General features: G+C 42.1%; 2 protein-coding genes across 13 annotated transcripts; one reads left to right on the plus strand and one right to left on the minus strand.

The window, feature by feature from the left end:
• Nucleotides 1-22,435: 22,435 nt before the first annotated feature.
• On the plus strand, nt 22,436-41,136 carry PDIA6 (protein disulfide isomerase family A member 6). The gene is made up of 13 exons (XM_021525403.3): nt 22,436-22,560; nt 25,436-25,577; nt 26,393-26,450; nt 27,082-27,208; nt 27,698-27,804; nt 29,138-29,271; nt 29,675-29,789; nt 30,703-30,843; nt 32,009-32,093; nt 32,185-32,257; nt 33,266-33,424; nt 38,721-38,817; nt 39,537-41,136. Exons 1-13 carry the CDS (start codon nt 22,437-22,439, stop codon nt 39,603-39,605), a joined length of 1,431 nt encoding a protein of 476 aa, XP_021381078.2. The 5' UTR covers nt 22,436; the 3' UTR covers nt 39,606-41,136.
• On the minus strand, nt 41,054-60,375 carry ATP6V1C2 (ATPase H+ transporting V1 subunit C2). 12 transcript variants are annotated; one of them, XM_085576304.1, is made up of 14 exons: nt 60,276-60,375; nt 58,898-59,115; nt 57,729-57,796; nt 52,469-52,554; nt 51,864-51,893; nt 48,287-48,381; nt 47,494-47,585; nt 45,793-45,891; nt 44,679-44,747; nt 43,675-43,767; nt 43,175-43,268; nt 42,765-42,862; nt 42,226-42,355; nt 41,054-41,432 (listed from the first exon to the last, which is right to left on the minus strand). In XM_085576304.1, exons 2-14 carry the CDS (start codon nt 59,024-59,026, stop codon nt 41,337-41,339), a joined length of 1,179 nt encoding a protein of 392 aa, XP_085432430.1. In that variant the 5' UTR covers nt 59,027-59,115; nt 60,276-60,375; the 3' UTR covers nt 41,054-41,336. The 12 variants fall into 12 exon arrangements, with proteins under 12 accessions (XP_085432430.1, XP_085432434.1, XP_085432433.1 ...); XM_085576308.1 differs by having other exon boundaries at nt 60,260-60,316; XM_085576307.1 differs by lacking the exon at nt 60,276-60,375 and adding an exon at nt 60,212-60,252.
• Between the last annotated feature and the right edge of the window lie 626 nt (nt 60,376-61,001).

A 61,001-nucleotide genomic window follows, 5' to 3' on the forward strand; every position in this document is an offset into this window, starting at 1 on the left:
CAGAAATGTTCAGCTGAACTGTATGCATCTGTGTTTTATTTTCTGAGGTTGACAATGAAGAAGCAGGTTACATTTTGGTCAGAGATGAAATGTTGCAATATTCATCTTTCTCCTTTTCCAAAATACTACTTGATTCCTCTGAACTTGAGCATTCTAAATTTTTTATCTCATTATGATTAACTATATAACTGTAATTCCAGATAACATTATACAAATATTCATAGGAAAAGCAAAATGGTTGTTTTTGTTCAGAATTCAATTTGGTTTCCTTCCAGCAAACAAATTGGGAATTTTCAGTTTTCATTAAATTATCCCCTTTTTTAGCTATTACACATTTCAGCCTTTTTAATCAAAAACTTTCAGTTTCAGAATATTTTGGATAATTTATTAAATCTTTTAGTGTACATCTCCTTTGACTAGATCTAAATAAATTGCTGAACTAACAAAAAGACCAGATACCTAAGGAAATTGTTTCCCTAAATTTAATTAGACATACAGGCTTCCTCTGGACATCCTCCTCTCCACAAAGTACTTTCTGGAGTGACTTCACTTCCATGTTTTAAATGACCAGATTTTACAGGATATTCAAAGCACACAATAATAGAGTCACAGTCTTAATGATGGAAAATAATTGGGCAATCATTATTCCAGATGCTTGTATAGAAATGCATATTAAAAGAAATTCAGATAAGTAATATTAAGCAATATTTCCTCTTATTTGTACCCAGAACTTGTTGCATCAGCTCAATAGCAATAACCCATTGCTTATTACCTATGACTCTTCCATGCTGCTGTAACAGAGGATCATTGCAGTCTCTGAATAAGTGGGTTTCAGGTATAGCTTAGACTATGGACTGTGCATGCAGGACATGACTTAATTATCCTGCAATATGAAAGTTAGTTTTAACACTTTTAAGAGTGTGGATTGTGTAAAGGCATTTAGATGTTCATTGAGACTTCCAAAAGCATCTAAGCATATGAAATTGTCAGGAGTTCAGTCCTCCTACACAACCTGCACAGCACCCATCTGCCTCGTCAGGCACTGAAATGCTTGTTAAAGTCTTTCCCCTTGCTAAGGAAAACTATGGCCCAGAACTGATTTTTCAGCCATTCAATTTAAGGTAATTATTGTGCCAGTACTGTAGCTGGCCCACCTTCCAAAGTACTGCAAGAACTCTTCCTGTGATGAGCTTCCAGCCTGAACACTGAAAGTGATCATGAAGCATTAATATAACTTCAAATACCAGGCAGAAATAGCCCAAGCACACTGGTGTTAGGCTGACCCTAGACTTTCTGTCTACTGATAGAACAGACTCTTCCTCTCTAAAAGACACTGGGAGATATTTAACTAGGATGTTTTGGGTTTTCTTCTACTGCATAGGAGTTTTGCCCCAGTGAGAGCACTGACAGCTCTCTCAGCCTAAGCAAAGCTTGAGATTGACTCGTATCTGCAGCTGGATTTAGCCAGGATGGCTGAAAGAGCCCCTGACCTGCTGCTCCCAGGGGCTGCTGCCCGAGAGCAGAGCAGTGAGGTAGCACTTGTGCTCTCCCTCGTGCAGAGCAGCACAGAGCATCACTCTGTGTATCAGCACAGCATGAAGTGCACACAGTTGGCAATAGTACATCAGGCTGTGACTCCTGCCCTTTGGAGGGAAACAAGCATTCTGTTGAGTTTCTCCTTCTCCAAGGACACCAGGCACTGCAAGAGTCGTGCAAACCATGGGAATGCCTGCAGCTACGCTCACAGCTCTCCCTGTGAACACAGGCAGCAAATGCAGAGGGAGCACAGGCAGGGATGCAACAGTGACCAGACTTCAGAGGTATGGCTAATAAAAGGTTTCTTAAAGCAGCATTTCTCTGAATAAGCAAAAAGCCCAGAATGGTAATGAGTCTTAAAAGAGACATGGACAAGCTCCTTCTCCCACTGTCCATGGAGATGAAGGGCTGGTAAGGAACAGCTGTCCTCTGCAACCCTGAACTGAGGATAAGGGACTTTGTGGCTGCATTAATAAATTAAATTATGCTGGAGACCAATCCCTGGCAACTTAAACAACTGGAATGGCACTGCAATGTCCCCAGTGTCTATATTTTTTTATCTACTAGAAGGAACAGAGTCCTCACAAAATCCTCTACTAATATTCCTCAGTGGGCACTAGTTCACAGGAGTTTTGCAGCTCCAAAATCCATTCTGTTTGTGGTTTGGGAACTGTCTCTGGTGTTTGCTGTAGTCATATATTCCTAGTTTCACACAAATTTCTGCAGACATTCAAACCTAAGGTGCAGGCACACTTGCTCAGTCTCTTGAAAAAGAGCCCAACAACAAATTACAATCCCCTCCACACAGCAGGGCCTGTTATTACCTTACTAATCAAAGCAAGTACTATCAAAGGACCTGCAGAAAGGAAACTTGCATATATACATCAAGCTTGTTCCAATTTAAAAAAATCACTCATTGCCTAATTCATTAAACAGTAGGAAATAGAAATGAAACGCTACATTTAGCAGAGATGCTACTGCTAATTATTAACCACAGTCTCTCATTAAGCACTTGCCTATCATTCTAAAATACAGTATGAACAAAAGAGGACAAAATATAATCTATAATCAAATTGGAACCTAATGATATCCAATTGAAAAAGCATGTGGTCATTTTCTCAGAAGATCAACTGGTGGCTTTATCTTGCTATTGATAATTAATGGGGGCCTCATAGCCTGGAAATAGTGTGCATTATGTCCATATAACATTCATTACCATCACAAATAAGGACAGAAGTTTACTTCACACCTGAACAAGAAGCACTGCCACAGGATCTAGCTTCAATCGCTGTCTTTGTAATGCTTTATTTGATAAGGGGCAATTATCTTTACAGGACAAAATCTCCCCATGTGACTCAGGTTTGACTCTTCTCATGGTCAAAGGAGTTGCTTTGTGTAGACATTGCATGATTTGCTGCTCTCTTTGCTAGGTTTCAAAGCAAAACTGTGCAACTCTTAACTGCCATACTCATCAACTCTAAAAGGCAGATCAATATCCAATTGCTCAGTCCTTGTAGCAAGGTAGTCATTTAGAAACCATCTATTCATGCTTGTGTTGAGGCCAGTATTTCTCACTGTGAATGAAGAAATTGCTAAGGTAAATGCTGCCTGTATGGAACTCAGAGTAATAGCTCAAAGCAATATTTGCCATTGTCATTCTTCCCAAGAAAATGCAGATCATAACAAGCTATTTTTTTTTTTCTGTGAGGCTTGAATCAAGCTGAATCCAATGGATACAATCTTTTCTGTGGCTTTCTCAGTTTTTCCATCTAGCTTTGCAAATCTGAAGTGGGCACTGGGCAAAAGATAAACTTTGTGATCTATGTGAGATTCTGCCTTGGCCTAACTCAAAGGATTCCTAGGAAAGCATATTCAAATTTGAGCTTGTTTCTAAAAATACACAAATGGCAACCGCCTTCTTCTCAAATCCATTCCCATCTCCTACCATTTAAGAAATCACTTACAGATAATCCCAACTGTGACAAACCATGTGAAAGTAAAATCAGTAGGATTTAAACTATGCAATTATAGATGTTGGAAAGTTGGTTGCCTAGGTGTCAACTGCTCAGTCATGATCAAACCATAACCAAATGGCAACTGAGAAGAACAATTCATTTGACCAATCTCAGCATGAGAGAAACTGCCTTCTGGAAAAGCCTGGTTTTATCCACTGACTACAAGAGTGTCTCTGGCAATTACCTTTGACTTAGCCACCTTTTAGACAGATAGTTAAGTAGAGATGTATGTCACCTTATGTGCCATCTTACATCTACCATTCATGACAAAGATATTACACGTTGATGCAGTTTTCAATATGTAAGAATTCTGGGTTTCCAGGCTGCACAACTATTTTCTAGGCTGCCTCTTTTATTAATTTCCAGTCTGCCTCCAGTATTTCTGCCCTATGGCAGGAACAAGTGCCCCTAGATTTTCCTTTGCTTTTCAGCTCCACTTAAATGCACCAATACTTGAATAGGGGTTTCACAATATTTGGGGGGTTTAACAGGTAGCTTTAAGAAGCCCCTATCCTGCATTGCTTTGTTTTGCAGTTGTGAGCACACAGCAATTCAACACTCCCTACAGCTAAGGGTTATAATTTTTTTTTTTTTGCTCCATAAGTTCATTTTAAGACAAATCCAAAATGGCTGAAAGAACACTTGAAGGTTTACCATGTTTGCTAAAATATGCTCTTTATTTATTGCTAAAATAGCTCTTTTGGCTAATTCCTCATCTCTTAACCTGCCATTTAAGTTTGTGCCCTTGGCCTTCAGAACCAAACCTTCCTATTTCTTGATCTTGCAAATATGTCAAGGGGCTGGCTCTTTAGTGCTTTCTATCACTCTTAGACTTCACTACAATGAAGATTTTAGAAACTTCTGTGAACTGTCAGCATTTTCCCTCGTTAGTGCCCCTCTCCTTTATTATCAGAAAATTTCAAAATTTATTATCATTGCAACACCTTAATTTATGTTAGATTTTGTGACTGTGTAATCAGCATTAGCAATTTAGTATAAGCTTGACCAAAAGGTAACATTCATCTTGTCAGGGCAGTTAAAGGACTAAAAATGAGAGATTTTGTCTTCAATTACCTATTACATAAAGATTTGCTGTGAATGCATTCCCAAATTAAGCTATTCCTACTCCTTCCCTTTAACAAGAAAGGCTGCCATAGTCTCCCAGTCTGTTTCAATATTTTAATGTTTTCCTGCAACCCAGTGCCCACCAGAATCTTACCTGCAGCTTTTGTCCCTCATCTCCCTCTGCCAAGCATTCATATTTGCACCCCCTGTTGCCTGCTGCCTTCATGTGACATAATTTAACCTGTAGCCACTCTTGTCACTGCTGATCTCATCACAGATTGACAATGTTACCTTGCAATCAACTTTACGATGCCACCCAATGCCTTGGAAAGTAACTTACTGTCTCCAAAGTCCAAGACAATGGGGTATTTGATTAAGTTTTTCACAAAAGACTGTAAGGTTTTCAGCTATAACTACTTTGGAATAACATGGTTCAGTTACAGTCTGACCACATCTGTGAATAGCACTGTTCATGCATTAGGTCTGGAAAAAAGCATTAATAAAATATGTCAATGATAAGAAAATTGAACAGTAGGATTACATTACAGCATAAGCCACAGCATATGTCACAGTCAACACAGCCATAATACACAGAGTATCATCATACAGCTTCAGCAAGCCTCAACTCACACAGAGCAACACCACACCAGAAGGCTTCAGGTGTCTACACAAACAAAGTAACATCATTTCAGAAGGCTGCAAATGTCTGCCCTTCTTGTTCTTTAGCCCAGATTTTATACCCTCATGTTCATGCATTGCACCTGTGTGCCCTCTGTTCCCTCTCGTGACTGGTCAGTAACACCTGGGCACTCCATGGCTCACTGCTTTTAGTAGTGGTCACCTGCTTTTCATAGCTGTAGCTCATTAGGGATGAGGCTGGGCCCCTGCCCTATTCCCAATTACCACAAACTGTGTACCTACAAGATTATACAAGCAAACTTAGGTATTCAGTTGTAGGACGTTTACCTTTTGAAATGAGCAGGAATGTATCCATGGCTGTCAGTGGCTCTCTGCAGTAGGGACAAGATTCCAACTCCACTCACACCATGGTCCTGTCTCTCCTGGCCTCAGAGGACCTGCTTGCAGTTGAACACTATGGCCATTGGGTATGTGCACACACAGGGAGGAATTTGTCTGGTCTTACGCAGGCGATCCTCCATCTGAATCAGTCAGCTGTACCATCATCAGTGGCATGTAGTAGTTTTAAGGTGTGATTTAGATATCTGCTTTAAGATTATATAAATCTGTCTTGGTTCGACAGGACAGGAATCTGCGAAGGAGGGCTAAAGCCTCCTGTGCAATGGAGAAGGTAAACCCCCTCCCTCCGAATTACTAGGAGTTTTAAATCAAAAGGCTCTCAGGCAAAGATATGGGAATGGGAGTAACAATTCTTTACTAGGAGAAAACTAGACAACAATTTAAAAAGGCAAATGCAATCGGTACAAACAAAACCAGTGAAAAAGTCCAGAACCTGAGGATTCGGGGTGCCAGTAGCAGTCCTGCTGGGACTATTGATCCCCTTGCAGTGGTTGATGAACTGCAGCTGCAGTGGTGATCTTTAGAAGGGTATAGTTTTCCTCTGAAGATCTGGTGGCAGTGGGGCCGGTCTTCCTCTGTGCCGGGGTTGCTCCGAGCGCGCTCCCGCTGCTTCGCTGCGAGTGCCGCCGAAGAGAGCTGCTTCTCCGGGAATCCCGCGAAGAGAGAGAGCCAGCTGCCTCTCTCCCCAAAAAGCTACCCCTTTAAACAATAATAGAGTGCTTGGCTTCCCCCTCTGGGTGGGACCCCTCACAATGGGAGATGTTACATTTACCAGCCCGGCAGTGAGTCAGTCAATAGTGTATAAACAAACCATTGCCTCTACAGGGCAAACCATTGTCTTTGGGAGAGATAACAAAAACCTGTCCAACACGTTTGCCTTCAACAGATGGCAAATAGAATACAAGCTTATCTTACAACCCAGGACAGAATTACATCTTAAAACTGCCTGTCTCTCACCACGGAGCTGAGAGTGACAGTGCTTTAAATATATAGACACAAACACCTAGAAGTACTAATATTGTAAACAGTATCAGGGCCAGGTAGCAGGAGCAAGTCAGACAAACACTCCACCTTCAAGAAAGGATGGTGATGTGTGGCCTGCCCATGGGAAAAAGCCCTAGACTTGGATCCCTTCTCAGTTATCATGAGCTCTTCCAGTAAATGCTAGTTGAATGAGAGCAAAACTATGTCAATGACTTTTCTAGCAAGTTTACAGTGTGGACAATTAAGTTTGCAGTCCTTGGTCCACAGCTTGGCACTCTTGATTTAATATATGTTCCCAGAGTGCCACAGCTACCTTTTGACAGAATCCTGATACCAAGTATCTCTTTCAGCTTTAGGTGCTAAAACAGACTTAGAACCAGGAAATTTTGGTACCTGTATTATTTCTCTCTTTTCTCAGGATACTTAGGAATTTTCAGGATCAACGCCTTCTCACAGACAGCATTGCTTTGTTGAACTGCTTTACTGCTAGACGAATCACAGTTTAGTATCACATGCCATCACCTTGCAACTTCAACAACTGCACACATCTCCATCTGTTATTAAACATTTACCTAAGCCTGGAGGGAATGACGTGCTGAAAGACACACACACACAGAGACAAAAGGCATTACTTTGTGATGCTGCTTCCATACAAGACCAAAAAATTTACTGAGCCCCCCATCCACAGTAGTTCTATGACCTGTTCTACAGAATGGGAACCAGAGCATCCCTGCCCACAATAACCTGCTGTCTGCTTATCTTGCCCACCTACACATGAACATTCCAGACCCTTGTACAAGGAGGAACAGCTTCAATAGAAGGGGTTCAGCACCTCCTCTTTTTCATCCAGGACAATGTACCTCAATGCTTAGTTCCTGTACATGCAACATAAATCTGAAGCTGCTCAGTCAAAGAAGACAACAGAATAAATAAGCTCCCATATCCTGTTTTATTGCTTTGGTTAGACTGAGCTCTATTTGGCATCTAGATTTGTAAATCTGCAGAATTATTGGGTCTTGTCAGGATATGGTATGAGATAAATAACTCTGCACAGCCCTGTAGAAAACAAGGTTATTCTGGCATGCACAGAAGGAGTCCCAGCTTTTGCTGGAACTGTTACAGAAAACTGAGCTGCCTGTGAAGCTCAAGCATCTCTGGCAACAACGCCATGGAAGTTTTGAAGATTTAAGTCTTTGATACCCAAGATACAGATTAAGTTGGGTTTACACTAAAAGGTCTCAGTCATCTGCCCAATAGATGGTGGTGTAAAAGGCTGACAGGGATACCCTGAATCTTGATGATACAATCCTAACTGTGGGTTCTCTGTCTTCCAGCGAGTTACTTGGCTAGGCTTTGAGAGTGGAGGTTATCTTGGTCCACTGGTTACAGAATCCCTAAAACAGTCTTTGTAATGATTTTTCAATTTGTATAATTTGATGTTTTCAAGAAAGGCAATTTGAACATACCGAATATATTGATGCAACCTGGTAGCAACATCATAGCAGGTGTTTCACTGAAATTTGTAATTAATACAGAGCTAAAGCACCTTTAGTTCATATTTTATGATTAAATTTTCTCTCCATAACCCCTGCAGTAACTCTTCAGGGAACTGTAATATCATCTGTATTTTATTTTTAGGAAAACATCACCCCAGCTATTGCTACAGAACAATATAAATTTCTTTATCCTGGATTTTTAGTTTCAACTTTAAGGATTTCTTATCATCATGTGCAGCACAAGCTGCATGCATTTTTATACCACTTCTTCAAATATAAATAATCTTAAAATTAAATGTGACCTCTGTATGTTTATCTGGCACAAACTCTAGAAAAAATTTTCCCTGTTGGGAAAAGCTCAGACTGGGGAATCATTCTCTTTCTGACAGCAGAGAGCATGAAGTCCATAGCCTTTGTTATTTTGAGACCTCTCTATCCACAAGAAGTTCTCTTGTGCTGCCCTCCTGCTTGGCCTCAGGGAATTTAGCAGTGAAGAGTCAGAATTTAGCCTCTGCCCCACTAGAAACTACTCATTCTCCCATCTTTGTGGCTTGTTTCAGGTGTAGACTCCACCTATAGCAGCTTACAAGACTCAAACTGAACTGTCTTAGGAGGAACAGAAAGTAAGACGGGGCATGGGGATGGAAACAATGATGCAACCAGTCTGCCATGCAGACTCCCACACCCATAGGGTGAGCATGATTCAAGCAGCTTTGACTCCTGGGAAATAATATGGAAATAGTTCTCTTCATATAAGGTTGTGGATCTAGAAGGTTCCCCAGTTCTTCCCCAATTGGTTGTCATTTGGTGTAGAGTTTTCCATATTTCTAATCATTGTTTCAGATTGGATCCTTACCCTCAGATTCACTACTCAACTGACCCTGTATGTGTATCCTGCCTATCCTATTCTGGGTCTTTGAAATTAGTCCTATACTGTTGCTGGGCTTCTCCTGTTTGTTGTTTTCATCATTAAACCCTTTTATTTTTTGGACAATTCCATTGCACCCGTCCTTTTGTTTATCACCACCTTAGTCCTGACAACACGGTCCCAGGGTCGCAGAGCTGAAGCCATGCCAAGTTGCCTTTGCCCACCCAGCCCAGACGGAGAGGTCTCTTCCTTGGCTCCTCACAGCATGAACTGGAAGAAGATGTTTTGAATGACATCTCTTTATTTCCTTGTCTTCAGAGTTTGCTTTAATGAGGTATGCAGATTAGCAAACCAAAGTTAATTATTTTCTGACACAAATTAGGGGAGATGAATCACTGATTACTAAAGCAACTTTGAGATGTCTCTTTGCATGGCTTATGTAAAACAAAGGGAAAAGTGACAGACAGAAAAAGCTCTGGTGATGTCAGTAACACCCTTGAGGAAGTAAGTAGGGGTAGATATTTCCACAAGTATATTTCACAGCCACCAAAATCATAGAATCATCTGGGTTGGAAGGGACCTTAAAGATCGTCTAGTTTCAATACCCCTGCCATGGGCAGGGAACCTTTCACTAGACCAGGTTGCTCAAAGCCCCATCCAACCTGGCCCTGAGCACTTTCAAGGATGAGGCATCCACAAAGACTCTGGGCAACCTGTTAGGGTGTCTTATGGAAAAAAAAAAAAAAAAGATGAATGAAACCAAAAGATCCATATCTGGGTATGGCACTTGGTGCCATGGTTTAGTTAAGGTGTTTAGAGCATGGGTTGGACTTGATGATCTTGAAGGTCTCTTCCAACCTGGTCATTCTGTGATTCTGTGATATTGTCCCCTTAACCATTCTGCTGAAATTGCAATGAACCTAATCAATTTGGTGGTAAAAGGAAGAAAACTGGCATTACATGCTTAAGGCTGAAAATATAATATAAAACTAACCATAATAAAATCCCCTTGGTGAAATCTAGCCTCTGGATTTTGTGCTCACTGTTGGTGTCACTGTTTTCACATGCAGCAGTGTAAGAAAAGTCCTTGGGGGTTTTGAGGGGTTTAACTGAAATAATCTGGGAAGGTTACTGTGATAGCAAAGAGTTGGGGTGCAACACCAGAGCTGCACAGGCTCAGAGGTTCAATCACAGGTTCTAACAATAGTGATACTTGTCCAAATTATACCTTGTTTCCTGATAATGTATATTTGCACACTGACCTTTCACCAGTCATATTGCCTTGTGTGGCCAGCTGGTATAATCATACTGTTTACTTCTCATGAGGCACCTCCAGAGGCTAAAGATATAAATTTGAAATGTAGATGTTATAAGACAAGCCTTTAAATCCATCAGATCTGTCTACTGTATTGCTGCACTCTCAGTGTGATTTCAGAAGCTTTAGCACTGCAAGAACTGCGAAAAACAGGCTTTTGCTCAGTGTACTGGAGCCTTGACATCTGAGGCGCCCCAACCCAGGCACAGGAGATTTTGTGACACCTAACATCAAAGTCAGCTTTTCTCCTTTGCCTTGCTGAAAGGCAGTATTTTGGTGGCTGCTCACTTGAGAGCCCAGTGTAGTAAGTGCAAAGTTCTGTGAAGCCCAAAGGTGAATATGTGCCAATAAACACAAAATCAGCATTGTGTGAGCAACTGTGGCATGCCAGTCTCAAGTAGTGAAATGTTCTGTAAGTCTCCTTCAAGACCATGCTTCCACTAGTATTGGAAAAAGTCAGCAAAGTCTTTACATCTCACCCAAGTAACTCTCGTAAGCAACAAAGAATGTTGTGGCCCTAAAACTTCACATTTCATAATCGGAACACAAACTAATTTTGATTGTTCCATGTACATGAACTTTCAAGTACTCAGTGTCGAGTCTCCTTCTGAACCTCTCAGCATCCATTCAGGTCCCTGCTCATTAAACAAATGTCCTTCCACATTTAAGAATCTTCTTGTTCTAATTTTAGCAATGTAGCAAGGACATTTTCTTGCATTTCCCTTCATTGCCAGATTGTCAGCCTCCCAAATTAACACTCAAGATCCTATTTCCATGTCACAGACAGAGGTGACAGGAGAATTTATGGGGTTTAATTTGAAATATTGCCCTATTCCCTGCAATTAAGTTTACTTCTCTAAGCTGGATGAGAAGAAAAATGTCTTACTCTGCTACATCCATTTCTGTTATACCTGCTAATTTTGCACTATCATTTGCCTCATTAAATTGAATGTCCCTGTATGACACTGATGATGTTAAGATTTGGAACAGAAATTTTAGTATCTGTCCCAGTAGAGAAAGAAGATAAATGTCTTGATGCAGATGCACCATAATGCATGGAAGAAGCAGGGTATAAGAATGGCATGTGTTGCCACCTGGATTAGCTCATCATCAAATTCATAGCATATCTACCAACAGTTTCTCTATGTCTCACATCCAGGCTGGGTTAAAAAGGTGAGCCTAAAATAAAGAACATCCTACATCAAGAATAAAACAAAGATTCAAGACATTACAAGATGATGATAAGAAGATGAGGAACAGGGAAATCTATTTAAACATTAAAAAAAACCACAACTTTTTACTTGCAGGGGTGTTTAAAAATGGTAGTTGTGTAGTCTTCACTCTTGGAAATATTCAAAACCACACTTGGCTTGGTCCAAAGCAAACTGCTTTGGTTAATCCTGCTTTAAGCAGGTGTATTGGAATAGATAATATTCAGAGATCCTGCCAACCTCCACCATTCTGTGATTCTAACAGGGTTGGATCCTTAACACCTCTTCTTAAGGAGACAAATAATCATGAGCAAATTCTCTCGAGAATGAGAATGAGAATGAGAATGAGAATGAGAATGAGAATGAGAATGAGAATGAGATGCAACAGGATGGTGAGATGCAATGGGATAGTGAGATGAGATCAAGGCCATCATCAGCTTCTGTGGGTGCAAAAATGCTTACCCAAAACCATCAACTTGTCATCAAAATATGGAGAACCCAGGAAATTTGATGAGTACTCAATAATAAGAGTCCTTTGTACTTTTTTCCTCCACAATGCATATGGACCAGTCTACCTTGTCTACCTGATCAACTTGATCATCTCAGATGCCTGAATGGTGGGTATGTGATTTGGACACACATGTCTTAGTGCTTGAGATCATTCAGGTATGCGGGTGGGAGAAAATGAGATAACCTTTCCTTCCACATTACTTCTGCCTTTGAGCTTTATAATAGTGTTTCTACAATGGTGCAGCATTATTTTCTACAATGATCTGATGCAATATGTGGCAGGGTGAGTGAGCTTTTTCTTCCACAGAAGCACTGTAAAATTCAGTGCACAAAATTTTATGTAACATTTCCTCATATGGGAAAAATTAATATTGACCCAACTCTTGACCTTTGTTCATTTTTAAACTGCAGTTTTCTGCTTGTCTAAAAGATATGGGCTAGTTCAGCTAGGGGAAACCCAAGGACCTTTGTTACAATCCAGGTCAGCCCACACTATCAGAATGAACCTTTCTTGCCCCAGAGATGACAGGACATTTACTTATGAGTACTCAGTTAAAAAATACAACACATTATGTTTGATTTTGCACATATGATTTTCCATTTTAATGCTAGCAAACAGAGCAAATTGTTTTGTCAATGCAATAGCTCAAACTAATCTTATTTCTGTTAGCTTCCATCAAAATCTTAAGGACTGTAAGATTTCTCTTCAACTCTATTTACTCTTCTCCTTCCTTGATGTCCAATCTCAAGCACACAACATTTTTATGAACAGACTGTTATGACAGTACCCACAGTACAATGATGAAATATGCTGCATGTCAAAGGCAAGCAGCACCATCTGCCAGCTCTTTCAGAGCACTGCAAGGAGCAGCAGGCTTGCACCGAACTTGGGCAATCCTGCAGTAGAAGTGGGTGTGAAAAGGAAAGTCGGTATTTCTCACACAGTCCCCAATTCTCTATAAAATTCTAGAGTAAAGATAACTGTTACGTACCATTGAATCAGTTCATGACTCAAACTAATCAATATTTTTTGAAATACACCAAACTACAACATATTTTTCTGAACACTTTGATTTGTTGCAATAAAAAAGCATTCAAAGTAATATGCTACTTTAATTTAAACACTTTGGGGAAAAATTTTTCCTTTAATTTAAAAGCTTTGGGGAAAAATTTTTCTAAGGTCTAAGATGGATATCTGGCAAAAAGAGACTGGACCACAGGCATTCACATATAACCAATATTCTCTTGTCCCATATGATCCTCTAATTTTTCTAAAATAGAGTGTAGGAGCTGTCTCTAGTCCACCCATTTATATTCTTTCACTCCATTTGCTCTTCATCCCCTTTCCAGATGTGTGAGTATCTGAATGAATATGTCTCCCTGCACAGGGACAATTGGCTAGAGACTTTCCAAATATTCTTTTTTAAGAAACTTTTGGTAAAAAATGCTTTTTCTGGTAGCATACAAGCAGTTTAGTTATGAAACCAGCCTCCTCCTCTGAGGAAGAGTTGATCCAAGCCATTCTCCCTGATAAAAGATAAAAAACTATAAAAAAAAGTAAAAACAAGATAGTTCTCCAGACCTCTAGCTTCCAAAGAATAAACACATGCCACAGCTCTGATCTCCTAGAAGTACCCTTTCCTCAGACTGCTCTTCTGTACAGAAGTGGAAATTAGCTTTCTGATGGATGACATGTTTTAATTAGTGACAATAGCAGACTGAGTGAGGGGAAAGGAAGATAAGTTAGGCTGTAGATTTGCAAGTTCTGGCACAGAAAACATGTAGCACAGCAAGATCTAAAATCCAAAAGGATCCAAATACTAACACAAGGCAAACACATGCCTTTTCTGATGCTTAATACAGACTTCACATACTTCTTAAAGCCATCACTTGAGTCCAGACAGAGTACCAGCTGGTGTCTGGAGATAAGGTGTTTTGACTTCTAGCTTGTCACTCATTTGTCACTCAAATGAAAAACTGCAGAACTCACAAGATGACTAAGACAATATTTGAAAAATAAAGGGCATCACTCCAGAGAAAGATAGTATTCTACATGTTAAACCAACAAGTGTAGGCAGAGAATCAGCACTGAGTTGGTAGCTTGGTCTACTCATATAGTATAAATCAAGCTTGTGAAATACTAAATAAAACAGAATAGCATAAAATATGCATCTGGGATGACCAGCTTCTGGCTCATCACACAACCTGCCTGGCCAGGCTGCCTAGTGGCAAGACAAAAGTGACCCCCTGTGGCTTTCAATTGTGGTTCCGTGTTCCTTTGCAGCCTCCCTCATGCTCAAGCTCTCTTTCCATGGGAATTCTGCAAATTGCAATGTTACTAACATACAATTTACTATATTTAAATGTTTTTGTACTAGAAGGACTCAAGTGAAACTGGCTGTTGTTACATTTTAGCATCTTTCCTGATAAGTTACTTATCTTCCACATCTTTGTCACATGCACAGGGCTGCCATATAGACATGTGCCTGCACTATAACCCTCACCATCTGTACGCTTACAAAGATGAGCATATAGCAAGTAAGACTAAAGGCAAAATGGAATGTACATAGGAGAAAGTCACTAGACTCTTTACATAAGAAAAGCAATTTTTTTCCTGTTTTCCAATTTAAAATGTACATATTCTCAATTTCTTGATGCTCATTAGCTTGATAATGTGTAACCCATACTATTTGCTCCTGGGGTTGTTTTATTTATTTTGCAAGTTCACCAAGTTTTGCAAGCTCTCTGGAACTCAACATACATGCGCACACACACAAGTCTGTTACAAATTCTTTTTGTCAGAGATCCACCAACTAAAGCGAATTAGAGATGCTAATTTGATCCCCATATCTAAGTGGTCTCTGGCTAGTGGCTCAGCGTAGTATTGGTTGCTGAAATACAAAGACATCCCAGAGATGCAGCTGGGTGGAGTTGGAAAGGGGCTGCCAAAGAAAGCTTGGAGCTGAAGAAAGATCTATCCCATGGGGATTGTGTAGCTGGAGGAAAGGCTCAGGCACTTGGTCTAAGGCCCAGGCAAGGACTGCAGTTCAGTACAGAGACAAAAGATAATCTCAGAGCTACACCCATTAAAAGGCTGGAAGGTGTCTTTCCAAGTAAACTAAAGACTGATGCCAAAAGTCAACCACCTTGGAAGAGTGCCATCAACCCTGCTCCTGGAACTCTGGGCTTTCTCTCAACCCAACACTGAAGTAAAGCAGTGGCATTAGCAGAGCTCACATCCAAAGAATTCTGATTGGGAAGGATCACTGACCTATGTCTTAGCTTATTGACTGGGACAGGATTAGATCTAAAAGCCACAGACAACAGTGGGAGCAGGGCTGGAAGATGGTAGAAAAGACTGCAAAAGTATCTTCTTTGGACGTCGTGGAACTGGGATAAGATTTGGGCAACCCTATCCAAGGGACGTCATTTGGGCAACCCTATCCAAGGGACGTCAGGGTAAGAGAAAAAGCCAGCACAAAACTACAGCTGTAGAGACCCAGGAAAGTACGTTCCAAAGCAAACTAAGGGCTAATGCCCGAAATCTCCTCTAAGGAATATTCAGCCCAGAGGAAGCTCTTAGCTTAGGGGTAGTGTGGTTTTTCACCAGAACTTTCTAAACCTCATGAACACTTTTTGATTTAATAGTGACTAAAGAGGTTGCACACAACAGCACTGGTAACATCACTAGGAGATAACGTCACAAAGGAAGAAACATGAAGCACTGTTGATTAGGTGACAATTTGTTACAATGGAGTAGAGGGTGTCATCTATAGGGGTTTTGGTTTTAATAATGTTTAGGTGCATTACAAAGCTCTTGTTTGTGTCCCTATTCAGTAGCCATAAATGCAGGTTTTACTGACTCACAGTCACAGGCAAGTGGCACCCCAGGCTGATCAAGAGGAGCTTATAGAAAAATATTGCAAACTTCTTACAGAGTAATGGCCACTGCTGCTTCCTATTGTATAAGAACTAGACCCTCTAGCATAATCTCAGTGACAAATAACCTTCCCTGCTGTCTTCTCTGTCAATGCTGTCCTAAGTCTCTGTTGGATTATATGCACACAAAGCCACTCACACACATCTCCAAGTGTTCTGCTGAGATCCCCATGAGCTAAAGGCATCAGAGCTGCCACTGAAAGGAACATACTGTGCTCGTGTCTGCAAAGGGCACATAGTCTTAGAATGGGAAATGGCACAGTGGCACCTAGTGGTTATCATTGCCTTATCTGATACCAAGCAGCAATAATCCTTGCAATAATCCTTGATTCTTTAGGGTTGTGCCCTGCACCAGTGCTCAGACAGGGAAATATAAAAACTGTAGGGTTATAAAAGCTAAACTATAAAATACAAAAGCTAAAAGGGCAGGGGAAATCTGGAGGTTGGTCTTTCTGCCTCCCTTTCTCTTGCAGAAAAACTCCTAGGCATGAGGGGCCAACCCCCGGCTCAGTTATTCTCAATTGCTCTTCCAACAAACAGTTTTCATGAACTCATTCTTAACTTCTTCTCAACTTCATCTGCTTCCAAATATTCTACAACAAAACTTCTTGATCATATGGATATTTGTACTATACAGGTATTTGTCATCTATTTTCATTGTTTTCTCATTACTAGAAAACAGGTCAGTCCAGTTATTTCTAAACCTCTGTCACCTTGATGCCCTTCTCTAAAATAATATCAATTCACTGTTGGGATTTTGTTTAGCAAAGCCTTTTTTTTTTTTTTTTTTTTTTTTGTTACAGTGCAAATAAAGGCAAGCTTATATATTATTCAGCTAATGATGGAATTTATGTTGTCCATTAGCAACTCAGGCTAAGAAACTCCAGAAAAGCAAACAAGGTTGGTGGTAACTGCCCTATACAAGCTTTTTTCCAAGCCCATCTCCAAAATAATCAATTTATTAATGAAAGCTGGCTAAACATTTGAAAAAAAATAAAACAGCAATATGAAATCAGGCCAAAGAATCAACCAGACAGTACCTTGGAAGAAAATATACTGCCTGCCATTGTGTACAAATACACTGGTGCATTGCACTGCCATCCCAGATTGACTGCAGAACCCTGTCTCATCAGCCAGTACTCCCCAGGGATGCAGGTACCACTAGAGCTGCCTGGATATGCAGGCTCCCCCCTTCCAGTCAGATTTGCTTCCACCAACCTAAAACAAACAAACAAACTAGTAGAGGTCTACATCTATAACACCTAATAAATACACCCCTTCACTGCCACTCATGGCATTTCCCCTTCTTTTTACAGTTTCCCTTGGTGTACATACACTGCTGTACTTTTCAACTCCCTCAATATCTGCTCTTAGTCTTGTTCCATCACTTCTCAAATATCCTTTAAAATCAACACTTCTGAAAGCTTCACTAAAACACAAGCAAAGCCAGGCTGGCCTCATGCAATGTGTTTATTGTAGCTTAAGACAAACTCTCCTGTTCAGGCGTCAAAGGGAACCAGTACAGCCTAAAGCAGCTAAATGAGGAAGGTTTCTATATTCAATTACTTAGTAAAGCAAGATACCAAGAGGGAAAGCTGAGGTGGACTCACAAGCTATACATGAGATGTCTGAAAACACTGATTTCTGCTGAAACACATATTTGTAACAAGATCATAAAGCCTTTTAGGAACAACTAGAAAATATTTGACTGGTTTTAAACTTATTTACAGTCCCTCTAACACAATCTGACAGGAAGGTCTGTGGTGCTGGTCCTTAGATTTTCAATAGGCTGATGCTTTGACTTTCTTGAGCCGAGATGTTAAGTGACCATACAGATGCTGCAAACACATGCAGTGTTTGTCTAGCAGAGTTACATTGATTTGACGTGTAGGACTACAGAGAGCTATTAACCTTGTGTGGCAAAAGCTTACCTCAGCAGAAATCCTTGTACAGAAATAGTTTGTCATGAAAAGAAAGCATTAACTATGCTAGCAATGCTGTGTTCACTGTAAAGGTAGATGGCAGAGATAGGCCTTCACAGAATCAAGAACACTGCAGGTGATCTTCAGAGCCACAGTTAATTCTGGGTGCTCAGGGTCATATTCAGAGTTTTAATATCTCTAGGGATGAAGGTTGCAAAATCTTTGTATGCCAATGCTTAGTCACTCTCAAAGTAAAAACTGTTTTCCCATATGATGTAACCATTTCCTTCGTTGGAATTTTCCTTGGTTGAAACATTTTCCTTTGTCCTTTCTCAAGACATAGGGGGAACTCAGGCTGAGGAGGCTCTGAGGAGGCTCTCCTCACCAAAGAGAACAATGTTCATGGGCATTCAGAGTGATTTCCAAGGCTTTTCTATACAACTAGTCAGCCTGTATGTCATACATTCAATTCATACTATTTTTATTAACGAAAAAAAAAGACACCTTAATGACAGCTATTCTTACTTTAATACAACAGATCTTTCTCCTTGGCACAAATGGTCAAATAAAATGAGGCAGTCATTACTCTGAAAAATGTCAAGACACTTACTGGACTTCCCTAACACTAGGTATCCACTGTACTTGTCTTTTCTTGACAATCCCAGGGTGACTTCCAAAGTGAGAGATAGTGTGGTCTGCCATACAACTACACATGACCTAGTCAGCCCTGAGATTCAGGAAGAGACTGCAATTCTGTTTAGTACAGAAGTGAGACTCAACTGGAGATGCTCCTAAAGGATCTTTTGGACTGCAACACAGTCCTCTGCACCAAGCATCATGTTACTTCCTGAAAATCTTATTGGTTTAATTGAAATGGTTTTGTGCAATTTTTTTCTTTTAATGCAGAATATTCTGGCAGATCTGCCAGAAGAGGCAAAGGATTTTACGTAGCTGCTGAAAACATTGTTTCTGTGCTGTCAAGCCTTGTTAGATACTTCAAGTTAGAAAATTTGAGACTTGCTGTGCTGGCAAGTTGCTTGATCAAGTAGAAGAAAACAGGGAAATGAACCCAGAAGCAACTCCTTCTATTTTTTCAGCAAAACAAGAATATATTTTTCCATTCTGTTCCTATTCCCATTTTGGAAATGTAGGCACAGGAAGAACTGCCATTATGTACTCTTAGGGTCAAATTTTGGGAAGTCCTCGCTCATGTAACTAACGGAAAGGTTTTCATGCTTCAAAACTGGATGCTCATGCTTGCACCCTCTTTGATATTCTGGTATCTGAGACATCTCCTACATCATGCATTCTCTTGCTTCTCACAAGTTCAGCAGCATCCTCAGCACAGAGGCATCCTCAATAAACCAAATCCTTATTTTCTATTTTCCTTTTGCCACTGAAATCTGAGGGTTCAGTCTATGCTAACTTAAGCTACTGGAAGTCAGAACTATTGGGGTTCTGCCAGACTCTTGCTTCTAAATCTGTCCCTTCCCTTGTGCAGATGTTTCAGGGAATTTAGATAGATTAAATTTAATTGCTGAATACAAAGCCATGAGCTGTCAGCTGGGCCTCCCCACATTCCTACTGTCACTGCTTCCAGCAGCACCAGAACAAAATGGGGTCACACTAGTAACACCTTCATCAACAATGGCCACTGCTCCCAAACTTCTTGGGCAACAGTAAAATTGGTCTGGCAGCTATTAATGTTAGAAATACTAAAAAAATAGTATTTGCTGCTATTTTGAAGGAGTGGGTGCATCCTCAGATCCCCTGAGAACAGAGGCTTCACAGCTCAAGGGAAGGACCTCTGGCAGGTATCCTGCATCAAACAATATTCTAGAAAATGCCACTAGAAATCCTTCTGATTCATCTTGCAATCTCGCTGTCTCACATGGCCCATATGAATGACAGGTGACTTGGGACAGGCACCGCAGCAAATTATGATACAAAGAAGTGGAATGACAGGTCCTCCTGAGAACCTGAATGACCACGATAGTAAAGAATTCAGAGAGAAAGGCCTGGATTTGAATAGGTGAATGCTCCATTTAAGTAACAGAAAAAGACAGATGGCTGATTCTAGTCTTTTGCTAACTCCAAGTGACTAAATGTATGTTAATAACACAAAAGAAAATTGTGTGAATTTGCCTGTTCCTTCAGGCTGTGAACTGCACTACAGAAATACTTAGCCCCATCTCACTTTGGAAGTCAGAAAGCAAACAGAACTTGTAAAGTCAGAATGCCTCTATGTTACACCCCTTATATTCATCTGCCAAGGCAGGAACCAGGCAAGACCCCTGGAATACAAGATTACTTCTTTCATTTATAATAGTGATTATCTCAGTGTCCTATGTTCTTCAAACACAGCATTTCCTTTGTCTGGTAATCAATTTCAGATATGGTATCAGCTGGCTCCCCTGCACACATTCATGAGGTGTCCCAGGCTCACACATGGAACAACGTATCCTCATCAGCCTGCTGACCTCAGAAATCTACCAAGTCCCTCTGATCCTGTCCCTGTAAATATCAAGGTATCTTTAAATGTAGACTCAATTAACTTGTCTCATTAACCTCTGCAGACAAAGTATGTTTCCTCTATTCCCCTTTGTATGCACTATGAGTCACATGAGACTTTTTGGGCGCTAATACATTGAAGTTCGTGCTGCAATGGAGAAATAGCATCTAAATCTATGTCGAGACTCCATTCAAGCACTGTCTTCACTGAGATGAAAGCCCCACACAAGCTCATTACCACACTTCATCAGTTCTGCCTGAAGGCAACTTGTTTATCACATAGCCTCTATAGTTTCCCTGTTTCCATCGTTATTTATCACTCGACTAATATTTGTCATGGTGCAGGTTTTATCGGCACTATCTTATGTGTATTTCCAGAACACACATAAAAAAATATTGAACTGTTCCTGTAGAACTGTTTCCTGCAGAAACTCTCCAGGAACTTGACAAGGCAGTAAAAATCTCTCTTAAAGGTTCTTATTTGGCAATAGCTACTTTAACATGTGCTTCTACGTGCTATAGAAATGTCAAATACAACCATTCAACTTACTATAGCAGACACCCGTGGAAAAGAAATCACTCTTATCTTTATGCAGACCCTTCTATTAGCCATTCTCTCCCCTTGTCCCCAGTTCTCAATTTTCTCTGCAAATTTCCACACCATGAAGTGACTATTTTATGATTTCTGGGTTTGAGAATTTTACCTAGTGCTAATGTCATGCTAATTGCTCAATAGTGCCATAACATCTCATGTTTAGTTTATTCACCATACCATGGAACATACCAGACACTCAAGAAATACTCATTGATGGTCTGCAAAGCAGCTGCTGTTTGCTTTAGGAATCAGTAAAATAATAGACATGTTTTAAGACCTACAAAAGTGCAAAAACTTGAACCTGCCTGCTCAGCAGCCTGCCCCTTTTATGGATGGAAATGCCAAGACACCAGTGTTTGTAGCCATTCTGATTAAAATGTTTATTCCATGTATTTCTGTGTCCTTGTTTCTGGAAAAACTTGAGATTGAAAACGGCTACCTGTTCTTACCATGCTAACAATTTCATTCTCTCAAAAAACAGGTCTGAAACTTACTGAAAAGTGCTATTTGTGAGCATGAGGCGGTGGGGATGTGGATTGAGATAAAACTTAGACTGCTTCAGAACCAACTGCTGAAAAAAATCTATTTCAATGGTACGTTAAATTCAGCTACTGTTACTACAATTCACAGTTCACTTAAACGTGTAACCCTAGTTCTGCAAAAGTCTTTGTCTGGACTTGTGTCCAATATACAGCCCCAAACCCTAGGGTCTATCTGCAATGTGCAGTCTTTGTGGGGGTTGGGGGCAGAATTGCAGCTTTTCGAATCAGTTGTTTCCAATGTTTTTTAACTGGGATGCTGATATTCCATACTGAAGAGCCACCTACATGCTGTGATGCTGGACTCAAAACTTTCCAAGCATTCTGTCGGATGCAGGCAGCTTACTCGCGGTTTAACAGCCCTTCTGTCAGCATGCATCAGTTCCCTCCCCATGCTCGTATTTCCCCAGACTGCAGGAGACTCAGCCAAGCTAATTTCCACAGCCGAGCTTGCGACTTCCAAATCTTTTTTTTTCAGCTCTAGATCCCTGCCTTGGTTTTCACGGAGGCTGTAGCGAAGCAGCTCTGCCACCCAACAGGATAAATCCCTGGCCTGCCTTCCTTCTCCCTGAAGGCCTGCGCGGGTTCTGGCCCAGGCCCGGGCACCCGCCAGCGCTGAGGCGGGAGCGGCTGGGGGCGCTCTGAATACGGCAAGACCCGGGGAAACTGCCGGAAGCAGACTGAGGGAGCTTTTCCCAGAGCACCGGGGCTGACCACGGTCATGCCCCGAGCAGCTCCGAGACTCCAATCCCTACCCAGCAACAGAAGCTGCCGCCGCCGCCGCCGCCCTCCATCTCCGCCCCTCAGCGCCTCCCCCGCCCCCCGCGCGCCGCAGCCGCTGGCGCGGCCGTTCCCCATTGGCTGCGGCGCTGCCCGGGCGCCGGCGCGGCCAATGCGCGGCGGCCACGGCGGGGCGCGCGGCGCGAGCGGGGCGGGGCGCGTAGGCCGTGGCAGCGGCGGCGGCCGAGGGCGCGCGGCAGCCATGGGGGTGCGCGGCGCGGGCCGGCTGTGGTGGGGTAGGAGCCGTGAGGGCCTGGGGGGCGGCGGGACGCGGCTTCCCTTTCCCCAGCTTCCCTTTCCCCAGCTTCGCGGGCTCCGTCGCGGCGGGAGGGAGCGGGGCCCGAGGCCGTGCGGCCGCTCCGCGGGGCGGCGGGCGGAGCGGAAAGCCTCCTACAAGGGGGTTGTAGCCAGGTGGGGATCGGCCTCTTCTCCCAGACAGCTTGCAGTAGGATTAGAGGATATAGCCTTATGCTGCGCCAGAGAAGGTTTAGATTGGACGTTGGGACGAATTTCCTCACACATAGGGTGATCAGCTATTAGAACAGGCAGCCCGGGGCGGTGGTGGAGTCGCCGTCTGTATATTTGTTTAAGGAAGGACTGGGCGCGACACTCGGTGCCGCGGTGTGTTTGGGGTGATCGTTGTGGGCTGGGTGTGATCTCGGGGTGCTTTCCCAGCCCCGCTGGTTCTGCGGGGGCAGGCTCGCCGCCGCGGTCCGGCTGTGGCCGGTCTGTGCCGCGGGGGCGGGCAGCGCTCGCTGGGGCGGCGGAGCGCGCGTAGAGGCAGCCTAAAGACCCAGCAGAAAGAGAAAAGAAAAGAAAGCTAGGGTTATCTCTCACCCTAATCTAAAACTTTCTTTGATTTGAGCGAGCAGCGGTGTTGTGCGTGCCTGGCTGCCCTGCCTTGTGGTCTGGTGCTTTGAGGGCAGCAAGAGCAATGACCGCGGTCAGGCGGAGTCGTCCGAGGGGGGCTGGTGTTGCCCTGCCCCTGCTGCCGCCTTTGTGCCGCAGGAATCGGTGAACGATTCCTACTCGGCCCTCGGATGGGAACGCCGAAGGTGCCGGGAGCTCTGCCCCAGGCTGTGGCTCGCCCAGCGCAGGTGTGCGGGATGTGTGGGCACACCGAGCACCGCTGCAGGAGGGGGTAATTGTGAGAGGAAGTTCACAGGATCATTATCATCCTCCCGTGACAGAAGCTTTTTTTTTTTGTAATAAATCTCATCTTTGTGGTTCGTTTAGGACTATTAAGCCAGCATGGAGCTGCTTTAGCTGGTTTATTGATGCTTCTGTCTGTGTGATTTGGTTACATTAGAAAACAGCTTTTGAAGTCAGATTATCTATTTCTTTTTTCCTTAATAACAAGGACAGATTTGCATTTATATGGCTTGATGCTTGTTTTCTTTGCTAAAGTTGAATTAAACCTTGAATGTTTCACTGTAGAAAGGAAAGTTATGCCACCAGTTCATGACTCATAGTTTAAAAAAATGATGCAGTGATGGGGGACTAAGAGAATTTCACCATGTACTTTCTTTTGTGAGTTCTCTTTAGCAGGCGTATTTAATAAGGTAGAACTTCTCTCTTTCAAGGGACGGAAGTGGCTGAGTGAATTCTGTCTTCTGAAAGTATTCACCTAAAAGGTGAAGCAAGAATATGCTGATTTCAATTTAATGGTCACATTCTGTCTAGAAGAGTTTTTTTTTTTTTCTTGAGAGTGACTGTAACGTTCAAGAAGCTTTTTCCATCGTTTTTTCTTGCTCTACCCCAGCAGTAGCTCCTACTGTAGGCATCATAACATGCTGTGGAAGCTCTACAGATTACCTTGGAAGTCAGTTTTTCAGTGCTCATGAAGTGCTGCTTATGTATGGGTATATTGAAGAGACAGAGCCAATCTAACACATACATCTGGTGGTGGAAATTCATTTTGATCACCCCAGAAGAAAAGGGCTGGGTCCTTGTGCTAGAAGAAACCATTGGGATGGGGTAGTGGTGCAGTAGAGAGGGGACTGGTTTATAGTGTGGCAATTCAGTTCTGATCTCTGCTTGAGTAACATGGAAGATGTTACTTCTGCCAGCTTCACTCTCACGCAGAATAGGGGTGATGGAACTGGCTTTTGGGGCTGATCAAGCATAGGTGATGCTGTGCAGTCTCTATACCATTGTGCTGTAGAGTTTCTGCATCATTGACCTGTTTTTCTCTCATGTTGAGTCTTGAGAGAGAATCTGCAGCTTCCCATTCAAGTTAACCACTTGCAGCAAAGCTTTTTTATGTCTGGTTCTAACTTGAGTGTCTGAGCTCTTATTCTCTCCAGTCTTTAGTGGATTACAAAAAGTCTTTTGCTGGGTGGATTTTGTTACAGAAATGCTTGTCATCTCTCAATCTCCCTGACTAGGTAGAAGGATTATGAGGTTTTATGTACAAAGTATCAAGAAATAATAAGTTCCAGAAATAATCAGAAGTACAAAACCATAAGAGAATGCAATTTCTTTCTAGCTTTTAATGTTATTTTTTTAGCATTTTCAGGGTGCTTGAGTTGTTAACAAGAGATTAGCTGTTGTTGTCCAGATCTGTTCCTAAAGACATAAATCAATGGTAGACTAAGATGCTCACTAGCAGGAACAATGCACTACCAGTGCATCAAGTGCTGGTCCTAGAATCACTGTAACTGTGCCAAGCCTGGTTGGGACAATCCTGCTTGACGTGATCCTATAAAAGATGTATTTGAGTGCTGCTATGCAAGAGGTTTGAACAACTGGCTTAGGAGCTTGTGTAAGAACTGAAAGAATACATAGCTGATGGTGGGGATCCTTGCAGAAGTTCTGGTGGTCTGGTGCCAGCAGGAGTTAGGGTAAGAGCTTTGACACAAGTCTCTCTGCAGAGCCATAGCAGGAATGGTGTAACTCCAGCTAGCTTTAGGCACAGACCCTGTTTTACATGATCCTATGGAATCATGTTTTAACTGAGGAGGGAGAGCATCTATCTTGCCTTAACTTCCTTTTTTTATCCGGATTAACTGGAATCCCTTCCCACCACTGCTGATTTGCAAAGAGTGGGCAACTTAAAGGAGAGTCTTAAATGTTCAACAGGACTGCTGATGTCTTTGCTTGTCGTTGTAGGCACGGTGAGCTGCACTTTGTTCCTGGCAGTTAATGGTTTGTATTCGGCCAGTGATGATGTGATAGAGCTCACACCAACTAACTTCAACAAAGAGGTCATTCAGAGTGACAGCCTGTGGCTGGTGGAGTTCTATGCCCCATGGTAAGAGCTGCAGCTGTGTACTTGCTTGCTTGTATGACAGAGAAGCAGCACAGGAATCTGCTGCTGATAGCCCAAGTTTTCATTCAATTGTTGGAGCACAGTTGTCAGTTTGATGGCCTCATGACTAGCAAAATAAATGTACTTGGGATTCCTATTTTCATGAGGGAAAAAGACAGGAATTGGCATAGGTTTTGCTACCAAGCTCTATTTGCAAACTTGAAATACCATTTTTCTACTTGATTTATTCTGGTTAAATTAGTATTAAAAATGACTGATTAAAGTGCAGTAGGTAAGTAAGAAAGTCTCTCACTTCTATGTTTCTGAGCCTAATTCTGATGTGAAAGCACAGATCTGAATTCACACTTAAAACTTCCAATTTCCATTTAACAATACTGCCTTTTGCGTCTTAATTTAGAATCCCTCTTTGTCTTCTTTCTGCTCAGGTCCAGACTATGGAGTCTCTATTCCATTTAAATTCTGGTGATATATATATTCCATCTTTGTACAAATCCTCTGAGATATTGCCATCCAAAGCTCCACATTCTGGAGAAAATGGCCTTTTGTTGAGACAGCTTGACTCTGGACCGAGAGGTTTAGGGGAAGCCTTGCTGTGTCTTCTAGTGTTGCTGTAGTCTATATAATGTGGAGGTTTTTCTTCAGAAGCCTGCATGATGGATGGTATGATCTTGTGGCACAGGCTCTTTTCTTCATGAGTAAATCCTCAGTCTGCTATGGTTTGCTGTAAGTGACTGTGAAATATTGTCACATGTGAATGGCTTTATGGTTTTTGTTTATTTGTTTGTTTTTTCTAAAAGGTGTGGTCATTGTCAAAGGCTAACTCCTGAGTGGAAGAAAGCAGCAACAGCTTTAAAAGTAAGTTTAGCCTTTCAAATGTGCTTGTGGAATTGTATTGAAGAGAGTTTGGCTGTTGGATATCTGGCTTGGGAATATGGAGAGGTTTGGTCCTTAAAACCATTATCACTTTAATCATACTTGTCTAGCCAGAAAAGTTTTATTCAGGCACCTGAAAACTCAGAATTTTTGTTTGATTTGGTTTGTTGTATCCTTTTTAAAAGAAGCCATTGAATTGTAGAGGAAAAAAGGCAGTGCTGTCCCTGTGAATTCCCATTACTATTCTCTAGGACTGAAAACAGCTTTGTAAGCCATTGGTGTTGACTAATTTTTTAATTACAGAAAAATTAGTCATGGTGTGATTTGCTGAACTCTCGACTATGTGAAATACATATATTCTCCTCCTTAGAAAACCAAACAAAAAACCCCAACTAAATAATAGCTCAAACAATTTAAAATTTATTTTGTCATGCTGAAGAAAGAAGTGGACATTATAGTATTCTGTAGTTTAATGCTTGTGGGGTAAAATACCTCTCTTCTGTTGCTATTTAACTGTCCCTCTCTCTTCCCCCCTTCCCTTGTGCCCCCAGCAGGGAAAAGGTGTTAAATTGCTGTAGAAGTCTTGGTGTCATTTTTTGGTTTGTTTCTGCAGGGTGTAGTGAAAGTGGGTGCAGTAGATGCAGATAAACATCAGTCCTTGGGTGGACAGTATGGAGTCAGAGGGTTTCCAACTATCAAGATATTTGGAGCCAACAAAAACAAAGCAGAGGATTATCAGGGTAAATGTGACAAATTTTTAGGTGTTGCATGCCTAAAACCTTCCCTGAATGCAGTAATCATGGTAGCTGTTAATGCTGTGTGAGTGGATTTTCCATCCTGTCTAGTGCTTGTAGTAATGGAGAGACAGATGGGTGGGAGTGGTTTGACCAAATTGTGTATATCTTAGCATTGTCTAATAGTCTCACCCGCAGTTCATAGTTGTTGGGAGGTTGATAGGGCGTTTCAAGGAATTACTCCTTTCTTCCTGTTTATTTGGAGCTTGCCATAGAGTCTTCCTCATAAGAAAAGCCAGGTAATGAAAAGATGTAGTGAAGTCTGTCTTGCTGCTCGTGTTTAAGTCAGATGTCCCACCACTAGTACCTTATTACTCATAACCCAGTCCTGCTTCTCCTGAAAGATCATTAGGGTGAGGGAGGATTTAGTTTATAATTAAGTTAGGAGCATACCTTAAACTGGCCTTTTGGTTTGATCACTTTCCTGCACTGCAGGTGGCAGGACAAGTGATGCTATAGTTGATGCTGCTCTAAGTGCTCTTCGGACCCTGGTGAAAGAACGTCTTAGTGGCAGAAGTGGAGGATACAGCTCTGGAAAACAGGTATTTGAGGGAATGTGTGTTTGCTTTTCAGCTGGAGATTGTCTTGTATAGGAGATCAAAGCTCCCAACTCAGTCATAGAATTGGAAGAGATCTCTGTAGTTTTATCTAGAGCAGCTCCATCTGGAGCAGATTGGTCAGGGCTGTGTCCCCTAAAGTTGTATCTTCAAGAACTGAGACTCCAAATGGACTGTGTTCTTTGGGCTACCTGTTCCAGTGTTTGACCATGTTCACATAGTTATGTTTTAGGTTATAGAATCATAGAATGGTATTTCCTATATTTCAGTTAAGTCCCTTTTGTCTCTTGTTGCAGCAAAGAGCCTGCCTTTATTTTCTGTACTCTCCTGCACACTCTCATCACATGTCAGATGCTCAAAGCCCTTAACCAGCTCTGACCATTGGCTGGACTTGCTCCAGTGTGTGCATGCCTGTTCTGTGGGGGAGCCTAGAACTAGACTCTGCACTCCAGGTGTTTCACATTGTACTGAGCAGAAGATTGCCTCCTCAGACCTTCTGGCAACTCTACCTGGAGTTGCTGAGGCTGTTGACTACCTTTGCCACAGGATTGCAGTGCTGACTCATGTCCAATTTGTCCACCAGGACATTGGTGTTCCTCTTTGAAAAGTTGCTTTCCAGCTAGTCAGTTCTCAGTGCCTTCTGGTGTATATGAGGCTGTCACTTTCCAAGTGCATCTCCCTTTGAACAGGGGTTCCTGTTAGCCCCATTCTCCAAATGGTTCAGGTACTGTTTTTCCTAGTCTAAATTAGACAGATTAAGTTTTTTTTTAGCTTGGTAGGGTTTTTCTGAAGTTGGCTTGCTGGATTTCTTTCTGAAGGTAAATTGAACCAGCTTCCAGCTCCTACTACTATTTCTAAGTCGCTGTGCAAGTATTCTGACATCCTCAGGGTGGCCACATAGAAGACCTGGGTGGACTGTACCCTGTAGTGTATATCACACTCCCATATGTTTGTTTTGCCTGGAAACCAGGACTTGGTTCCAGATGGAGGTGGGGGTTGGAGAGCACTTTATTCATGGACAGATCAGTGCATGAAGAATTGAAAAAGTGTTCCCATGTCTTCTTGGTAGTCAGTTTGACCCTGTTTCTCTTTTCATGAGAAGGTTCATTTGCTGTGTCTTGAAAATACTGTGGGGAGTAGGCTGTGTATACTGTCAGTTCTAAAAAGGGAAAGTTAATGTTGTATGACCTAACACTGCCTGTTTTCTATCTTGCTCAAATAAAGATGGTTTGGTTCAATGTGACATACACGGGAGTTGGCCTGTGTGGGAGACCAGTTTTGGTAACTTCTGATGTGAAGGTCTGTTTGTTTCTTACAGAGCCGGGAGAGTGGAGGTGGAGATAAGAAGGATGTGATTGAGCTGACAGATGACAGCTTTGATAAGAATGTCATAAATAGTGACGATGTGTGGATGGTGGAGTTTTATGCCCCATGGTGTGGGCACTGCAAAAAGTAAATGAGGTTTTACTTTAACAATTCAGTTCCTGTTAGTGCCTGTTTTGTGTAATACCCTTAATCCCCTAAAAGAGACCTTGCATCTCTGGTACACCAGAAGTGATTTTTTTTGTAAGGTGATCTAACAAAAATTTGTGGGCTTCTGCTAAGGGCCCCTTGATGCTGCTCTGGCTGCACTCCTCCTTAGCTGTAAAATTCCCAGTTACAAGTAGAAATAAGATCTGGAACTTACAGTAAACTTTTCATTCCTTCAGATAAAGGACATCAGTCTTGTTTGAATAACCCTCTTACCTGTCATTCTCAGCAAGAGACTTTTCCTTGAGTAAAACATGCTACACAATATTGAAGTGTGGTATACCTTTGCTAGATCTGAGAGTGCTTAGGGTACTTTGTTTTTCAGCCTGGAGCCAGAATGGGCAGCTGCTGCCACTGAGGTGAAGGAGCAAACAAAAGGAAAAGTAAAGCTGGCTGCAGTAGATGCAACAGTCAATCAGATGCTGGCAAGCCGATACGGGGTGAGTGTGCTCTGCAGTGGTCACAATTTCCTTTCCATTTCTACCAAATCAGATTTCTCTTCAATCCTTACTGAGCTGTTCCTTAATCTGGTACTACTTAAATGGTTTGTGCCAAAAGTAAGTGACACATTCAGTTTGTTTCCCACAAATAATTAATGAATGTCAATAACAACAGAAATAAATGGAGAAAGAGGAAAATAATTATTCTGGATGTTGCTGAGGAGAATGGCTATTTATTTCCATAACATTGTATACTTTTATCATCTGGAGTGAGAGGTCTCTTTCTTGAGACTGTAGGCTGGTTGGGTATCTCTGGAACCCTTGGAGCCAGTTATCAGGGATCACTCTGACAATATCAGTTGCCCAGATCAGGTGTGTTGCTCACCAAAAGAGAATGGATACTCTTGAATTTTTAGTATAATCCACAGATCTTACAGCATGCTGCATAGTTTCCCTCTAAGTGCACATGGCTGACAGCGTAGAGGGAACACTGAGAAAGATTTGCTGGAAGTGTAGCAGAAGGAGCTTAAGGTCCAATTACTGTCATGTAGACCCAGTGCTGTCCATCCCCAGAAAAATCAGGAAATTATCGTTTAATAAATATCAAGGGTAAAGATAGTCCTCCCAGTGCTTAAACCTGCAGTGCTTGGTGCATCTAAATTGAGATAAAACCATTGCTGATTCATCAGGCCAAAACCCTGAACAGCATTTTAGTGTATGCTCACCTTGTTTTGAATTGTTGCAAAGGTAGGAAGCTATAAAATTCGAATGTAGTCAGAACATGTGAGACTTCATACACGAAGGTGTTGAATCTCCTCCCTTGCTCTTAGTCTAGAGGACATCAGACAAGCAGATAATTTCCACCATAAATATTCAAGTTTATTTGAGCTGATGGTTTAAACTTGTCTTGCAGATTCGTGGATTTCCCACCATTAAAATCTTCCAGAAAGGAGAAGACCCTGTTGATTATGATGGTGGGAGAACTAGATCTGATATCATTGCTCGTGCTCTGGACCTGTTTTCTGATAATGCACCACCACCTGAGCTCCTGGAGGTACCTATACATCATTTTCTCAAATTTCTTTTCCATCATATGGCAGCAGTTTTTAGTGGTCGATATGAACTCTAATAAAACTGCCTAAGTGTGGTGCTTCTGCACTGTTTTGCCCCAGAAAGTAAAGGATGACAAGCTTTGAGTAACAAAAAGCTGAATGTTCATTTCTACAGTCAATTTGTTGTTGTTTGGAAGATGATCAGGACTAATACAGTGAAGGCATTACTAGGATGGTGCCAGGATGTCTGAATCTGCTTTTGAGGAATGAGTGAAAAAGTTGAGTTCTGTTCCCCATCTCTTCTCTTACAATAAGAGGGTAGGGCCTTGTTATTTGCAAGCTGTCCATTAGGAGATGTATGATGAGTAGTTTTGCTTGTTGTCCGAAAAACTCCACCCTCTGTCAGGCAGCTTTTTTTTTCAGTTTGCCGTTGGTAGGTTTGAAATGGTGATCACTTATCTCCAAAGTGAGGTGCACAGAAGATAGTCAATTGAGATGCAGGAAGGAAAAAACAAAAAAATATCAGTACTATTAATAAAGATATTTTTATATGGTACTTACTTAATCTTTCTTATCATTCTAAATTTTTTGGTTTGTATGCTTTCTAATATTAATACATCAATTCACGTTGATGTACGTGTATACACGTGTAATTGATTTATATATATCAGAGGCTCATGCTTAGGATGCACAAAGGCTGGAGACCATTGTTATAGGTCACTGGATCAATTCCTTTTTGGGACAGATCCCACAAAACCAGTGCTGCTATTACTGTTGCTTGAACATCCTCATCCACAGCAAAGTCTGCCTCTGCTGGTTCTCCTTATGCTCGCAGGCATTCTCATGGGCCTGGGGGTGCTCTTCCAGCCTTGGGCAAGAACAGTGATTTTGAGCAAGAAGTGGTATTTGACTGTGCCTTCTGTAAACCTAATTTGGTAGTGCAGTTTCTTGTTTCTGCAAGTCTCAACAGAAGACTTTGTGAACTCCTGGTAAATTACTATTGTACTGGAGGACCAGTGAAGTAGAAGAGACTTGTAAGCTTTTGTGTCGAGTTGTTTTAATGCTTGCTGCCTTGTAGGATGGAGTTATTAGGCTGTTGGAGGGAAGTACAGTCACAACTGAAGAACCAGATTTTACTGTAATTGACTTTGTGCTGCTTTCTTTTAGATAATTAGTGAGGATGTTCTGAAAAGTACCTGTGATGCTCATCAGCTCTGCATCATTTCTGTCCTGCCTCATATTCTTGACACAGGTATACATACAAATAAGCAGACTTCTGTATGAATTTGTCGCTTAAAGCAGCAGTTGTGTTTTTTACTTGTCCAATTCTGTTTAACAAACAGGAGCTTCAGGCAGAAATTCTTACCTGGATGTCATGTTAAAAATGGCTGAAAAATACAAAAAGAAAATGTGGGGGTAAGTGTTACTGTCCACTGGTCATCTTGGACAAGATGTGAGCATTTCCGGGGGTAAATGGGATAAAAATAGTATGAAACTTGTTTAGGCTACAGAAAGAGTTGTTCCTTGTTCAGGGTAGCATATTTTGTATTTCACTAATTAGTGGAGAAGGGAATGCTGTGACTTTAAAATAGCTCTTTTTTTTTTTATTTCATTCACCTCTTGAATTCTGCATTTACAAGTGATATCTAAGCATTAAGGTGATTAAGCATCTTTTACTCTTGTCCTGAATACTCAGGTATTTTAGGGAGGTTTCTTTTACCATCTTCTGTTGGTTAGTGAGTGTGCCAGTGTGACTTTTGAATTCTAAAAGAAACAAGTAACTTGCAGTTTATTAACATGTTTCATGCTCTCAAAGAAACAGGCCAGCAGGCTATGCCTGTACTCCTCCTTTTCTTAGGTGCAGGTTAGGATCTCTGGGATTTCTCAGGAAAGTGAGAGATATTCTGTCACACTGACTGCTCTGAAGAGGAGCAAAATGGCATGAAAGCCTGGGGAAAATGCTGAGATTGGCTCATTCCAGAGTTTCCTCAGGGATCTTGCTAAGATGAGAGGAACTGAGACTGAGTGTCCTTAGCTAGAAATCCTCCATATTGATATTTGGACAGGACTTGGTAATCTTTAGTTCTGTGATTTGGATACTTTTAAACCTTCCCCTTAATACCAGCTCAAGTGTAGCTGTGTGTTCACCTTACTAATATAGTTCTTCCCCTGCATTGTGTTTAATGGCTGTTCTTATCCAGCTTTTGGTGGTTGTGGGTTGGGGCTGGCCTAGAGGTGCTGCTGAGAGGGAGCATTCTTCTGTTGCAAGGTTCAGGATCAGGACTTTCCTTTACCCTGCTGACTTTGAAAGTGTCAAAGGTAATATAAAGCCCTACTTGAACTCTGCAGCATTGCAGGATAGGCGATTTGAAAATTACTGTGATGTCTATCCTTATTAATTTTCTATTTCATCTTTTCCTCAAGGTGGCTGTGGACAGAAGCAGGTGCTCAATCAGATCTTGAGAGCTCTCTGGGGATTGGAGGCTTTGGGTATCCAGCAATGGCAGCTGTTAATGCTCGGAAGATGAAATTTGCCCTTCTGAAAGGATCATTCAGTGAGCAAGGGATTAATGAGTTTCTCAGGTATGAAATCTTTAAGTGACTTAAATCTTTCTGTATCTAGGGCTGTGACTCTTTAGACTACAAGAAGCCTCTCATGCATCACACAAGACTTGCATGGTTAAGAGCATTAAGATGTGAATTCTGTGGAGTCAGGGAATGGTTTCAATGGTGATTGCAATAAAGCAGTCATTACCTTTTTGTGGTGTGCAGGATTAAGTTGGCTGTTTAGACTTAGGTAGTTTTAGTACAATACTTGAAAATAGAAGTAGACTTCAATGTTGAAAAATTCTATTTCTCTGGTAACTTAAGAAATAACTTAATAATGAAGTCCATTTAATTCAGATGGTACATTCTGACCAGTCATTAGCAATGTGAAAGTCCCCATTTTGGGAATCATAATGGGTGCTGTTGAACTTTTTGAAATTGTATATGTTGCTGTTCATCTTTCTGATTCAACTTGATGCTGTCTTCCCCCTCCCACCTTTCCATCCTCCTGGTAAACAGATACTTGATAAATGGACTGGGAGAGTTGAAACAATCTATCCAAAAGGTCAATACTTACTGCTCAGCGCAAGTCCTGTGCAACTGCCTCTTGTGTTGCTACACAAGAGCCAATGCTGAGAAAAATGGAATAGGGAAAGGAAATGGAGAGGATGACAGAAGGTAGCAGCAGCACTGAAACAGAGCAGCTAAACTTAAACTGTTATTTTAGTGTGGTCAAAGTGAAGTGGGAACTCTACTTCTACATTGTCCTGGTTTAGGGCACATTTGGGAAAAAAAATCCCAAAGGGGTTCTTTTAGAAAGTAAATTTAAGCAGCCCCTCCCCCAACTCATTTGGGACAAGATTTCCTTGGAGAAAAATAGAAAAAAGCCTGTTTATTTAACAGGCAAACCATTTACCAGTACAAAAAAAAAGAACAACATTAAACAATAAAACCTCTTGCTCTGAAGAGATGACTGACTTAGAAAGTCACTTCTGTGGGTTGCAGCTGGGCTTGCTCAGTCTCATATTAGTCCCTCTGGTGCTGGAAATGCCAGACTAGACTAACAGACTGCTGGAAACTACCTTGAAAGCATTGGGTGTGGGGAATCTTTCAAAAATTGAGAGCAACATCTAACAAAGTACATCTAGTTAGTTAATACCTGTTAACTAACTAGTTAACAAGTGACATCAGAAGTCACTATTAAGTCCTTTTCCCTGAAGGACTTTCATGGTCTAAGAAAATATTACACCCAACGACCTGATGAACCTATAATTAGTTGGTTAGTCCATCTTTGGGATGCTGCAGGTGAGGCTACAATTCTAGACAGTAATAAAATGAGGCATTTAGAATCCCTATCACATGATCCAGGTATCAACGAAAAAATGATAAGGGGGTGAACCCTCACAGTATGTGGGTACGGGTCCTAGGAAGTGTGACACAAATCTTTGTGTGTTCAGATGATCTCTATACGCAGCAAGCCCAGTGGAAGACCATAAAACAAGGGATTCAACAATTAAAAAAAATAACAGTAGCAGAAATTGTCTTCTCAAGTGACCTAAACACTAAATCCAGACTTAGTACCTTATACATTTGTGATACGGCAAAAACTTAAATTACTTGGGCCATAAAAATACATTTCTGCTTTAGCAATAATGAGGCGAGATGACAGAGAGGAGACCATGCTTAGTATGGCAAAGAAGCTCTGAGCACATGCAGATGCTGTGCATGGCCCAACACATGCAAGAATCAGAGCTGTAGAGACACGTCTGCAGAAATTAAAAAATAGGAGGAGAATCACAAGAAACTCAAGGAAGAAATCAGAGAAGAAATGAAAGAGGGCTTTCTCCACATCTCAGCAGTAGGGATTAAAAGCTCTGGTACCAAATGCAAACATCCCTCAGGCAAAGAAAGTACACCCCACAAGCTGAGCTGTGGTTCTTCCTTTCTATAAAGAAAACTTGAAGAGATAAGATAGAAAACCTACTGCTGCTCTGGCTCTGGTGCTTAAATTAAAAAACAACAGGACTCAGGAAGTTCCACCAAAAAAAGCAGCTCCAGTAGCTGAACTGACAGGTATGATGATGATGATGACATGTTCAATCCCCTTAAAAGCACCTCCAGAACATATGCCCAGGGAAAGAAGAATTACCAGGCTTAGAAGTGCCCTGCCTTTAACCAGGTAGAGACTAAGGAAAACCATATTTTTTTAGACTGTGTAGATTCATTACATTACATCAGAACCACAAAAATATAAAGTCTTAGTCAAGTCTTAGTGCACATTAATCCCATCAAGACCTGTGGGAGCAGAATCTGTTTCTATTGCTAGCATGACAGAGGGCTCACAAGATTTTACTCTAATGAAAGCTGATGTAAACCTGACTAAAAATAAGTGAAAGAAATACCCTACTGTGACTTGCCCAGAAGCTCCATACATTTTAAGCATACACTTCCTCTGAAAAGAGTATTTCAAAGACCCAAAGAGACTCAGGTGGGTGTTTAAGATAGCAACTATAGAGACAGGAGTCATTAAGTAATTAATCACCTTGCTTAGACTATCAAAGAACCCATCTGCAGTAGAACTTCTGAAGGGGGAAGAGCAATGAGTACCAATTGCCACTTTGACAGTGTACTACCAACAATACAGAACAACTCAAGATACTGTGATTCCCATCCAGAAGATAATCCATGAGCTAGAGAGCCAAGGGGTGGTCAGCAAAACTCACTCAACAATCCCATTTAGCCTGTATGCAAATCTGAAAGAAAATAAAGATTGACAGTAGACTGTTGTGCCTTGAATAAAGTGACTCCACCACTAAGCACTGCTCTGCCAGACATGCTCAGAAAATTGCTTCAGAGTTTGGCCCATATCCTCTCAATCTCTACACCACTCAGGATGTTCCATGCCTGAGTCAACTTCTGGGCCAGGGGTCTCATCAGCTCCTGTGGACATCTCAGCCCTCATTCTAGACAAGCTACAGACCATATAAAGGAAGCTTACTAGATTAAATACTGGGACACTGGCATCTTTAACATGCTCGAAAAGTGACTTAACAGATTCAAAGGAGAAGAAGGAAAGAAAAGGCTGAAAAGCCTCATCTCCTGCTCCTCCTCTAACAAGCTGGATGCAATTACTAATAAACCTCCAAAACATGCTACTGGAACTAGGATGCAGGGTAGGATGAAGAAACTGTAAACCACACATACCTTGAACAGATTCCAGTACCTTTGTAAACTCCCTATAAATCATAATCACCAAGCCCAGCACAATGGCTATTCTAATCTATGCCCCTCTACTATAAATGGTACATGTTAGGGACAATACTGGAGCTATTTCCAGATAAGAAAATTAGCAGCAAGGTATTAAAACCTCAAAAAAGCCTAAGAACCAGAAACACATGAAGACCTCCACCCCAAGTTATGAACATGGCTACTGACTCCTTTATCCCAATACAGAATAAGTTCAACCAAAATGCAGTTCATACAGGTTTTTTCCATTTTCTCAAGCCCCATGCTCAGCAGCAAAATAATGTATGTGTCTTGGTTTAAGGTAAATTTGGGAGAAAACTTCAAAGGGGTTCTTTTAGAAAGCAAATTGAAGTAGCCCCTCCCCCAGCTGGTTTGGGAAAAGATTTCCTTGGAGAAAAATAGAAAAAAGCTGTTTATTTTGGCAAACTGTTTATTTTGTTAAACTGGCAAAGCATTTACCAGCACAAAAAAACCCAATATTTAACAATAAAACCTCTTGCTGCTCTGAAGAGATAACTAACTCAGAAAGTCCCCTTTATGGGTTGCAGTTCAGCTCACTCAGTCTGTTATCAGTCCCTCCTGCACAGAAATTCTGTGGCCCAGGCCTGGCCCAGTGGGCCACGGATGTGAGCTGCCAGTGCTGTTCCAGGTTTTCAGTCCAGAGCAGGTTTAAACAGTTCCAAGACAAAGAAAAACCACAGTCCAGGAAACTTCTCTGCCTTAAATAGCTAAAAACTAACTAAAAGCAAAGGAAAGGTCTCTCCCACCATCTGTCTGTTCTGCAGACAACACTGTTCATGAGAAGGATGTGGGGGAGTAAGTGCAGTTCCTGATAATAAACTCTGTGCTTCTTCTCTCTCTCCCATTCCTCTTGGAACCAGTTTTAAAGGTGCAAAACTTATTTATGGGCTAAACAGACAAATGGGGATACAGGCATTATAAAGTCACCTCAGGACATACATAAAGTACCAGCTGCTGTAAATTATGCAAAAGCCCTTGACACCTTACATTAGAAGTGTTATTTCCATGTCTGTCCTTGGAGAATGGCAGAGCACAGCCAGAATTGCAAAAACAAATGCAACAGCCTCTCCCCACCTTGCCATAAGAAGCACATTAATTGAATGCATTTCCTACTGAATTAATGAAATCAGTGCTACATTCTTACCTGTGAAAGTGATTAGACGTTCTTCTTAATGCCAAAAAAAAACATTCTTAGGGCATCAAGTTAAATTCAGGATATAGATGCAAGAAGAGAAATACCAGATGGTTTGCAGTGAAAGTGTCTGCTTTTGTCAGACATGGCAAATTTTCCTACTCTATAATGTCCATCTTAGTGAAGCCTATCCTGGATGAGGCTGGTGCTTACAGGACACAACAGCCAATTTAACAGCTTATATTGCATTAGGTAATTGGTTTGGTATTGTCTTATCATGCAGCACTACTTGCTGTTTCTTCCTGTGCTCAGCTATGCTGCCTAGACAAAGCAGTATAATCACAGCTGGTGTGACTGGCCATTCACTCAGCTGCTGTAGGCAGCTTCTGCAATCTCATAGGCAGTGTCAGTAGTGTTAACTACAAGTAAGGAAATTGGCACTGTGAAGGGCAGAAAAATTGTGAACTCCATTTGGGGAGGAATGCTAATTCAGTCTTACTTGCCTCTGAAAGATGCAAAGGGATTAACTCCTCAGGATTTTAATGCTGGGCTTTTTGAGCAAGCCTAACTAACAAGCTCAAGATAGAGTGTCTCAAACAAAGCTGGTTACCTTGTACCCTTTGGAAATCATGGAGGCGATCTCACTAAAGAAATCACTGTTAAAGAGGCCACACTTATCTGTGATTTTTACACTGTTTGAATATGAAATAGTGTATTTAACAGATGTGTTTGAATCCAGTTGTAAACCTTCAATGCTGCTTTAAGGGCTCTGTCGTTTTCTGCTTCTTGAAGTTCTTGCATCCAGACAGTTTAGTTCTACTTAAAGAGATTAAATCTTGACCTTGTATTCATTTTATCTGAAGCAGGCTGTGTTCCAGATGGATAGAAGTTGGAGGAATTTCTTAAATTTAACTTCTACTTGTTTTTTCTCAGGGAACTCTCTGTTGGTCGTGGTTCTACAGCACCAGTGGGTGGTGGAGCTTTCCCCAAAATTCATTCAGTTGAACCTTGGGATGGCAAAGATGGTGAGGTAAGAGATACTCCATTTCTGAAAGTGCTCAGCAATTGTGTTCATAAGGGACAGGATAGAGTAACTAACAGCTGTCAGTGTGAAAGTTCCTGTTCTCAGAAGATTATGGCAAGCTGTGTTGATGGTTTCCCATTATCTTAATCCTGCCAGCAAACCAAATGATACATTGATCATCTGACATTGCAGACCAGATGTTCCTGCCTGTTTGGATGTGTGATCTGAAAGCTGGATCACTTGAGGCAGATATAATACCAGTGCTGACTAAGGAAGCTGGTAGTGCATGCATTCACGAGCCCAGTGTTGTGGAATTCTGAATATGCTGACCTTGCCATCAAGTTTTTAATGCCAGAAAACTTCTTAGGTAAAGCCTGTGTAATAAATAACATGGTAACCAAGTCTGCCTTCCTAAGATTCAACAAAACCAAAGTTACTGAAGTCCTTTGATCTACTTTAGATAGATAAAAACACTGAATATGGTAGTAGTTTTGTTACAAAGTTTTTGTATAGCCTTCATCTGGAGTATTTTGATTAGTAAAAAACAACCTCCTAGTCTAAACTCTGATCACTTGTCCTGTGCTTAGTGCACTTTGAGTTTTCTGAATGAAAGAGATGACAAGAGAGAGCTTTACTCTCAGGATGAAGTAAGAATCTTTTCAACTCGGGGTCTCCTGGCATTAAGCACTTCTAAACATGTACTCAAAACCTTCCCCTTTTAACAGCTTCCAGTTGAAGATGACATTGATCTCAGTGATGTGGATCTGGATGACTTGGGTAAAGATGAGCTGTGAGATCTTCAGGAAACTTCTTTTCTTGGGAGAGCCTGCGCAGCAGTTTGCAGCCTGGATCACAGTCAGACAGATATTTCAGTGGCCTTTTTTTGGAGAAGTAGCACATGACACATTGTGCTATTGGGTGCACTGCAGCAGTGGACTGTACGCATCTCAAGAAAACATTGCAGAAATTCTATGAATTGTCATAACCAGTAAACTTGATTGTATTCTGTGTAACAAATATTTTGAGGACAACATGGATATTTCTTTGGAACATCTTGGGTTTTATTTTGTTGATAATGTGCTGTTTGAGTGTTTACTGGAGGCTGTTAGTGTAACCAATTTTAACTGTAATTTTTTTCATGGAGGTGGAACCTGCTCAGCTTCTGTTTCAATTAAAGAATAAAATATTTTTTGACACACAGTGTTAGTCTTGTATAGAGTAAGAAAGGTGCACATAGTACAAGCAGTCCCATTTTGGACTCTTGAAAGTTAACTGTATAATAGAGAGGCTTGTGCAGAGAGGAGTCCTAAACCACTTCCTTGCTGTGAGATCTTGACAGTTTGGCTAAAGCTTGATAAAATGGACAATCTTAGTTTAAATGGTCTTCAGTCTTCCTTTTCCTATTCCTTCTCAGGGGCTTTCTCTTTCTTTATGCCAGGCTTCATAAGATCATTAAAACAATGGAAGTGGGTTGCTGCTGCAGTGAGTGATGCTGGGAGCTGTTGGTCTTTCCCCTGGATTAGTGATGAAGCTAATCTGTGTTTTAGGGCATAAGGATTTCCAGGTGCTAACAGAAAACCACCCTGGTGCTGTCTCCAGCAAATAGAGTAATATTTCTTCACTTCCCATCTGGCATTGTTTTGATCTGAAACTGCTATTTCCTTTGGAAGGGGAATCAGGACTGTGATAGGGATGTTTGCTGCTGCTTTTTTAATAAAAATACTATTATTTTATTGCTCTCCATATCTTGTATATTGGTGTCTAGTGAAGTGACCCTGATGTGATTAGCTTGTTAATAAATAAGGAATGAAAGAGCTGAAATATTCCCCTTCTTTCAAGGAAATAATATTTGTCATCTGGTGTCTGTAAGAGATTGCCCGTAGCTCATCCCTATGAAAGGCAGTGTCAGAACCATGGGCAGTCAGCAGTAACTGCTGATTCTGTGCAGGAGATGTGCTCCAACTCTTAAATCATCCCAGCAGATGAGCTGTAATGGAACTGTTCTAAATGAAATATCTTTGCAAAAACTAAACTCATGAGTACTTGGGACTGTAAGTCATATTATGACAAGTCCCACAGCACTTTTGAGCATCTTTCCTCTTAAGCTTTTGGGTTTTTTTGTTAAATTAATGGAACATTGGGCTTTGCTCTGATGCTTTCTGCTTTTTCTGTTTGGGTTTTTTTAAGTTTGCTTTGTTAGAAAAAGAGGACTGTATACACCTAGTAGATCCATTAGCCACCATGCTTTTTAAATTGTTTTATTTCAAGTCCAGTAGATACTCCATCTTTGTAATTTACCAAAAAAAAATAAATACTACCATAGTACCTCTGCCTCTGAAATATGCTTTTGTAAAACTATGAATAAGAGATAACTTTTATTGTAGTCACTGTAAAAATTACTAGAAGTGGTAGGAAGATCATCCTGCTACAGTATCTGCATTTTAATTTGAGTTTCAGCAGCTAAAGATTGTTTTATGGTAACATGACAGTCGAAAATTAATAGATGAAGCTCGAGCAATTCTTCTTTAACTGCAGTCAAGAAGACTGAGGTCAATCTTGAAATAGACATAAGGGTAGTATTCTTGATTACTCAGTTGTAACCCAGGGATGTCCATGCCAGGCTGCAAAAGGAATAATGGCTTTAGTACCAGTAAACCTGTGCAGTTCCAAGCTCCAGGGGATTGCTTTTGTGCTCCTTTCCCACAGGAGCAATGGAGCTTTGTGCGTGCCATGTTTAAGGTGGGAATTCACCAATGAGAATCTGCTCTGCTTCTTGTTTCAGGTTGCCTAATGTAATTAGTATTGAGAATGCTTGTGCTGTTTGAACTTGCAGTATTTTTGTGTGTTTCAGCTCTGCAGCAACTCATCTCTGTCTTCCCTTTATGCAATAGGACCTGTGCTTGCTGGGTTTAGGTTGTTTCAAAGGCCTGCTAGCTCATTTATTCTTCAGCCTAAATTGTTTTGAATTGCAATTGAGGATATGGGGAAGAAGAAAGCAAGTACTGCTGCTTGTTGAAGGCATAAATTATTTATAAATGACAGCCTTTTACAGAGGACAGAGGTGTGACAGTCCTAGGGTTTAGTTCCAAAGTAATTTTTCTTGCTTGTGTTGATCTGAATGTTTATAGTAGATTTTAAGCTTTTTATGTAAATGAGCAGCCATAATTGAGTAGACCTATTTTGTTCTGGTAGCTGTAAACATCAGATGCTTCAACAGAAAATATAAACAATCTCTGCATCTGCATCATAATCTGAGTTCACCCTAAACCAGTCTGTAACCAGCTGGGATTAGAGCTGCATCCAGGATTCCTGTAATTGCAAGATGTGAGCAGATGCGTGCACTAACCCCAGTGGAAGTGTTCATTCAGCTAAGCTGAGAAGCTACAGCACTTACACCTGCATCCAAATACGTACATCCATTATACTTGCTGCTGCAACTTCATCCAGGTGTTTGAAGACCATGTTCAGGACATCTCTCAGGCGCTTCACAGACTTCTTGTTTGGCTGCAGCAGCATTGCTTGGAAATTCACAGGGAGGCCATACCTCGGAACACAACATACATGATCATCTGCTGGGAAGGGCCACAGCTGTCTGCTCATGCCCTTCTCCCTCCTCAGCCTCCAGGCATGCCCACTGGTGGTGTGTTGCAGAAACAATGCTGCCTCCTCACTGGAAAGCATTTTTTTGAAGCCAAAAGTCAGCTAAGCAGTGTCTTTCTCCCTTCCCTGTAAGTGCCCCCCCAAAAACAGTTTTTCATCAGGTTCGTATGTCACCTTTTTTGTGGACATCTGTATTGTCTCCTGTGAGCTCCTGGAATGAAGTGTGTAAGGCACATACCTCAAGCAAGACAAAACAAGGTGTGTAAGGGTTCCTCCCACAAACGAACTGCACCAGGAAGAGAGCTGTACAATTGACTTCCCCAGGAATCTCTGCCTGTACTCTGTTTACTCACCTCAGGACAGATTCAACAAAAACTCTCAAGGCTTTCACATGAATCCAAGCCACAAATGCTTCACTGAAGTTCACCTTCAGCCAGCGCAGTAAGGGGCCCTGTGAGACCAGAACAGTGCTGTGATCCCCTCGCTGAATGAAGCAGCTCCACAGCCAACAGTGCCATTGAGGCCATCATGGGCTGCTGGGATAGTTTCAGGCAGCCTGATAGTGGCTCCCAGTCTATCAGAAACTCAAGTGACCTAGGCCAAATCACTGTTATTTTTCTATGCCTCAGTTTTATGGGCTAAATTGAGCTCACCAGAGACAGTTGGAACCATAAGGCCATTTCTGAGAGAGAAATTTGTGCTTAGGCATGCTGGTAGCAAAGGCTACCACTATGTGGCCACCAACTCACAAGGTGCTACTTACATACTGCTGTTTCTTGTCGGAAGCTAATTTCATGAGCTCTTCCTTTTCACATTTCAGTTCCTTCTCATCATAATAAAATTCTCGAACCATGAACCTACAATTGAATGACATTGTCTTTCACATGCCTTAGTCCAGGCAATATGCACACTCATTTCTTTTTCCCCAGGAGAAGCAGGTATGGGAAGTTAGCCATTTAACAAGTTAAAGTATGTGGAGGATAGGAGTTGAAGTCACTCCCAGAAAGCCAGCTTCCTGCTCTCAGCAGAATGAGAGCAGAAAGGGCAATTCCAGGATCTGTAACTTGGAGTGTAAGAACAGGATCACTGATTCTGCCACCACAACTCCTTCCCACCCTGCCTTCTCAGTGGCTTTACGGCCAACAGAAACCCAAGCAGTCAAGAAGTCCTAAAACCAGTGATGGATTCAACATGCTGCACACAAGCTTCCCCTGATCCTCATCTCTTGCTAGCCTGCCCTGCCCAGCAGGCAGGGCTTCTTACCTGTTCTCCCTGGCTTTAGCCTTAAAGTCATCCATCACTTTTCTAAATAGGGTCACAGTGAAGAGTCCTCCCTCTGCATCCTCAGCAATCATTCTGTGGGAGAGAAATTCACTGCTATGATTTGACATGGCAAACCCCTCATGCCTTTTTAACCTACCTCATCTTGCCTTTTTGCAATTCTTTTTATTTTCGTTTATGATACTGAACAACACCGTGCTTTTTGAAAATTGCTGTGACAGAAACAGGGAACAATTACTTTATTGCACTGGTTACTCTATCTCAATGTAAAACTCAACTGGCTTAGTTCCTGAACCCACTGTAATACACACATATTCTGCCTGCCTGATTTTTCTGTGTTTCCTGGTAACATTTCCCCACGTGGTTTTTGTGGGTTTGTGCACGTGGGTTTTTGTGACAGGCAGTAGACAAGACAGCTTGTTTTCTTCTCTATGCTTTCCACCTTCTGCATTTCAGGTAATTGTCAGCTCTTGTGCCCTGGACTGGATCTCATAGTCTGCATGAGCTGAGCAATGGAGTATTTATGTCCTAGGAAAGAGTTTTTACCCAAGGTGAAAGGATGAGCTAATATGGCTCTTGCTAGTGCAAATGACAGTATGCTGAATTACTCTATGTTACAACAAGAAACAATTAAAAATGCAGATCTAGTGTTTCATCTTTTTATAAAGTACTTTCTATAAAGCTCTATGTGATTATATCTGAACAATACCTCAATTAATGTAATAAATTGCCTGTTTTACACAAAAAGAAGCAACGGCCTGGTTGAAAATAAAAAGAATTACTGGAAAAGGGAAGCTAATTGTAAAAAATGACCTTTTCATCTGTACTTTCCTTAAACAAACTAATTTCTATTTGAATTGCAAATACATTAATGTGTAGCCTATGTGTTTAGACTAGTGCTTTCCTCTAGGATCTAGCAATTTGAGGGGCTGAAACACGATAGGGATATCTGAAACAAACACAGCTTAATTTGGAATTTCACTTACTTGGTGGAGCGAGGTACTACCATATCTGAGAGTGATTCATAGGTCTTCTGCCACTGTAGGTAGCTTGACCTTTGAGCAAAACAAAACAAAGCACAGTAAACAAATATATGCTAGAAAACAAATTTTTATATATGTAGTTAATTAAGCTAATAACTTAGGGTAGAAGGATTGAGCTCTATGTGCTCTGTTATGTCCTTAAGATACATTAAGCTTCTCCTATCCTTTCCTCTCCTAGTCACCAGCTGAGGAGATGCTTCCCTCCATCTTCACTTTGGATCTTGGCTTGAGGAAGGGTCAATATCAGGAAACTGATGGTGAAAAGAATGTGGCATAAACTTTTAGGCTGCCACACAGTGTGCTATGCTCCAGGACCCCTGCACAAGCTGCTCTGGTTCATGGGTGCTATATCTGCTATGTGCAATCCCAGAGCTTATTTGATGCTAGACTGCACTCCAGGTGAATGTCAGTCCTGCGAGAAAGGGAACAGTATGGTAAAGGAAAAGGTATGGTAAGAGTTTGCAAAGAGAGAAGTCTCTTTTTAGTGTGAATAAACTCATATAATGAAGTTAACAAACTTACCTCGGATAGCTTTTTGCAATCTGTTTTTCAGAGACAGAAGAGTAATGGTGCTGTATGTGTGTGTTGGGACAGGGCTATATGAGAGGAAAAGTTTTGTGTAGGGCTCTGAGGAGAACATGGTGTAACTTCTCCTTTGGTGGCAGTCATCCTATATATAGCCACTTACAAAGGCACAGCCAGCAGAGACTGTGAGTTGAACAGGTCTAATTCCTTTTAGAAACTGCCTATGCTGCAGTAAAAATCTGGGGGGGTTTTATCTCATATTATTCCTATTAGGAGACTGAGAACCCACTCATAACCATGAAGAACCTACATGCCAATTGTCATGCTCCAGCTTTGGTGCAGTCTTTGTCTACCTCTTTTGTGCTAGCACCACTCTTGGCAGAAATTGTTCTTTCCTCTTTGTTAAGGGTTTCACCTCTGTCTCAGTAGGGCACTCATAAGCTGCCCCTGCCTGACCCAGTATCACCTGGTTCTGGTGTTCAGGCCTGGGACTCAATGCCACACGGGGTGTGTGCACACACTGTTGCCTTACTTTGGCACCACAACGAGCAGCGTGATAAGATACTCAGAATTCAGAACAAAGTCTTCCTTGTGCACAATGTCTGCCAGGGTGCGGGTCAGCAGATTTCCCCTATGGAAAGAAGACAAAGTAAAAATAACAGTAGCAGGAGCTCAGCAGTGGAACATTGGAGGCATTGTGCTGTGGGTGGAGAAGCTATTAGAATATACTGGGGTAGAAGAAGGCCTAGAAGGAGGTACCTAAAGGACACAGCAACACTTCTTAAACGGCTGTTTCGTTATTTTTACTGCAACTAAAAGAATCAAAAAGTAACTAATGCTAAAGGACACAATATTGATGACTAGCAGGAGGCCAGTTTATGCCCTTTATGTAAAATGACACCATTCTGCTGCTATTGTTTTTACAGTAAGGGTGTAAATACTTGGGAAGTGCACATCTGCTCCCAGTCATCACTGCATCTTGTGGGAAGCACCTGCTCTCTCAGGAAGCCTGTTGAGCTGCTTGTGTGACTGTGCTGCAGGCAGAGTGAGTGTTGTACTTACAGACCTAAGCCATCACAGCAACCTGGCATTCCTGGACTTCCATGGACCAGCACACTGAGACACCTCCTGCTGAATGGCAGCAAGAGCAGCGGTCTCATGCACAGGTGGGACCTTCAGGAGGTCTCCAGGATGTCTCCACATACTAAGCCCACCTGATCACATTAATTCTTAGGACATGTAGATAGCCACGGCTGGCTGTATATGGCTGGAAAGCACTAGGTGTGAAGAGGAGTTGCCCTTCCTGTCACTCAGCAGGAATGAAGAAGGACCTAAACTAGTAGTTTTGGGTTTGAGGTTCACTGGGCCAGTCTAAATATTAACTAACAGACTGGTAGCTTATTAGATGTTTGTTCAACCCAAGCTCTCTGGTCCTGGTGGACACCAGAGTTGACAGCATTTAAAGATGAATGGAATGGTGGTCTCCATTCTTCTCCCTCCTCCCACTGCTGGAGCCCTGGCCAGCAGGCTGCCAGCCTGGCTGGCTGCAGTGTCAGGCAGCCACCTGTGCCCTGTGCCCAATCCTGAGTAGAAACACTAGTACATATGAGCATGTGTTGGGTGAGGGCTTGTACAGCATCATCTAAGTAGTTCTAAATTTACTAATTACTGGATTTTACCATTCTCCCCAGTGATATCCTAGAAAAAAACCCAGGCATCAGCAAAGACCATAAGCAGATGAAGACAGGAGAGAGAACATTTGGGAAGCCTGAACAGTGCATTACCTGAACCAACAGAAGGAAAAAAGAAAACAAAAATATAAGTGGGGTGCTAGTGAGGTGCAGGATCAAGCAAGACAGAGCTGTTTCCTATGGGAGCTTTGCAAATGCTGTTCAGAACATAGGACACAGCTCTGTGTGGCAAAGGAATCCACCAGCTGGCACAGCTCATCTAATTTCTGACTCCCTGAAGTCCCATCAGATCAGAGCAGTTGATTTTTTACAAGACTGCCTGCTCACACTGTCAATAAAATCCTACCAGGAACTTTAGTCTCCCTGTGCTGATTTTGAGATACACTGACCACACCAGCTACCACCTGTTCTCACTGGGTCTCTAAATGCCCAGCATGTCCCAAAGCTGGAAAAGTTGTTCCCACCAGAACACTGCAATAGGTGTGAGGACACACTGCCCACATTTCAGCCACGCAACAGCATTCCCAGTGCAAAATACTTACATAGTTTTCTTCTCCAGGCTTTGCAAATTTCCTTTAATGTTGTTGTATGCAGCTGATCGGGTCTTCAGGTCTGTTTCTATTTGAGTCACTTGCTAAAACAAAGTGAAAAAAGGGAGTCAATGTGCTTGAGGCTTTGTTCTCAGCTCTGTCACACAACTACCACCTTAACACAGAGAAACAGCTTCCAGCTCCCCTAAAACCACCGGCTTGGGGCCAAGAGAGAGCCAGGGTCAGAGCCCCCCTGAGGCAAAGGCCTCTGCAGAAAGTAGGGTTCAGTCAGCTGTTGCTGTTGGTGTGCTAGAGCTGTACCTAAGGGACAACTTCATGGTTTTATTTGTTACCTGTGCTGAACAGCAACACATCATCCCTTTCTGAATGAACTGACAGTGTAAATAATTCATCCAGCCAGAAGGCTTTTGATTTAATGTCAGACTAACAATTTCATGAAAAACACCTCTGAAGTAGAGAATAATATGGCAGTATATGGGAAAAAAAAAAAAAAGAAAATTACAATGAAGGGGATTATAGTGCATAAAACATATCAATGTACTGTAGTGAATTTGATAAAGTGCCATATACTTACAGACTGAATAGGTTTCAATAGATGTATCATTATTATTGCAGTAGAAATTAAAATAATATCAACTGCTTCAGTACAAAGTGTGTGCTTCCGAGTTTGTTCCTGCCCAAACCAGAGGCAAAGGCTCCTCTCCCACCATGAGAGGAGGGATCACAACCAGCCAAAAGACATGCTTCCCCATGATGACATCTTAAAATCTGGAGTACAATTTACCTTTGCTAATGCTTCTGATATATTCTTCAAAGGCTGCTTTATGGGGTATTTGGCCATGTCCCACTCAAAGCGTGTCAAGTAGCTAATTAGGTCAACTGAAAATACAAAGAGATGCATGAAAGCAGGTAATGTACCAGATGGCAGGTCAAGATTTGGGGAGTAGTCACCAGCTATAGCTTAGGCATAGCTTTGATTAACTTTAGAGCATTAACAAGAACCCCCCCGTCTCAATTCTAACAGAGATTTGATCTAGATCAAATATGCACAGATCCTATGCCAAATCTAATCAACTTCCTAAACATCCCCAAAAGTCAAAAGTTAAATCAAAAATCTTTTCTGAATTACACCTAACAGTACAGAAAAAGTGTAAAATTATCTGTATCAGTGGGATACAGCAGTGTACATCTACTCTTCTTCACAGTAAAAACAGTTTTGTGTAATCTCAGTCTTGATTTCTGCAATATGCCCGAATTTAATCTCAGCATCAGCTATCAGAAAAATACTTTTTGCCCAGGATCAGCAGTAATATTCAGGGTTGCTGAGAGCTTGATCAAAGGTACTAAGACCATAAGAGATGTCACTTCTCTGATTCAGTCAAGTGCTCACTAGAAATCAAACAAATGCAGGTGCAATGAGGAGTTCCTCATTGACTTTGCCCACAGAGGTTCCCATTTCACACAAAGACTATTTATAATTATTTATATAATAAATAAATCCAGTCACAGCATCCAAGAACAGAAATTCACAGCAAGGATCTGTGCATGCAAACCCCAAGACAATGCACTCTCAGACCACAGGGACCCATAGCTTCTTTCCAGATTGAAGGGGAAATGAACACATACAGCACCCAGCTCCTAGAGCAAGATTTTCCTGTTTCACTGTTTGAAGATCAAGGGCTCTTAATGTTAGGAAACATTAAGGCTTAGTTCATTATGGTACCAAATAAAGAATTCTCCTCCAGCAGCTCATGAAATCAAACAGCTCTTTGTCTGAGTCCTGAGAGTCTTTGGATGCTGAACTCACCACTACATAGTGTTCTTGCAGACCTTTATAGGATGGGGTAAAGTCATGCATCCTGCCACAATGAGAAGGGCTGGGACTGCCCCCCAGAAAGTTAGGGAGACAAGGGAAAGGCAGCAGCCAGAGTGTCAAGGTCTAGACAAAGAGGCCAGAAGCAGTCACATAAAGGGTGGTCTTCCTTCCAGACCAGGAGGGTAAATATGAAGAATGTCTGGAAAGTTGCTCTAAGGTGGTAGGGAGCAAAACAAGCTCAAGGGACCAAGTAAAAGGACATGCATGCTGGGGTCCTTCAGTGTTCTTTGCTGCCTTGTTCAGGGATTGAGTTCAGTCCCACAGCAAGGTTTGAGCACAATTTCTTGGGCTGGATTTTGAGGTTTAGTAGAAAACTTTTTGAACCAAGATGCATGAGAAGGAATGTGAAAAAACCTGTGCAATTGCCACCCTACCAGGCTGAGGGTACTCTGCGCTCTCATGTGATACTGAATACGCTTGGCAGGAGAGCACTATCCTTTCCATGGGCTTCTCTCACCCCACAACAGAGTCAGTTTACCCTATTAGATTTCCAAAGCATGGAAAATCTTATGTTAGGAGAAATAGGCTTCTTAGCAAGAGGTAAACTGCCTGGAAGGCAGAGAGCACTTGCCATGGCAGTGTTCTCCCCCTCTTCCAAAACCATAGCTGTGTCGACGTCCCCCACATTCAATGGACAAGAGTCATAAGGCAAAGATCCAACCCTCCCTGCTAATATCTCATCAGGAATGAGCAAATTGTCCTGCACAGGGAGGGTCTAGAAAAGGGGCAAAACTGCAGAAGACTGGGAGAGCTATGACATAGCTGCTGTGTGCACAGTTCTCCATTGATGCTTGCTCGTGATCTCTGTGGGGAAGGCAAAGAGGTCAAAAATATTTCAGCAACAACGTTCACACAGCATTTGCAGCACGGGGTACACAAGGATTTCACCCTGCTGCCTGTCTCCTAAGCTCATGTGTTTAGGCTTTGCAGACACAGGCCCTTTGAAGACAGACACTGACTGATTTATAGCTAATGAGCTATGGAAGTTCCCTGAAGAACTTCACATGTCCTTTCCATCCTCACATTCCTTGAATCTCAGCAGCATCCAAATGTTGGGCAGTTGAGCACAGCATGAGTTCTCAGTCCAGTTTTTCAAGCTCACTCCTGAGTGAGTTTGCCAGTGCTAGCTGGCACTGGTGCAGGTTAATTAAGTAGCCTGATCTTGGGGATGGCACGAACTACTACAAACACACTAGCAGAGCTGTATTTAAAATGCTAAGCCGCCCCAGCACCCTGATGCTCCTGGAATGGCATCCCTTGTTTAAGGAATCTGTCAAGTCACTTCTAAAAGGCTTTGCAGAGCTGCCCACCCAGGAGAGATGATTCCTTCCAGCTCACAGCTGCCCAGGGAACCCCCAGCCTGCATGTCCTGTAATCTAACATACACACCAGCTCTAAAACACAGTGTTAAATACCTCCCCCCCAAAACACTCAATTCTTCAAAATTGTTATGCTTCCCATTTTGCTTTGTTTTGGGCTCACTATAAAGAATGAAGTTATTCCATCACTTACCAAATTTTAAAATTCATTTAGGTTTAACATTTTCATAAATGGAAGAGAATTTGGCACAAATATTTGAAGAAAAGCTTTACTTAAATTTCAAGAAAGGTTGTTTATGCTGTTATGATGTATTAAAAGTTTCTATATTACACAAGCACACATTTCCCTCTGTAAGAGGGAAATTTGCACATGGCTGCTTTCAGTTGTTGTACACTGGAGAGTTGAGTGTCTGTGTGTATGTGTGCAAGTTCATGTAACTAAAAGTGCTTTATTTTTTACTATTTTGCTTTTTTTCCCCCTAAAAATCTAAAAAAAAATCTTTTTAGACACACAGCTACTACCAAACTGCTATTGGGGTTATATACAAGTGAGCTAAGGTCAGTGTTACTCAAAACCATCTTGGGACGGTCAAATAGTATGAAACAGGACCACAAAACAAGAAATCATGTCTTATAATTTTGTTTCTGATTTCACATCCTCAAGAAAGTCTTCAACTTTATAGTTCTTTTACTAATCAGAAAGGGAAGGATGAATTGTTCCAGTAAAGTTGCTGATGCTTATGAAGGCTGACACTGTAATATATTAGGGGAATCCTCATATACTAAAGCTGACTTCATTTTTTAAGATGCAGTCAGTAATCTTAAAAAGGTTAATGTCCTAATCCAATATGATTTACTTGGATGACCAAACCTAGACAGAGGAAATTAATAACACATGCAAGTAATTTCCACATCTTTCTAATACAACACATGCAGAGATGATGGGGGGGGGGAAATGGTGTAAAAAGGGGAAACAAAGGAAATTAATAAAACCTGTTGTTTCTCAAGTCATAGGGATATCGTGATCAAGCTACGAGGTTGTTACTTGAGAAATCCATCGTAACCTGATCACTGTATCTCTACAACCAGACCAAGACTTGTGACTAGCACTAATATACACAAATGCATGCATGTAACAACACCACAACCATCAGTCCTCAACATACTTTGGAGACATTTCATTTTATCCTTTAGCCCTGAAACACAGTAAATGGGATTATTGTATTTCTCAAGCAATTGCACCCATCGAACATCAGTTTTATATAATTTAAAGACATTTCTAAAAGAACTTCCTCCCCATCCTTTATTAATACAGGCCTGAAGTACAACATTGTAGACAAAGGGAGATGGACTGCACACCCTTAGTTTGTCCAAAAGCATCATGCTGTAAGTCTGTAATCAGCATGCATATCACATCCAATTTTGTTGTATTTTTCCAGAATAGATGGGCAGTGCAAATTACTATCAGATCCCTAACAGTTGTCACACAACCATACAGAATGAGATTTAAGTGCTCTTAAGAAATCAAACCCAGGGAGGACACAGGTGTGCTAAGTCATGTTAGGAGTGAACAAGGATGTCTCTTACTTTCATCTTCACTCCAAAGTTAGCTTCTGCTGAGAAAAATGGGAGCAGACTAGACACATTCTTATAAAATGTTGCTGATGGTTGTCCTTTCTAAAGTGTGAGGGTTTCGATTGCACATACTCAAATTCTGAAGCAAGCAAAATCAGCATCAATGCATTTAAACCCCCACATTCACAGCACCTACCTCCACTAGCCAGAAGATTTTCCTGGACTTTATCTTTTGAGTCCTCCATAACTTCTCCTATGTACTGGGCTATTTTCTTTATCACGCTTAAGTGTAACAAAAGAAACTTTGTTAGTGAAGAAGCAAAATTATTACAAAACAGTTTCATAGTGATCTGATAAACAGAGAAATGCCCAAACAAAACACTTCTGAAGCAAGGCAGGTTAACTTGCAATTCAAATTATAATAAAAAAATCTAGGATACACAGAACTAAATGTCTTACCTCTAAATACACTGATGTCTGCAAAAACGTAGGTAATCTCATTTTGCCTGTGCTCTGGACTTACAGAATATCAAGATTCAGTCTTCTGTACACTCATTATATACATAGCAGAAACCAGAAGGCAAGATAGGCAAGAAATTAATTTTTAAATCTCCCAAGGCGATGAAGGCAAAGGAGGCTACATACAGACACTGACTGAAGATCTGTTCCATAGGATGCTAAAGAAATCCTTAGGGCTTACTGAAAAAAGGTTCTCAGAAAATACTCAGGGGAAAATAGCAGTGTTATCTTGCTTGATGGGGAATTTCTTTCTTATTCCTTTTCTTTACAGGACTCATTCTCTCTTCTCGTTTAGCATAGTGGACAAGACACTGCTTTAAGGTGTAGGAGAGCTAGATTCAAATCCTTCTGCCCAGTTCAGAGTAGTGATTTGTACAGAGACCCTCCTAGAGAACAAAATCTCCACTGTACCACTTATTCTTTGCTCATTTTAAGAAATTGATTAATCAAGTCACTCTAGCAGTAGTTCCCCCTGTCACCAGTCAGAGTACCTATTTCATACAGGCTGCAAGACTTTCTGGTTATTTAAGTATCCCTCTGTACTCAAAAATATTCACAGAATTTGGCCTGCAGTTTGCTAACTCCTAGACTGACCACAGCTTGTATAAAACCCAGCAGCTACAAGGTTGCTGCCTGACCATTAAATTGGCAGAGTCACAAAGTGGACATAATCCTTGGCATTGTGACAGGGAGTGAAACAGCAGGCCTCATTTCTGCTTCATTTCTCTTTCTTTCCTTACTGAAAGGAGACTACAGCTGCAGATGAGCTGGAGACTAAAAGAGCATCTACAATGTTTGGGCATTCTGTTATGTGATTGAACAATGTGTTGTGACCAATCCTGTGGTTTTCAAGAGCAGAAAAGGGACTTTGGGCCAGGTATACATACCAGGAAAACCTCAGGGAAGAGGATTTTTCTTTCATGTGCTGCAAAGCAGTTGCATCTGTCTTTGTTACTGTGAAGAAACTTAAGAGTCTTGGGAAAGGTTTTCCAGTCCTATGACAGGTAGGAAAAGTCTGAGATTGCTGATGCTGACAAGAATACAGTACTCAAAATTTGTGCTGTTTAGGGTCAATTCAGTCTGAAGAAGAGAAGATCTTGTGATTTCAATATATAAAGGGATCCTATAAGAAAGTTGGACAGAGGCTTTTTACCAGTGCCTATAGTGACAGGACAAGAAGCAACAGTTTTAAACAAAGAGAAGATTTAGACTAGACATAAAGAAATTCTTTACTGTGAGAGTGATGAGGCACAGGCACAGGTTGCCCAGGGAAGTTGTGGGCGACCAGTCCCTGGAAGCATTCCAGGCCAGGTTAGATAGGGGTTTGAACAACCTGGTTTAATGAAAGGTTTTCCTGCCCATGGCAGGGAGCTGGAACTAGAGGATCTTTAAAATACCCTTTCAACCCAAATCATTCTTCTCATGACCCTGGACAGATGCAGTTCAGAGTGCCTGTAGGAGGAATCTATATCACTGTGCTCCAGTTCTCACCTCTTTCTCAGAGCTGCTGCAGTTTTTCACCACCTAATTGCAGCCCCATAGGGGCCTAGCAGCAGCTGAGAGTTGTTAGAGCACAGCAGTGTTGCCCACACTCAGGCTGTGGCGGGGGCTGAGGGATCCAGACAGAGGTTCCCTGACAATTGCAGCTTTGCCAAGCACTTCTGCAAATTTCAGCTTGTACATAGAGCTGTTTTTTGTCTCCTTCATGATGCTCAGAGAGCCCAAAGGACTTGTAACAAGATAGAAATTAGTAAAACCAGCATAGCAGGATGCTAAAGACATTACGGAGAAAGCAGTTCACAGGGACATGTATAAACCAGGAGCTTCTCCAAAGAATGGTTTCATTACTCTTGAGTGCATCTGGTGGCTGACCTGATAGGTGGGAGAGAGCTCTGGCCTCTCTCCATGGATACAGAGGGTGGGACAGGTGTGTGCTCTCATACACCTGACAATCCTACCTGCCCAGGCAAAGCTTGGCTCCCTTCCCACCCACACATCCCATGGTCCCTGCAGCAGGATACAGCAACACTGTGTGAATACACTGTGCCAGAGGAATGTTCTCCAGTCCCGCCTTAGCCTCTGCCTTGCATTGCATTATGTGAAATGCAAGTGGAATTCACTCTCTAATACGTTTCCCATGCAAAGACAGAACCTATCCCCTCCACACCATGGATATCTGGGGCAAATGACAGGAATCAGATCCCTGGAGGAACCCTGACTACACTGACACCCAATAATGGGCAGTTTTCACAGCCAAGTATCAGATCCCTGCCTTTAGATAAAATAAATCCCATCTTGAGCAAATATCATGATCAACTTATGCATTATAAAAAGAGAGAGTTTCACCAAAACTGCTTCAAGAAGTAGTAATTAAAATCTGTAAAGGGAGCAACTCAATTTAATCTACTATTATGTCTTGAAACTCTGATATTTTGCTTCTGCAATAGCTGCAATGTCATTAGCTTCCAAAAAAAAAAAAGTCTAACACCTTAAATGATACTGAGAAAGAAAGGGTGCTACCCACCAGGCCTCCAAAACACTGCAGGGACCAGAAGTCCTGCAGTCTGAGGCCACTCCCAGGTATGCCACTGACCAAGGACCAAAGAGAACCCACAGGTAAGAGTCACCCAGGAGACTGTCAGCTTTTGAGAGAGCTCCATGCTACCACAGGATGACATGGAAAAACACTCCTCCTCCCTGTGTAAATAAATAATAAAAGTATGTGGAAACAATAGCTCCTGCAAACTCTTGCCCCTTCTCTGCTGTCCTGGCAGGAGGCAGTGCTGACAGGTTTGCACTGCCTGGCTTTACTGGCAGCTGTGTTTATCCAGCAACAGTTCAGCAGGCAGCTCTTTCACAGGACCAGGAACATAAATGCTCAGGTCATCTGAACAGGCTTGTAATCCTCTGGATGCCATTTACTTCAACCAAGTGTGAGTGCTTGGCATTTTAACCCTTGAATCACAATTTAGACATAAAACCTGAGGCATTTATTTAATGCAAAATGCTTTTCTATGTCCTTGTGGGATTCAGTCTGCTAATACCTCTGATGATTGTTATTCTCTGTTACTCCTCTAATGCATTTTTCTTATTTTTCAAAACACCTTTCTTATTTTTAAATCTTGTTGTTCCTTCCTGGTTACCTATCTTGACAGGTAAATGAGACAAACAGGAAGAGTCCTTGCCTCACTGACCCCTTTGCTCCCTACCTAGAGCCCATCAGAGAGTAGGAGGCATTAAAGGGACAATTAGTGGAGTAAAGTGGTGCTCAGTTTGAACAAGCAGCTGTATCATTCTGGCAAGTAAAGACAAAGATAACAGAGTCAGTGAGCCTAAGGAGCTCCTACTGACATTTCTGTTCTAACTGCCCTCCATGATCTTACATGGATTCTGCACTTTTCAGAACTCCTAATTCTTCACAAAGCTGGGAATTAGTTATGCCTTTCTGAAAAATCAGTTCTGATGATTTCTGGCAGCCCTCAAACAGATCACACAGCTGCTTCCTATCTCCTACCCTGACTAGAGACACAGAATCTCAGAATATTCAGTTTGAAGAGATCCACAAGCACCATTGAACACTTTCCATTAGAACACATAGCAGGTATGGGCACTGTCTCTCCCCAAATTTGCCCCCATTTCCACTTCCTCAAGAACCTCTGAAATTGAAGAAGAAGTTGGAACATGTTACAAAGAATATGGGGCAGTATTTTTGGCAGGGTCACGATGGAGATGGTTTTGTTGATAAATTAAGTTGCACTGTCTTGCTTAAAGTCCTGAAAAAGCTGTCTAGTTTAATTTTAGGTAGTCCTGTGAGGAGCAGGGTGTTGGACTCAATGATGAGTTTTAGCTCGAGATATGAATCATATCTATGATTCTAAAAGATCAGTCTTGTGTGCTACCCAGAGTTATCATATGCAATCATTCTAATACAACCCTTGTGTAGCACTAGTAAAATCAGAAAACAAAAGTGCTATGGAGAAATGTATTCTAGCAGACCAACTTTTACTTAAACTGCCTAGCATAGATGCAAACAGTTTATATCAGGGTTTCTGCATCCCTTTGCAACTGCCACACAAAGATCTATGAAAGGATTGAGCATATTTAGACAAGAAAATGCTTATCAGTCCAGACTGGGAGAAAAAAGGCAAAAAGACCCAGAGCTAATTCATATCTCTGTGACCAAAATTAGGTAAGCTGCCAAAGCAAAAAGTAGAACAAAGCAGAAAAACCCAGCAGCTTATACCTTCACTGCCTCAAAGTCTACCTGGCATTTTCTTAGATTGCTGTACTACATTATTCTTTTGTATGCCCAGGTCAGTTTGTCCTAAAAGGCAAACTTGGTAATTATCAGGAAGGAGATCATGTGAGTCTTTGCTGAAGTAGGCTTGATGCAATATGAGTCAATACTCTGGTTTTTAAGGATTTTAAAATCCTGAGAGGGAATGGTTTGTACTTCATTCGAAAGAATATAATCCTTAAAAGTCCTCTATCTGGTTGAAAAGGGATAGAAAATTCAATAGAAATATTCTGTCAAAACAAGGTCAGGGAGGGCTTCACATTCTCTAAATGTTGTTTTATCAAGTTTCTCGATGAGGTGGGAGGATGTTCTTTAAAACAAAAACAAAAGCACAAAACAAAGCAAAATAACCCTACAACCCACCACTTAAAGCAGTTTCCTTATGAGAAACAGCTTCACTAGCACTGCCACTTGCTGTGCTACCAAAGCTACTGTGGATATAATTCAGATAAATTTTAAGGAATGATCCTTTCTTTGTGATAACTCCATGATAATCAACGCAAGGGTTAAACAAAGCCTATCCACTTTAGTCCAGTTATAGTCCAGGCTGCACTGAGTCTGAGGTGAACACAAGGACATACCATCCCATAAAAACAATGTCTGTTTCTCATTTGTAGGTGGTAAATAAGATCTATTTTACCTTTCAGCAAAGCTATCAAGTTTTCCCAACTCATCTGACAGACCAACAAGAGCATCCAGTGTCCCCACCTGTGCAAAAGATGAGAAATAGGTGAAAGATTCACAACTCTGTCTAAGGCTTTTGTTGGCAAAGCCTTAAGGAGACTGACTTGTCCTTAGTACATGTGAATTTAACAGTTTGGCAGAACCTTATTTACTTCATGGAAAATAGTAGTAATTCCTTTACCCAAAAACTAGAGCATAAAAAGCCTTTTCCAATAAAGGAAAAAAGTATGTGTAGTCTCAAGATTACACAGCAGTGTCTTTCTTCCTGTTTTCAGTTCATCCTGTACCATCAAGCTGCATAGAATAATCTTTAACCAAACAAAATAATGACTGGAAATGCACACATGCAAACAAGTCAAATGTACTAAGAGAGCAAAGGGAAACAGCACTTATTCAAAAGGGGGTGTCAGTCTGTGTTCTCTGTTATTACCATAAATCTCTCACAAAGCCATTTCTGACCAATATTTGCTTTTTGAATCACTGTCAGTCATAACCCCATGTTTATGGTATTGCAGCATATTGCCAAATCTTTTCTTGTAATGTTGCCAGCTCAACATTATGTAGGGTCAATCTAAGGGAGAAGAAACAAATTTTATGTAGAACATATAGAATGCAAATGGGTGTCTTCAGATACTCCAAATGCTTTACTTCCTTCAGTGGAGTAAGGTCCACAGATGATAAAAATAAATCCATGGTTGATAAAAATCTTATCAATCTCAGGTGTGCATACAAAAAAGCAACACTCTTTTCTCTGTCAGTAGTCTTGCTGCCATGGCTGTGGATAGTCAGCTACTCCCTTTGCATTAGCAATCTATGATATACCATGCTGTATGATTTTGATGACTAGGAGCAAATTGTACATGGAATGCAATGCAGTTATTTAAAATCTCACTCATGTTCACTTCTTACACATTTACCCTTCAATGTGAAGCTTAGCTTCAAGCACAATGATTTCTTTCTCTCTGATCAATTTTCAGTTGACTGAACACAACTCATCCCCCAACCACAGTCTCTTTCTACTCTCTGCATATTATCCCAAATGATAAACCTCATATTTATCCCAGAAGTCTTTAGCCCTGGCTAATGCTGCTGTTTTGCCCATATACAAACCCATCCCTCACTTACCTTTAAGTCTGGTATATGGAATTTACTGTTGCTGGAAAGGTTGGATTTAGATGTCACAGTGTTCATTCTCTCCCATGCCTGCAGATTTGTTCTGTCTCCTGGGGCAGAAATTAGCCAGAACTCCGACATGATCTAATATTTCCCCTTCACTGCTGGTCACTGTAGAAACTCAAAGCAGGTAAGTGGCTAAAAGAGCACCACACAAAATGTGTTCTTCCCTAAGAACAGAAAGAGTTAGAACAGATCATTGATTTCTTTTCTTCAGAAACACTAGGAGAGTAAGTCAGTTGTGTGTCTCAGGCTGAAATGGAACATGACCTTCTCCAGAATGCCACGGAAAGAGTGTGGCCGTTCCTTCCTTCTCAGGATTGTTCCATCCAGTTTCTGCATGAAGAAATGAAGCTTCCTCCTCCCCTTTTCCCTTCCAGCCTGTTCCATTTGCCTTGCGCTTTAAGTTCAGTGCCTAGGGGGGAACTTGGGAGCTTTACCAAACCACCCAAAAGTAATAAAGAATTTCTGCTTGATAAATATTCTCTCTCAAATTGTTGGACATTTGCAAGGAAAAATGAAAGCAAGACCTCTGTAGAACATAGAGGCTGCAAAAGATGCCACTGCCAAGACAGAATATTGCTCTCCTCTGTGTTTTTTCTTCCCAGGCTCGATAGGAAGGACCTGGAGGAAGGCAAGCCCTGGTGTACAGGGACGGTATCGGCAGAGCCACACAGATGGAACAGTGGCGAGAATAGACGGACAACTGTTCTGCGAAGCAGAGATAAGGACAGGAGAGCGAGTGGCTGGCACCACACCGCAATCCTCCGTTCCCTCCCGAGAGCTCCCGCGGAGCATCCCCGCCACACGCTCTCAGGTGCGCGGGGCAGGGCAGGTGCGGCACTCGCCCCTCGGCACCCGGGCCGGGCCCCGCCGTGCCCGAGCGCTGCCAGCACGGCTGTGAGGGGCTGCAGGGGCCCCGCGGTGCCCGAGCGCTGCCAGCACGGCTGTGAGGGGCTGCGGGGGCCCCGCGGGGCACTGCCCGCCGCTCTACCTGCCCGCCGCTCTACCTGCCCGCCGCCCCTCCTGCCCGCCGCCCCTCCTGCCCGCCGCTCTACCTGCCCGCCGCCCCTCCTGCCCGCCGCTCTACCTGCCCGCCGCCCCTCCTGCCCGCCGCTCTACCTGCCCGCCGCTCTACCTGCCCGCTGCCCCTCCTGCCCGCCGCTCTACCTGCCCTCTGCTCTACCTGCCCTCTGCTCTACCTGACCTCTGCTCTACCTGCCCGCCGCTCTACCTGCCCGCTGCCCCTCCTGCCCGCCGCTCTACCTGCCCGCTGCCCCTCCTGCCCGCCGCCCCTCCTGCCCGCCGCTCTACCTGCCCGCCGCTCTACCTGCCCGCCGCTCCTCCTGCCCGCCGCCCCTCCTGCTGTGCCCGCGCCGCTCCCGGCGCCGCCGGCGCGGACGCGCCCGGAGCGGCGGCCGGGCAGGGCCGGGGCGGAGCGCTGCGAGGCGCGGGGCGGCGGCCGCAGCCACGGGTGGGTGCAAGGGGGCCGGGGCTCCCTCCCGAAGCACAGCGGGCCGCTGCGCCTGGTGCCCTAAAAGCTCTGTCCCAGCCTCTGACTAGGGCAGCTTTCCATCTCCTGGCTGACTTTTAAACTGGAGCAAATAATGCAGAAGCCATTTGTTTTTATTAAACACTGATTACCTTCAGAAAGTCTGAAGCTTTTGGAATAATTAGAGACTTCTAGGAAACTCTTGTTTCCGTGACTTCCCTAAGTGCTTTATTTAACAAACATGCGGTGCAGGAGTCTGCAAAATAGGGATGCTTAGGTCCTGGTGATGCTTCTTCCTTCACGTGTAGCTATGGCTTTTAGTCCTTAGCAAATCTTGAGCTTGTCTTACATTGCCTTAAGCTTGGTTAAGACATTGGGAGTATTTCACAGGTTGTGTGGAATGATGTTCTCCAGGCATTTCTTATCCAGGCATGGTCTGAAGGTAACAAGTGTCTATACGCTCGGTACCTGCCTCTGAGAGGCATCTCTGCAAGGAGTCGAGCCCCCTCACTGGGGGTTATCCAGTTCTCATCTTCCAGTTGAATTGTCTAATACTTAGGAATA

The sequence above is a fragment of the Lonchura striata genome, chromosome 3, assembly GCF_050655825.1.
Source record: "Lonchura striata isolate lonStrDom1 chromosome 3, ASM5065582v1, whole genome shotgun sequence".
Taxonomy (NCBI): domain Eukaryota; kingdom Metazoa; phylum Chordata; class Aves; order Passeriformes; family Estrildidae; genus Lonchura; species Lonchura striata.

Coding starts and splice junctions, on each gene's coding strand:
- PDIA6 (XM_021525403.3), top strand. CDS start 22,437: ATGCGCGGCGGCCACGGCGGGGCGCGCGGCGCGAGCGGGGCGGGGCGC. Junction 22,561..25,435: donor CGCGGGCCGGCTGTGGTGGG/GTAGGAGCCGTG, acceptor TTGTCGTTGTAG/GCACGGTGAGCTGCACTTTG. Junction 32,258..33,265: donor TACAAAAAGAAAATGTGGGG/GTAAGTGTTACT, acceptor CTTTTCCTCAAG/GTGGCTGTGGACAGAAGCAG.
- ATP6V1C2 (XM_085576304.1), bottom strand. CDS start 59,026: ATGTCGGAGTTCTGGCTAATTTCTGCCCCAGGAGACAGAACAAATCTG. Junction 57,797..58,897: donor TCCATATACCAGACTTAAAG/GTAAGTGAGGGA, acceptor TCTTTTGCACAG/GTGGGGACACTGGATGCTCT. Junction 42,863..43,174: donor CCGACAAGAAACAGCAGTAT/GTAAGTAGCACC, acceptor CTGGTCTCACAG/GGCCCCTTACTGCGCTGGCT.